A 72,089-nucleotide genomic window follows, 5' to 3' on the forward strand; every position below is an offset into this window, starting at 1 on the left:
TCCATTCTTAATTCATCATCTGTGTGAACAGGCACGTCAAGTAGATTGAGTGAATATTGGCGTCAGCGATTGCAGGACTTCTTTATTATCGTCTGTCCGTGCTCAAAGAAAAGAAAATGTTTAAAATTCCACAGGAGCGATGTTACGCAAGATCTTCAAAGGGTTTAGATTATGATGTTTACTCCTAAGAAACCTTTCGATGTATCCCCATGTAAATGCCATGGCCAGGTGACAATAATCCTTTCAAAAGTTCACAAAAGAATCATTCCTTACAGATAATAGATAGAAATTCGTCGACATGGGCTTGTAGGATCACAGTCTTGTCTATGAATTTAGCAAATCATCTGATCTTTAGTGCTACGTCAGGATTGTAAACCTGCATGATTTATCCGCCTGTTATCCCACCCTTTTGCAATGCGCAATGACTGGAAACCAACGCTTTGCATATACTGCAGTGTCCCAGCACCTGGCGACTTTTATTACCTTTGCCAAAGAGGTAATATTATTAAATTGCCGGAATTTTCTTTGCTTTTTGCTTTCAGTTCCCAGTGATAATCGGAAAGTTATGAATGGAATTTAATGAAATTGTAAGAATAGGTTTGATGTGGTAAACGTAACAGGTGTTTTTATTTATCTTTATTCATTTTATTGATCTATCTATTATTACTATTTTTTTTATTTTTTTTTTTTTGGTGGTGGTGGTGGTGATAGTAATCTGGACCCAGGATTTTCTCTTCTTTAAAGGATGCGTGCATACTGCTTTGACGTTTTAGTGACCCTCTAGCTGCACCCGCAAAGCGCTTCTAGTCGGAAGAATCAAAATTCCCTTGCTAAATGATATGGCATTTAGGGAGGAGTTTTAGGAACTCTCATTGGACGTATGACGTATGAGGGCGCTGTTTGATACATTTCCCCCTCCAACCCTCCCCCCCCCCCCCCCACCAACACACATACACACTATAAAAACATTACAGATGAGTTTACTGAGATCTTGATCTTGAATCACAGGGAGTTAGATAATACTCTCAGTCTTCCTACGAGATGAGAAATTCGATGGTATTGAGGAAAATAAATAGGGATGTGGAGAGACATGCAGTTATAGATTACTGTTTCTTAAAAAGGAATTACAGTCCAGCTATAAGTTAGTCTGATAAGAAAGAGTAACTTAAAGTAAAAGAGTATAACAGTGAAAATTTAAACAAATCCGAAAAAAAAATTTAGGGAAGTTTTTTTAATTTCTGCAGAACAGTTCTCGTACACTTTACATGAATATGCAAATGAGTGAGCTGATGATGTCATCACCTCACCATTTTCCATTGATCGCATCAACAACAAAAAAAAAAACAACCACGAAACTGTGATGTTTCTGTCATTAAAGTGTAAAACATGATGCCACTTTCCTGGTTGAATACCTTCGGAATAATGATCACTTAAGGATTTGAGACTTTCCAAGGCGTAATTGTGTTTGATAGGAAAAAAAAATGATAAACAATGGAAATTTCAAAATTTGATGTACAAACTATATGGCAAGCTGTCAGGGAGTGATATCATCTCTTCACTATTTGCATATTTATGTAGACTATCCGAGAAATGTTTCCTGAAAAATTAGCGAAACTTAAAACTGTCAAACTTTCTTATATTTCATCCGATTTTGAGCAAATTTTCATTGTTGTGGTAAGGAAATTTTACACCTTATTTTCAGGCTAACTTTCAACAGCACTGGAATTCCCCTTTAATGACGGATCAACAAAGACAGGAACGAAATTAGATGTGTTTTTTCCCCCTGTCATCGTTTGTTATCAGTTTGTTGCTTTTCTTTCAACAAGTTAATTGATATTCCAAGAGCTTGTCCAAGAGGTGTTGCTATTACCTCACCATCACAGGGACAGCGGATGTTGAGTGCAACAAGTTTTGTTGTTGTTGTTGTTGTTGTTTTACGCAGCGACCGTGATTAACCAGTGACGTGCCTATAATATCAAACCCACTGCTTACGGATACATAGCAGGTCGTGCCATCGATCAGTCTTGTCAAGATTTACAATATTTCGAGAGCAATGAGTTGAGGCCATTAAAAACATCTAAGCACGAATACGTCATCTTAATTGTGACGTTGGAATGCACATGCACAGCCTTTTTTTTTACTTTTTAAATCAATATTTGCGTTTCGTCGGTGGCCTTACAGTTTTCTCAAACACACACGCACGCATACACACACACACACACACACATGTATTCAACTTGCATACAACTCTCGTTTTTCTCTCTCTTTCAAACACACACATATAAATAAATTGGAGAAGTCACTAAAACAGAAAGGCTTTGCTGTAAACTCTGCATTCCTTTTTATCCTTTTTTTTTCTTCCTTTTGAATTTGAGATGCGTGCAGTGCTCATCTGCGGTAAGTGGTAGTGAAGTAACTGTTTAAATCTTTCCAAATATTGTCAGAGAGTCCTCTAAACTTGCTAGAATGCCAGGGCACACTCATTCCTGTAGAATGGACCAGGCGACCAAGGGGAAGCTGCTTTTTTGTCTTTTGTCAATATTTGAGAGGGGCTTTTTTCGAGCCGGCTGGAATTTATGCCCGTCCATGCCGATTTACTCTTCGCCTGATTGACCCAAAGTCGCGGGGATAGTGCTAACGTTATGCTCCGTGTCAGTCTCCTTGGTGTGAGGTTGAAAACATGAGCATCCGGGGTCTTTTATTGGAGGTGGTTTCGGCTGATAGACTTCATGCTAATGGTAGTGCTTGTCTGTTGAACTTAAAGACCCGGTAGAGTGGGTATAACATACTACGTAATGGGAAAGCTGGCCCACGATTCGGATATATTCGGGAATCCCCGTAATGAAATGTGTACGGCTTTTTTTTTTCGCTGATCTCTATGTCAGCACACACACAGCCGAAGAGTGTCGACTGGAGCCGAACTTTTGTGACCGATAAGCGTACGCTTCGATCATGCACATTTAGCTGACGGGCTATGCTATTCTATAGGTGCCAGGCCTGCGTTAGTAGCGGTTTTCGAATGTACCCCAGTGGGCAGCGAATGCAGATAGCTTCAATCAAGCCCACCTTCTTTCCTCATGTTACGGGGTATTTAAGCCAGTGTGGAGGCCAGGAAAATCCCCTCCCCCTTCCCCCACTTCCCAAGTCCCATATAAGAGGAGAGAGATAGAAAATAAAGGTTAAAGGCACAACACAAACTATAAGATCGTCGTACGTGACAGCCTGCGTGGTCGTTGTGAATGAGCTAACATAATATACAGACAATGTGTGCGAATTGAAAAGTACAATTATACACCTTTCTACTGATTCAGAAACAAAAAACGACTGCTGCATGGATAACTTTTGAAAGTATCATTTTATAGATACTTTTTTCACAATTTAAGCAAAAAGAGTATCAAATCATGAAAAAAAAACCAATGGAATTTCTTTTTCTTTTTCTTTCTCTTTGTTTTCTTCATGACAGGTTTCATTGCGCTGTCTTCTGTCTGTGTTTCATTGTTCTCATCACTTTAATCACTATACATCTGTTTCAATTAATTTCGTATCTTCCCTCAAGTCTAGAAATATTTTCCGATTTTCACTAATGTTATGCTTGTGCACAGAATTTGAAATCACTATCAAAGAATGATGGAAGGGGGAGGAATACATGAATGAATATTATTCTCTCCATAAGCTCTCGTCGTCTTTATCTTTGCAGTGTTTTACAAATGAAACTATTTTTTTGTCGTATTTCGTTGTTGTTCTACAATGCCAGGACACGAATCATAACGCGCTTTTATATACAAAACACCTCAATATGCCATATATAGAATTAATTTCCCATCAGTCATACACTCTCGCGATACTTCACGCGCTATAATATCTCTCTTTTTCGTTCTCCTTTATGCAAAATATGGGAGTTATTTCCATATAGGAGCCCTTGACAGTAAGTATGTACAAGATTAACAAGTGCTCGCTTTATGATGTACCTCATTGCACATTCAAAAACAGGACAAAGGATGGAGGAGGATAAAAAAAGAATGTATAGAAGAAGAGGAGGCCAAAAAGTTAGGCATAAAATACTCTGAAGAATTTTAATTGGCTTATTGGAGAACCTCCTGATGATAATGTCTATAGGGAAGTGAAAACCTTGTACTTTGCCCTAGTTCTTCAAACGTATCTAATAAGCGCTTTCCGAGACTAATGGAATACATAGAATGCGCGAAAAATCGCCTCTGGCGCCAGATGAAATGTCCTTCCTTTTTTTCTTTTTCTTCTTCATATATAACACCATTCTGGTATAATATTAGTAATGATAAAAAGATACAGACACATTTGTGATACCTCATTTGCAACACTTGAACTATTGTGAACATCGAGCAGCCATGCCTTCCTAACTTTACTATTTACTACAGGCCAGGTTCGAACAATTAATGAATACTGTGAATAGAGATATTCCCATTAATCAAACACTCTGAGACGTGACGTGGAAGCGAACGGAAAGAATGTTGTGGAGGGAGTGCCTATAGACTTCGCCCCGGTACCCACAACTTCCCGGAAAATGGCATTCCAAAACTCCGAAGTTAGCACATCATGAGTATGATTCTCGACAAGGAAAGCTGCAGATGACAGGTTCGATTCCCGCAGGTTCCTTTTATTCCGACATGTTTGTTATAAACGTACATCATCACTTAAGATCTTACAAATTTCATTGTACACAGGGCAGACAAATTGTCGAATACTCACACCTCAACCTCTAGCCCCTGCTAAATAATCTCTAGCTTTCGAGGAAAGCATATAGTTGTCAACGTAGTTTGAGAGTGTCGCATACTTTTAACTCCTTTAACATGTTTAATTTACAGCCGTGATATAGCCTAACTTCTGCCGTTTTTTCGCCAAACCCACAGCCAGCAAAGTGCAGGTTTTCTCCTCATTATTATGCACTCAATATAAGGGCAGAATTACACAATACAATAAAAGACGGGGGATATTGCAACGTGTCGTTTGATTTTTCTTTGTCGTTTGACCACTATTTTTTTGTCCCTCATTGGAGAACCACACAGTGTGTTTTGCCAAGTAATGAAGATTAGACACGATCTACTGTCACATGACCAGCCCTGCTGGAAAGGACACACAGTGTCCCACAGTGTGAAAGACAATGTGAAACACAGTGTGACGCATTGTTAACACAGTGTGACGCATTGTGAACACAGTACGAAATCTCTTCACACTGTTAAATTCGAGTGTGAACACATTGTGCAACATCAATTCACAGTGCGAAACAGAACATTATTATCTGAATACCTTGTGAAAAACCACACCAAAGTGCATGTGAGATAATCTTCACACTTGAATTTGAGCATTTTCACATAGTCCATTATGTGAACACAGTGTTAACACCCAACCCTCTCAGGGCATTTATGTTTGTTTCATATAACTAAATGGCTTGTCTTTACTTGTCCTTAAGCATTTTACTATTTTCACTGAGATACATCCATTGCTGACATATCTTCATTATTTGAGCCAAAAAATTGTAGGTATGATGCTTTGAGAAAAAAAAAGCAATACATAATTATCTATGTCATCAGTAAAAATGAATAGATAAAGATAGATAATGATAACATAAATATAAACCAAAGTGTCATGTAATCAATTTCATCATAATAATTGTATGTCTGTGAATGTTAGCAAGGAAATTGACTATATATATATATATATATATATATATATATATATATATATATAACTTTTTTTTTTTTGCTTGAGAGATGTGAAACTGACAAACTATCACTGATTCACTGCATTATTTTACCATAAGACGTTGAAAGATCTGCGAAATACTTTAAATAATGTAGTGATGTGTTAGTCGTCATGTTCTGGCGCAGAGTAGTTTAACGCAAATCGAACGAGTGGGCGAAAAGAAAGCAAATGAGAAGGCAACTTACAGAGGTGCTTGTCTTTCTTTTTTTTTTCTCTGGGCTCCTCGCCCTGACGCCTAATCAAGAGAAACGAGTTTTGAATCTGGCGGGGCAAACAAAGAGTAGACGTAGAGGTAGACGTATTAAACAAGACTACCAATCAGTCTTTACGTCATGAGAACATGGTAAATTAAGGGATCGCCGCTTACTTTGGACCGATAAGTGACGGAATCGTTCCGCCGTCCAGATTTGACTTTTTGGGTCAGATTGCGCACGGCACGCAGATCCGTAGTAACACAGCGATCCGGTCCGCTGCGCACGACACTCCTCTTTTCCTTCACAGGGACGCATAAGGAGAAAATAAAAAGAGCTCGTCTCCTGTTAGGGCTCAGTGTATAACTTAGCGTCGGATCGGATGGACATTATTTGTTGACCAACTAAGGGACAATTTGGGGTTTCACTCGTAACATTTGTGGCTTGGTTTCATCTCGCAGAACACGAAGAAGGCATGTACCAGGAGAATTCATAGCAAGAGCTGCTCGGAAACCTTGATTCAAGCGCCCTGGCTGTAAAGTGGATCGTGTCACCTGCAGATAAATCTCGTCAAGAACTTTTGTACATGTACATAGTAATAGCAGGTGAGCTTTTCTTGCCCCATTATCCCAAGAGTCCCTTCGTTCACTCTCTCCCTCTTTCACTCTATTCTCTCTCCTTTTTTTTCAATTTTCCTACCATGTGTGACTTGATATGGGCACACGGTGGTAGAGTGGTTCATGCTTTGAACTTCCCGACAGGTGTTTCGTAGTTCGCATCCTGTCTGATGCTTTCATTCATGTTTTTTTTTTTAATAGATATTTTACACACACACTCTCCCTTTTCAACCATGACTCTTAAAGTTTGGTACCTAGCAATGCTGGGGTGAGTGTTAGTTTCATAGTCCTTTGGAAGAGCAGTGGCTATAGTGAAAAAAACAATAACAGGAGTTAAAAAAAAACAAGAAAAGACTTCTTGCAACATTTTTGATACTTTGATACTGTGTTTTTCTTGTGTTCAAACCCTCGCAGCAATAGTTTCCTATTGCCTCTGTAGATATCTGTGTGCGTCTGCGGCTCATCACTATGAAATGAGCTTACCACTCTGGCCTATCGTATGTGAAAGGGTTGAGGGTGTAGGAATTGCGATCAGAAAATAGAAGACTTGAAATGCTACCGTCGCATATGACTTTGCCCAGCGTTACTTACTGCAATTCGCCTGATGCACGCGACATTTTGCCGGTCCCTTGAATGCGTTAAAAGCTGATGGTGTCATTTCGTGGTCGATGCACCGTGCATATAGGCATGTTAATTAATTTGCCGCTGGCCAGATTAACGATCGTGGACTAACTAATGCCTTAAATTGTGGTTTGCCCCACAGAAAATATCCAGTACATGGGGAATTCCGACATTAGGAACTGCCCTGGAAAATAAACCCACCACACAACCGAATAGGTAATTAGTTTAGGCTCGGTTCCTAGAACACATGTTCATCATGGAACTAATTAGCAAAACACTTGTTGCTCTACAAAGCAAGGTCAGGTTAGAATTTTAGCCTAGAATCGCAACCAAAAGCGTGTCTAGTACAGTTAATTAAAAACAAAAACAGAAGCATAAAAAGCAAACATACTAACAGATTTATTCTAGAGTTGTGATGGTATAAGTGCGACGCTGAAGTTGTATCACTAATGACATTGTTTTGTTTTCTAAAGCGCTGCACTATTTATAAGCTTACACCATCGTCTTATCATTGGAATCATCATGACCTATCATATGGTATTGTCATTAAACTGTAAGTTGTCACAATCTTTCCTATTTTTAATCTCGAACATTCTGTGATTATGAGGGAATATACGATAAGACTCTGTGGACGAGCACAGTCACAAAAGTACCATCATGATTATTAACTTTTGAAGAATAAAGAAATAAAAGTGATCTGGATATTCGTTCTTCCTTCGGAACCACATCAAGCTTTGGGCATTTTCTTTTTAAATTCCCTTCCCTCCTGACGCGTTCATCCGTGCATACCTGGTAGCTCATTGCCAGAAAGTAGTTTGACCCCGGTCACCGTCTTCCGTCTTAATCACTTCAATTTCCAGTGGCTGTTAGTTGGCAGAATTATAGAGTACATCGCCTTTGGTTTCCCCGAAATCCTATGCCCATAGGCATCCCAAACGAGAAAGAAACAACAAAGTGCATTTGGAAGGAAAAGGTGAAATCAAAGCGAAAAAAAAAATGAAATCATATTCAAAGATTTGTGATATGCAAAAGCTAAATGACATAATAAGTAGGACTAAATACCGACTTGTTGATAAAACCGAGCGTTACATGTGCAGTCATGATTTCTTTAAAAGAAATAAAAGCCTGCAGATTGAAACTGAATGGGTTTTCTCATGAAACAGGCACATTTGCTCTTTACCCATAGAATTGGGGTATTAACATAAGCTCTTACAACTGACATATCTGCTCAACTGTTCGACTTTTATTCATGTCATGAATATTCAGTGGGATGGAGAGAATAAAACTGCCAGTGTTTGAGTCATTTCTGCCTTGTTATTTGTTTCTCCGTATATCCAAACCAATACCTCTGACATCATGGACGCCTTAACACGTTTAAATGGTCACTTTACCCAACGGTACTTTTATTTAATATAATTTTCTTATCTGTTTTTTGTTCTTCTTCTTTTTCTTTACGAGTCGTCGCTTTCAGAAGTCATGGCAGATTTTTACATATCACACAACACTTCCCGGCTTTCACTTTCTTACTTACATCACGTACAAAACCGCCTAGATAAACAATGATGAAGTACTTTCGCGAATACATGCTACAGCACAGGAAACAATGATACATTTGAATCGAGACGATGTTGTCAAAGAAAAACAAAAAACAAGACAAAGCAAAACACAACCAGCCGAATATTCCTGTCATAAGCCTATTTAACACACGAGATGCCTCTCTCTTTAAATGATATTGTGGAGGCCTAGTGGTCGGTGCGCTGTAGGCTTTCCAACCATGAATGATCTGGGTTCGAGGTGTGCCGTAAAGACGTATTTTGGGCATTTTTTTCGCACTGTTCAGTTTCTAACCAATCACTAATTGTAGACTGGTAAAGATCATGGTCATTTAGGAAAGAAGATCTTTTTAAGTGTGTTATTGGAAAAAAAAAGACTGAAGAAAGAAAAGAATAAAGAAAGCTGATGGCGAGGAAAGAAATTTCAAAAACCTCAGAAACTTTCAGTCAAATACCATATAAAGCAGCAAACCGTTAACACAATCTGGCTTGATAGGTCTTTGACTTTTCGTAGAAACTTTTGCCTTTCGATGTCCTTTATTGGACTGTTTCACTTTAAATTTGTCCCAGAAGAGAGGGGGATACATCGACTTTAGAGAAAGTTGACGTACCCTCTTTGTCAGACTTTTGCGAAGTTGCTGACTGAAACATGTCTTTGCACAAATTTTGTTTTGCGGAATTTTTTCCCTGTCTCTTTCTCCTGAAAAAGTCATGTTATTATGTTAACTTTAGATGATAATTTTTTATCAGAAAGACTTTCGTGTGTGTATGTGTGTGTGTGTGTGTCTGTGTGTGTGTCTGTGTGTCTGTGTGTGTTGTGCGTTGAGGTTGTCAATGGGACATTTTTCTACACCATAATGGTAACATGCAACTTCTCCTAACTTTCATCGTAATATGTCCGAAAACATTTAAATTTTCAAACTTTCATTGCGACGTTTTTCCAGTCAGAGTGCATATATACGCTGTGTTAACTTTCACATTTCCTATGTCGCATACACATGAAAGTACTTGATGTTGTGGTACGTTGTTGCCATGTTGGTGCTGTTGTTATTGCTGCAGTTATCAAATTGGTACAACAGATGAACTTTTCTTCTTATGGAAATCGTTGCTGCGGGAACGAAATTGGTGCTTTGTTTCAGTTCGTACTTTCTATTGCGTTACCTCCTTTAGACTGATTAGGCTGACGGGTAAATTTGCTCTGCTCGCTGTTATTCTTCAAATTGCAAATCAACGCGCCGTACCTCATTTCGCTGATACTCTCTTTCCTAGAAGACCGTAACTTTCAACTTGATTTTGTACTTGAGCCAACAACATTCTCAAGTGCTCTGGACATCGAATAACGTAGGTGAGAACGGAGTGGGAAACGTTTTGGATTTCGCGTTGAGCGTACACCGGGTCAGTTCACTTGCCAAGCATTTAGAGGTTTTTGACACCGATATTGTTCATGAGCATACACTGAATGGTTTTACAGCGTAGAACAGAGCATGAAAGTGACAAGATTCTACACATTTCCAAAATCTTAAGAGAAAGTATACTAGGAAAGTCACAAGAAATAAGATGCCTATGTAACAAACATGTATAACAACAGCAACAAAACGCTCTACCCAATACACCGTCCTAACTGGGTGAGGGTCAGGGTAAATGCATTATTAGTGCAACTGAAGACTCTCCGATTCCGTGTGTATACCTATATAGCTTTACAAAGCTAAACTTCTCTTCCCGTTCAGTAGGATGACTCAAAGAAGTGCTGCACTTCACAAACACTCCATATAGGTCTGTTGTTTGCGTTAATTTAGTTGAATGAGTCTGTGTGAGAGAAATGAGATGAAAACATGCTTTTCTAGAGAAATGGGTTTCGCGCGCTTTTGAGAAAAAAAAAACTGATTACCACTTGCTTCACATCTACCTCTGATTACGCCAGACATCATTAGTACACGACCCTCTTTACTGGCACTGTGGATACACCAAGCAAATCAAGTGGCCTCGCAATCGCACGACACTGCGCAAATGTGCATGCATTTCTTTATTATTTTTCTTATGCAGTTCTTGTTTAAGTGAGCGCATCGTGAGTGCTGGCTATGGTATTGTACATTTACGTTTCTCCGCAGCTTCTATTAGTTGCTACAGCTTGTTACGGTTGACAAGATTCGCAGAATTTTCCATTCCCGCTTGGACGCAAGGAACGAAACTACGATCTAGCTATATTAACGACACCACACCACACAAGAACTGAGGCGTTGTTTACAGCCGGTGTATAGGCCTACTTCTGGTAATGTAATTCATTTGTTTTCTTTTCGTTAACTTACTGTAACATGGAACATAAGACTGGTGACACGTTTGCGTGGATCTTTCTCTCTTAGTGACAAATATCATTTTTGAAAATCTATTTTTTTTTTTACTTACGGCTTCTTACCTCCAGTTCCTTTTGAGCTCAGATACTTGTGTTCCCTTGTTTGAGAGTATCAGAGGTCTTTTAAGAGAGTAAAATCTCATTAAAGGGGCATTCCAGACGATTGTCATAATTTCACATCATGCAGTACATAAATCGACAGCTACATGTATAGATTTATGGAATTTATTGTAGTCCTTGAGCAGAGAAACCAATAAATCTTAAACAAATTAAACTGAACAATGTTGATGAAATAGAAACCTCCCATATGTCAGAAATGTAGCAGTGTAATTCCATTACAATACCGCTTGCTTAACAAGTTCACCTGTGTAGAAACTATGCATGACTTCTTCTTTTGTTCTGCTTCCTTGAGCCCCAACTCATGCATTCTTATGGTGAGGCTGCCATGTCATCATCCTTGTTCATTGCAATTTGTTATAAATTTTGAAAACATTATTATTCCTCATCCTTGTCACTATAAATTCTGAAACACTGTACTCTGGATAACAAATTTATAGTTCAAAATAATCGTAAAAGTCTGAAAATCATCTGGATGTCTTCTTTAAAGGATTTATTGTCAGAACATCTAAGGGTTTGAGACAGTCATTCTCATCTCCCCACATCTACTCTCTCTCTCTCCCTCCCTCCTTCTCTATCTCTCTCTCTCTCTTTCATCTTCTCTTTTTTTTTTGTCTCTGTCTTTCTCTTTCTTTCTCTCTCTCTCTCTCTCTTTATTTGCATTGTCAAGAAGTTAGTCTGCGTTGAAAGATTAGTGAAAGTTTGTACATTCTTTTTGAAACAAATAATCAACTCTTTGATGAGAGCGTTTTCATTGTATAACGATAAGAGGAGGGAGAAAAATATATCACAGCAGGTCTAGTTGCAGGCAATAGTGTGCTGTACGCCTAATAGGACAGGCAGAATCACAGGCAGAATCACACTAAATTAAGATTAACGTGATAACAGCAATAAACCTCCCACTACTGTGCTACGGAAATGTCCCTCCCCGAACCCAAATATTCCGAATCACGATAAAATCACATGTAACCGTGAAGTCTGATTCCACATTGACCTCCCTCAGTGCAGCGATAAAAAAGGTTTCGGTGTGTGATAGTTTTTAAGTCTATTATCATAATGTCTAAAAAGAGTCTGTGTATACAAAATCATGTATATATATAAATAAATAAATATATATATATATATATATATATATATATATATATATATATATATAATATACAGTATCTACAAGCCCCTGCTTAAAGGTGTTTAAGATATTGTATACACATGTATATGCGTGTGTGTGTGTGTGCTTGTGTGTGTGTGTTTGTGTGTTAGTTTAAAAAGTACACAGATGCATCGGAATTAAAACATGAAGCAATATTTACGAAGTCAGGTACTCTCCGCGTAATAACCAGTTCAAGTGTATCCACTTCCTTAGACTTCTAAATGTCAGCCAACTCTTTGTCATATCATAATATGTCTCTGTCCATCTGTCCCTTCAGTATTAGATGCGGGGTCTCCGATGGATTATTACTCGGTCTTGCATTCACCAACTGGACTTTATTGACAATCTTAAGCAGAGAAAAATAATTCAAGTACCTGCCTGGCTCTTGATGCTACAACATTAAATATTTGATTTGGATCTGACATTATTGACAGTGCGATTATATTCCATTTCCATTGGCAATATGAATTCACTCAGCTAAAGAAAGAGAGAAAAAAAGGAGTCATCCTCTAGGCTACTTGTATTCCTCGTTTCATTTGATAAGTGTGTGTGTGTGTGTGTGTGTGTGTGTGTGTGTGTGTGTGTGTGTTTGTGTGCGAGTGAGTGTGCATGTGTGTCTTTAGTGGGTCGTACTTCAGTTCTTGAGTACCTGATGTCCCTTTATTCCCATTATTTTTTTGGGGGTGGAAGGGGTAACTCAAACGCTCGAACGGACTGTCGAAGGACTGATTACAGTAATATGTGACGGTCCTTCTACAGTTCCCCTTAAACTTGGTAAAATGTTATGATCAAAGTATGGCAGCGGCAATTGTATCAAAGTTTTTCATGTTTCACCAATAGGCATGTGCCATCTTTACTCGACATAATCAATCCTTTCGCTTTTTTTCTTTGCGTGTGTGTGTTGTAATATCACCGTGTTCTGAGACGAATTAAAATATTTCGAGTCCCCCCCCCCCCCCCCCCTATTTTTCCCCTCCGCCAACTCACCCGTGAGTGGTTGCAAGTTTCGTACTGCCAAATGCGGGCTATATAGATTTCATTGTGCATGATCTCTGTATCAAAGCAGGGAGGTGGAATTTCACCTCCCTGAACAAAGCAAGCACTCTCGCACTTCACCAGGCCACCTTCACTCTGCACAATGCGATAATGATCCTTGCAACTTTTAACAGGAATTAAGAGAAAATGGGACTGAGGGCCAGTTTTAGAGGGCAAACTGTTGTGCCATTTCTTGGAAGCAAGGTCTTATTTTCTCATTCCGCTAGATGAGTCAGATATGGTTAAAAAAGGAGAACGATAACAGCTCTTATTGCTTCAGAGGTAAGACAAAGTAAATAAAAAACTCCTTTTAAAACACCCAGTATCCTGATTTCATGGATTTTGCCATAGTAGATGGAAGTTTCATTCCCTCCTCTAAACGTACGATGTGGTGAACATCGCAGCAAATTACTTGCCCCGAGACCAATTGTAACGCAGGACACTGTACACGCTGCCCTCTACTACCTCCAGAGATGAAGCAAAATGAAGAGAAAAAAAGAGAGGAAAGTTAATCAAATCCTGGTTTATTCCTCAACTGATGCGCCCTGGGCGGTCTATTTTGATTTCCCCCATCCCCCGTGGGGACCCTGTCCAAGCATGACAAAAAGCTGCCGTGTACGACGTAAGACGCACTGCGTCTCTTCGTTGCGGTCCGACGCACCAGGTCGTGACGACCATCGTGTTGAGATGTCACGCCACGTGAGCTCCGTCCGAGTCTTGCCGACTCACTTCCCCCGTGATTGTCATCAGTGCGGTCCATACCACACTCCCCCCCCCCACATGCCCCTCTCCCCTGACCCCATCCTCACCATCACCCTCCGTCCGCCCCCCCCCCCCCTCCTTCCCTCACCTAATACACGACTTATTTCAACCTCGTCAGGCAGGGGAGTGAGAAAGCTCTCCCACCTCCCTGCTCTAAGCACTGCCTTATTAGCAGTTCCTTCTCCGCTTGACACCCCCACTAAAAGCCTTAGGGAAATATTTGATTTCGTAGCATTCTAATTTCCATTTTGAAATTCTCTCTCATACGTTTAATCTCTCATCTCTTTGTCTTTCCATAAGTATTTATTACTCTCTTGTGTATTACTTACTCGTGTATTTTAGATATCCCTTGGTAAACTTCTCCGATAATGTCTTCTTGTCTTTCCATTTATATATGCATCCGTCGATTTCAAGGTTTACCTGAGATTGAAATTCTGTCTCAGTTACATAGGGTTTATTCCTTCTGTTACAATAGGTTTTCTGTCATCATGATTTCTTAAATGTACTTATTTTGTCTGCCTCTTGAGAACCTTCAGTGTAGTTATGGAGATTTAAAGCTAGGAAATGCGTTCCTGTCTTCCTGATGAGGCGTTTGCACTCATACGTCCTTTATAGCAAAATGTCAATTCGATGAGTATATATATATATATATATATATATATATATATATATATATATACATACGTACATATATACATAATGTACGTACATACGCATTATACATACATATACATATGCACTGAAAAAAGATACCTTAAGATTACAGCGAATCTAGCGGCAGTAGAGTCGCCAAAACAAATGTAAAAATACAAGCTGTATATAATTGTAGCGTACATTTCAGAACTGAGATTCAGATTACAGGTCGCTATCCTGGTATCCTGAACTAGCAGAAATATACTTTACAACGTTTAACATATCATATCTGTAGATAGACATATTTATGTTATCTCTCTCTCTCTCTCTCTCTCTCTATATATATATATATATATATATATATATACACACGTTGTATATCTATATATATATGTATATATATATATATATATATACATATATATATATACATATATATATATATATATAATGTATATACTATACATATATGATATACATTATATATTTGTCAAGTTAATAAAGGAAAATAAATATATGACAAAGCAGTTTTTTGGAGAAAATTCATGGCATTCATGTCTCTAATGGAGCATCATTCAAGCAAATCTCTTCGTTCTCACTTACAATAAATTGCAGGGACGAAAACCACCATTATAACTGAATTTTGTTTAAGAGAATCAACATTCAAAAGACTTGAAAGAAAAAACAACACAGCAAGGCTGCGAGAGACAGAGACAGAAAGATAGAAACTGGGCAATTAAAGGTAGAAGTTAGCATGAGAAAAATTAAGGCCCATACTTTTTTCAGTCGTTTACTTGAAAATGACGTGATGTGGAAGTTTCCAAAAAAGTATGGAAATTGCCAGCAACACGTATGGTCCTTACGTATAAAGTGCTACAGCTCCGGCAATGTGTTGAAACTTTCCCCTCCACCAATCAATACGCACACACACAGCAACACACATACGTACATTCACACACACAAACATACACACAAACACACACACACACACAAACACACACACACGTACACTTCCTATTTCACATCTTTACAACTTACCAATCAGCCGACCCCGTCCGAGAAGACCGCCGAGAACCAATTAGGTCGTGGAAGTGATAATGAAATCTTGTCACGGGGTGTCGGATCCGCCAATCGTGCGAACGATTAACCACAAGAAGCTGCTCAAAGTCTTCCAAGAGTTTCTGACGTAATGACCACGAAATGATGAGGATTTGAGATATATGCTTCAATTGTGCGCATGAATATCATCTTCACGCCCTCCCTCTTTTCTCGCAAATTGCAGAGTGTCCGCCAGATAACAGCGCATTGAGATGAGAATAAGAAGGAAGAACGCTACAGGTGGAATAGTGGTACACATCACTGTTACTCTGATTTGCTTCTTTCTTATACAGTATTTCCGATTTCACGGGTGAAAGGCGTAATTCATAAATTGGTTTATCATACTTTGTCACTGTTTGTACTAGGGTCGGAAATTCTCAAAATCAATACAAAATATGATTTCAAGATACACAATAGAAAATACACAGATAAAGTGATGTGCTTTTTTTTAACACACCGTCAGTGTTTTACTTTTACACTCGTGCTATATAATAGATACTAGGATACGTCTTTTACGCATAAGTGAAAAATAGATGCATATCATTTATTAGTGATCATTTTACTTCCGCGTACACTACATTTTCACCGATTGTTGCGTGTTTTTTCTCTACAGATGTAAATCTTAAGAAATGCCCAATATTTCGATGCTAAATTTCTCCACAATTAAAAATGAAAAGATGGGTATCTACCTGTAATACAAAATTGACGACATTCAATATTGCCTGTCACAAATGCAAAGAAACAGCAAACTAAAACTTACAGCAGTCACCAACTTTTGGAGGCCTGTATACAATGGTATAGGTCTCTTGTCATGTGTTGTTTGTTTGTTTGTTTGTTTGTTTCTTGTTTTGTTTTTGTGTAAAAATTGCTAGTCATGTAAATGCGCGACAAGCCTGAGGGATAATTTGTACACCATGATTTGCATTCAAGGGATAAACATCCGTTCATGACGTACATTTTCAAAATTGTTACGTGAGATGCTAGCTTATAAAGAGATCTATCTTGTCATCAAATAGTATGAAGATAATGTTTGTGTGTATTAACTAAAATACATGATAACATTCAATATCCTTCGTTCCCAGACAAAACAAGTAATTTCTGGGTCGTGTAATATATAATGTTTTTTTTTCTATAAGAAAACGACTATCGGGATGTATATCGTAACAATGCAGGTGGAGAATAGAGAAAGATGTGGTAGGGAACGATATTTCAATGGGAAGAACGACATACGATAGATTATCAGGCGAACCCATTATGCCAGAACCCAGAAGATACCTGTACAAGTACCTTTTTTTTTCTTCAATAATGTTGTTTTCAAGTAACGTACACGAGCGCTGTATCATCAGAATTGTTTTTGTTTTTCCCCTCCTTGAGCCACCACTTGGAGTAACATCTCATACCAACTTTCCGTTTGAGATATAGAACTAAGAGCTATTGATGCCCGGAGGGAGGATTCCATCCTTGGGATTGACAGATAATGAGATCTGGTGTCACCTGAGAAACTCGCTAAGGATATTCATTCCATATTCCTACTCGGAACTCTTGCTATCAAACCCTTATGCGGCTGGGCCATTCGAGAAGCATGCCAAGGATTATGACTACTAACTTCATGAAGCAAAATGAGGAAACTCATTACACCTACGCCCTTAAGAATCTTGATTCTTTTTTATTTTCATCAAAAACTTAAAGACATCATATTAAGCGCAGAGAATATTTAATACCCACTTAGACAAACATGTCAAATTGAAAAAAAAAACCAAACAAACAAACGCATATTTGAGAACGAACGTGCCTATGATTGTGAATAATCATTATAATATTCCGTGTCACCAAAAGAAAAAAACAACGTTTTTTGATAGTGTGAAGTGAGTGAGATGCAGCCTTCGATTCCTCTCATATTGATTGCACATGTGATTGTTAAAAAGGAGCACTTTCGTAATACGTACGTAATCATTGCCTCTAACAGCAATAATGTTATGGAAAGAATGGAATGAGCATGGGTGTTTGTTATTTCGCTTGTTTGTTTGTTTGATTTATTGTATTTCTTTTTTGCTTGTCTTTCCAATACACGCAGTCTCTCTAGATCAACTCAAATTTATACTGAATATACAGTGTTTCACGTCAGCTTCACAAACCTCTGACCCAGAACAATAAATTGTAATGTTTTCTGGAACTTCTTATGTTTTTCTAGAGGGAGCAAAAGAAAAAAAAACTCTTTCTCATCCGTTCATAGTGACACAAATTATGTGCACGTATAAGAGAACGTGTAAGAAACAATTCTTTGATGTATTGAGACCGTGAGTTTTTTTTTTCGACCATTCGATTAAACTCTATGACATCAATTCGCGGTTTGTTGCATGCATCCTAAAAGTGTGTTTGCCATACTTTCACTTCAAACAAGATTCACTGAACTATGTATCAGTGAACTCAGGGGTGAGCAGAAAAGAAATACCAAGCCATGTTTTGAAGGAGGAGGGGGTAAAAAGGGCAGGTTGCCCCTCGTTCGGGACCCGAGAGACGATGAAGTCAAGTAAGAATCCGCTTTCAGATCCGACAATTTCGGAAATGCCCAGGGGAATCATTTGGCAAATTGAAGCGGGCGGTCACGAGGGTTTGTACATCACTTAGCTCCTCCTGAAACCTAAGCCATGAGGTTTTTACCCATAGATCGCTGTCGTACAAACTCGACGTCATAATCATAATTATAGGCCTGCGTGTTGTATGAGAACTGTTACCAAGAGTAACCGCGTCGCTGACCGCCCAAAGCCGCATGTGCGAGTCGCTGGTCGTAAACAAATATGAATACTCAACACGATGCAGACAAATTTAGCAAACGATTTCCCTCTCCAGACCCCCCCCCCCCCCCCCGCATGCACCACCCCTCCCCTAGAAAATAAAAAAGGTCAGAAAAAAGTGTGAGAGTTCAAAGTAACGACGCAACATCACAACGAACAGAAAGGATTACAAGAAGAGAGAAAAACTAATGTCTGAAACCATCGCGTTTCCATGGAAACGAATTGCGAAAATGTGCCATTGCCTACATGGTCATACGTAACTCACTAAGGTAAAAGTAGCTAAACTGTTATAATTTTCTCGATCTATATCATTCTTTTTGCGTAGCCTGTAGGCCTACCTATATTAGGTCAGTGGAGACTGCTTCTTAAAGCCAGGGTACAGACAGAAGTCGTCATGTAGTCGCACTTGCTGTTTGTCCGTGCTAAATCGATGTAAGCGTGAGGTTCTAGTGATGTATACAAAGAGATGAGATAGAAATAGAGAATGAAAAAGGGGGAAGGAGAGTTAGCATAATGAGGAAAGAAAGAAACCTCATGGTCATTGCATATAATTCAAGCTCTCACGCGATCACCATGGATTCTTGTAGTTGCGTTCCAAACAAGAGCACGCTCTCGCCACTTTGATCATAATCCTTGTCACTGTCCCACTAATAGCCAGTTACTGTTGGCTTGCCAGCTGTGTATGGTTCCATAACAAAGCCGACTTGGGAAGCTGTAGGTACACCTTTAGATGATAGTCGGCCGTTAAGGGTTCGTACACGAGATCAAAATACATCAGGAATACAAAAGATAAATAGCGATATGCCACCGTTAAAGCCATAATTTACCAGTTGCAGATGAAACAAAAACCCAACATTAGTGCTTCAAAATAATTCTAAAATGTGAGTTAGGGATAGAAACAATCGCTGTAAAAAATTGAAACAGTGAAATCAATGCTAAATATTGTTAAATATATATATATATATATATATATATATATATATATATATATATATATATATATATATTGTCTCGTGCTCTTACGGGGTTCGAACCCGCACGTGTGCAACCTCACGTCTCTGAGACGTCGCATTTAACCTCTCGGCCATACGGTGCAGTATAGATATAGATATATATAATATACATCTGTAATATTAGCAAATGGATTATATCTTGATTTCCTTACAGAACGATTGCCAAGAACAGCACCGATGTATTGTTCGCATTGTAATACATATGATTCACTCAAGCCGAAGAACAGTTCGTACGATAGAAACAAATGGGAGGAATGAATAAATGCAGTTAATTTCTTAGTCATTAGTGAATGTATTTATTCATTTCCTACTGATACGTTTTTGAAAGACAGAGCAAACCAGTCATTAATCCAAATCATGATTCTAGTTTCACCAGACATTCTGGATTCTGGGGTTGTCTTTCTTCGCGGCATAGAGTAATAAATATGTATTTTCGATTGAAGTGCATGACAATCTGAGATTATTTTCTTTGACCTATATTTTCGTTGAATAGAGTAAAACAGCAGAATGTGTGTTTGCCGTTTGTCCCTCTGTAACGCGCAGATTAAACTCCAAAAGGATTCCCCGCCCAACTGTGGGTGTCTGAAACCCCAACGCAAAGAATAATCTATAAAGCAGATGTAACGACAATTTGAAGATTTGAAATTTATACAAATCCTCAAAAAGTGAATGGAATAAACAGTCTTCATGACTCTGATACCAAAGCAACTCCACTACGTACAAGTATATCACGTATCTATGAAGTTGAAAAGAAAATATTTGGCATGATGAATAACACATTTTATGAGGTTTTCACTATTTGCTCCTAATCATGGTGGGTTTTTTAATCGATGAAAGGCCAATTTTGATAAACGGGACATTATTTCATAATGTAATGATAAAATTGTCATACTTTTTTTATTGTCAAAGCTTCCTCAGTCCACTGCGTATTTCGTGCATTCTCTGATACCTCTGCTAAACTCCCAAATATATTTATGTATGTGTCTTTTTTACTTTCTGTCGTTTTTATACATCATTCTTATTTCTTCCCATTTGGATTTCAAAAACAGGCAATCTAGTCTTCAGTTCAGTCTTTAGATCACTGGAAAATGAAATTCTTAAAGGGATCGTACAGTTTTGGTTGAGGCATAATTTCAGGTTTCTAACATTTCTTGATGAGATAATGAGAAACCTCTTATGAAATATGAAAGAGCATGTAATTCTATGAGGAATTCAACGTTTATTTGGTGAAAATTGGTTTTGAAATGGCTGAGATATCCAAAAAAGAGCTATTCTAATAAAGTGTGGGACCCACACTTTATTACGATCGCTTTGTTTTACTTTGTTTTTGGATGTTTCATTCATTCCAAACCCGATTTTCATCAAATAAACTTTGAATTCCTCTTAAAATGGTATGCTCCATATATTATAAGTGTTTTCTTGGCATCTCGCAAAAATTTAAAAGCCCAATTCTCATCTCCACTAATACTGTACTATCCCTTGAAGTACTTGTCTTTCAGCACCTTTCATTGAACACGTCTTCTACATTGTCTGTCTCTTCAACTCATTGTTACCAGAAAATGCAATTCTATGGTATCCCCTGCTATATCTGTTTATCACAATTCTTCCATTTCTTTCTCATCATTTTGTATGGGAAAAAAGGCAAAAATCATCCTTTCAACAAGTTCTTTGTGGTTCATGTTGTGATTGTTTGTGTTAGCTTCAGGATTCGAAAAGCCTCTTAATACCCCATTCATCAATCAATAACAACATAGGTCACAATATTGGTGTTCTTTTTCTCTCACAAATTTTACCTTCTGACTATGTTCAGATTTACTTAGCTGAACCATGTAATTCCGTCTTATTTTTTCCAAGGTAGAATACTCGGTAAAATTCTGAGTTTTCCAATGAGATAATGGTAAGATGATTATTTGAGCAGCAAATTCCCCCAGCTGTGCTTAAAGGGATAGTACAGTATTGGTGGAGATGAAAATTGGGCTTTTCAATTTTTGCAAGATACCAAGAAAACACTTATGATATAGTACAGAGCATACCATTTTAAGAGGAATTCAAAGTTTATTTGATGAAAATCGGGTTTGGAATGACTGAAACATCCAAAAACAAAGTAAAACAAAGCGATCGCAATAAAGTGTGGGTCCCACACTTAATTAGAATTACTCTTTTTTAGATATCTCAGCCATTTCAAAACCAATTTCCATCAAATAAATGTTGAATCCTTCATAGAATTACATGCTCTTTCATAATTCATAAGAGGTTTCTCATTATCTCACCAAAAAAATGTTAGAAACCTGAAATTAGGTCTCAACCAAAACTATACGATCCCTTTAAGGTTACCTATCGGACGTTGGTCAGTGGTAGTTGAGAAATTTCAGGATGAACACAATAAATGATTTCTCTATTGGCCAATGCATTAAATTTCCCACGCTTATATTCTTCCATGAGCAAATGCTGTATTATTGGGATGGGGGAAGGGGTCTGAAAAGAAAAAAACAACAACAACGTGGAACAAAGGAGAGACGAAGGAGCTGCAGTTGCGTGAACGAAATTGTATCTCATGATAATCACAACTGCGCCGTATATTCCGAGACCTTCAGAATTTTTGTCGGATGGGTCGTATTATTGCGACGTGGGAGTTGGCTTGGCTGGACTTCTAGCTGGCCGACTGAAATGACTTACCTGTTCATTGTAATCTTTTTCACGAACCCCAAGATGCACTTTGAGAGCGAGAAACACTCGCTATGTCTGCTATCATTTCCTCGTTTTGCCACATTATTTATGGACGTCCATGGACGTCCATAACAAAAGAGAGAGAAAAAAACAGAACAGCTTTATAAAAGTGTATTATTGTTTATACTGCAGTCTGGGAGGGGCTGGCCATATTACATCTATTCATATATTTTAATAGCGTATACTGTGATTGACTTCATGACATTTTCCTATCGCGAGTTTTTGTAGGGAAATCAACTGATCAGAGCATTTACTCCACCCAGACACGGAATTATTACAAATAAAGGAACTTTAAAATGTTAATCGTGGCCCTGATAAAACGCATCCTTATGTCTATTTTTACCCGAATTTAAATGATTAAGGACGACCTGTTAAACATCTCTACATTATCAGGATAAAGTTGCAGATCGTAAGAGGAGATGATGCCAGGAATAAATGCGAATTCATAGTTCTTCACAGGTAAACTCTTTGTATACTCAGTTACACATCCCGTCCAAATTCTAAGGTCTTGAATAATGTGAAAGAGTTCATGTGCATAAAATATATTCTACTTGCACTCTTTCAACGTCTTTTGAAGTTAGATTGAGGTATAGAAAGATCACAAATATTATAATGCTATGATTGAAAGTTGATATTGACACATGGACACTTCGAGATTGTAATTACGTTATAAAGAAAAAAAGTAACACATCGACACACCCCGAAAACTGACGATGAAAACTGGATGCAAAGACTGCCTGTACAGTCTTAGCCAATGAAAATTTGCCACGCAAGATGTCGCCACTTCCTCCCCTCCCCCCTCCCCCCCCAGCGAAACGGGTTTCTTACCCCGTCAACTTCTCGTTGAAATTTCTTCAATTAATAGTAAATGTCATACGCAAATCCTTTCGAGAAGGTGAGGTAAGCACAGGATACTTCTCATCTAATTCTAATCTTCTTCATTCGACATTGATATCGTAATCCGCCATGCCTTCGACATTGGGTGGATGTATCAATGATTGTGATGAACGAAAGGAATTGGCGTTCATTGCCTGTTTATACTACCGCGTGCGTTTCACTTCCGTCGCAATGAGTTCCGTTTACCTTCCAATTTGTCGATGGTTGTTAGTTTGATAGAGTAGTGATACTGCGCCCATTCTGCTCGCCATGATGTATTTGCAATTTAAGCCGAAATGTGAGTAAATAAATTCATTCCAAACGTCACGTCTTCTATCGCTGGCATTTTGACGGCCACACGTTTTTCCTCGCAACACGTATACACCTTTGTAGTTCACTGGCAGATGACTCCCAGCTACAAAAAAAAAGAAAAAGAAAGAATGGCCGCGTTTAATGGAAGCGAGCGTAAGAAACGCATTATCTGAAGTGTCGACAAGACAATAATTGGGTTTCTTTCCATATAGGGCTTCATTTTATTTCGATGACGGAGGTGATTGAGTTTGCGTTCGTTTCTCCTCTCTGATACTCCTTGTTTAACTCCAGGCTCGGGATTGTCGTTGTGTGCTTCAATGCATATATATTAACTATCAAACTCAAAAATCTGAGAGTATAATGGATGCATCAAAACAGCTTGTATTAATCATATTCTGGAAGTGCTAGAAATATTCCGCTTTTCTCCAACGACGAATTTTCAAATATATATTTTCCTATCGACCATCTGTCTTGTGTATAGGGCCCAAGGAGTTTTAAACGTTAATCATTTACACTTCTTCTAGGCGTGCAATTTACACTAGCGGCATTGACGTTCAGAAAGATGTGGCTGGAATGAGCCGCATCAATGTAAATTTTACACCACCTGTAATATCATTATAACTCCGTAAGTATACTTTCTTCTAAGATGCACTGAGGATTTGCTGATTAGGATTAGGCAGCAGGTATTATTTCTTAACTATTAGGAATGCATGCACAATATCGATAACTTTTGAAAATTGCAAATTGAGCCCCATTTTGCCTCCTGCCCCATTTTCTAGAAGCCTTGGGAAGAGGGGGATTATTAAAGTCTCGCGGTATTAGAGCGGAGACGACGACCAGTTGCTACGATCAGATAATCATCTCGGCACTTGAAATAGGAAGAAAAGGTAAAATCATACGGACGTGTATACATGTCTGTAGTGATAAGAACACACGGACATCTTTCCCTCAGCCAGAGAAGAAGATAAACGTCCCCGACCACTTCAAAAATCTGATAGTGAGATTTATAGTACTAGTAGTCACTCTGGTATAGTTGTGAGATTTTATGATGCACATTACTCGCCGCGCACACACTCATACCGACACAAGCACATTTAATGCATGATATGCATATTTGTTATATTATATATCATATCATACTATATCTTATTTGCATACCAAATCATATTCTGACTCTTCTCAACCACCTGGGTCAATTTTCCAGTCGGAGATTCAATGCTAGTAACGTCACACACTATCTCTATTCCCCTACTCCCACTTACTCCCCTAATTTACAGCATTCCAGTCGTTTTAACCATGTATCCGTGATATTACATCTCTCTTTCTCTGTCTATGTGTCCGTCCATCTCTCTATCTCAGATACGCGCATCCAGTCAAGATGATGAAAGAATTAACAGTGATGGCGATTGTTTTCCTGTCTCTATCAAGCGCATTGGCCTCTCCCCTCCTAGATACACAGGTGAGTGTCATCCAGGTATCCATGATGGAGGTGGGTCTGCTCTCCATCTCACATTATTACTATTTAAAGGGATCGTATAGTTTTGGTTGAGACTTAACTGCGGATTTTTATCATTTTTATCAATTTTTGGTGAGATGGTGAGAAACATGTTATGAAATATTAAAGAGCATTTAATTTCAAGAGGGATTCAATGTTTATTTGGTGAAAATTGGTTTTGAAATGGCCTAGATATCTAAAACACAGCGATCCTAATAAAGCGTGGGACCCGCCTTTTATTACGATCGTTTTATTTTACCTCGTTTTTGGATGTTTCAGCTATATTCCAAACGCGATTTTTATCAAATAAACTTTGAATTCCATTTAAAATGGTATGCTCTGTACTATTTCATACGTGTTTTCTTGGTATCTCGCAAAAAAAAAAAGAGTTAAAGCCCAATTTTCATCTCCACCAATACTGTACCATCCCTTCAACGTAGTTTATGCGTAACTGATCAAACTCTCCCAAGCTCCACCCCTCCTCCTCACAGCCCATCCTCAAAATATGTGTTGCGTGATTGAAAGATCTGAAAGGCGCAGTGTATCACAGCTCAGGTACTGCATCATTCTCACCTCCCTTCATGGTCATTGCGATTAAGAGAAGGTGTGCATTATGCACATGGAAGTATATTATCTGAGATGTCAAGAAGACCGTTATTCTAAGGACTAAAGAGGTATGGGATGCATGATTGTTCAACACCTTCATCATTATCACTGTCATCATCATCATCATCATCAACGCCACTAGCGCCGATAGCATCCTCAATACAATCTCTAAACAAGAATCTCACGTTTTCCTAACATTTTTGACATTTTAGAACAAGAGTAAAATTGCTGGGGGGAAATCCGTTTTCCCATCATCTCCCTCACACTCTTCTTGAATTTGACGCTCCATTCACGATGGCAACTGATGAGATCGTTTGATGCGATGACTTTACGAGGGCAGGAGGAGGATGATATTTTTGAGGGGCCTCCAATGACAGACATCTGGACTTGGGCCGAGATCATTACTCCAGCTGAGCTGTAGTCAGGCAAAAAACGTACTCACCTCACGAGTAACGCTACCAATTTACTCCTTGTAACTCTCTGACTAAAGCAGCAAAATGCCAGACAAATGGGCGCTTTATAAAAAAAAAAAGGAGCGAAGAAGGAAAGGTAAATTGAACACACATTTTCAAAGACATCTACGTGAAATTGCAATTAGCAATGCACTCACTACTACTTCACTCCCTGTCATCGTTTCTACGAAGGATCTCAACTTGAACACGTTGAACTGAAGATTAACAATATTTCTTTGTCACCTGCTTGCTCGTTCAAAACTTTTCCACATTTACATTTCACCGAAAGAGAACGGAAATATATATATATCAAGCCATCCGAATCTGCTTAAAACAAGGCAGGAGAAATAAATGATCGCTTTATAGAAGAGCCAGATTGAATTTGCGGTGAATACGACTCATCCTCGGTAATCAAATAAAAAACTGGCCTTACTTCATATTGGATTAAGATATCTGAACAAATCATATTAGCTTGGTAGACGCTCGTGTAGATGTATCTTACACCCATCTAGCATTTGATTTTTTTTTTAATCATCACATTATATATTGCTACTATGTTCACCATTTTGTAAATTTGTTTTTTGTATCTGATAAAGTTTTTTTTTCTTCTTTTCTTTTTATTTTTTTTAGGGGGTTATTGTATATTTTCATCAGTTTTTATCAGTGCACGGACATGTTGAGAAACGGGCTTTGGCTAGATCTTGTTACCGTGCTTAAATAAATGAAATGTATGAATGAATGAATGAATGAATGAATGAATGAATGAATGAATGAATAAATAAATAAATAAATAAATAAATAAATAAATAAATAAATAAATAAATAAATAAATAAATAAATAAATCCTTACCAGAGCTCTGCCACAAGTCTCACTGAGCCCTTGTCAATCTCGTCCTACCGTGTCTGGCATCAAAACAATTGGTTTAAAAGAAGCCAAAGACTATACGCGTCACATAGACATCACACAGTTATAGGCATCATTAGATACAGAGGAACCCTGCCCTACACCTTTTTACTTGTGTACATTGAAATGTAAAAACCTTAAAACTCACATTTTACCACTTAAATCCACACACAATAAATCCACTCCACCCCCCCCCCCCCGCCACACACACACACACCATAACTACGGGGTCGGAGGGACCGCATGCGTGTTTCGTAAATCACCGGCCCGAGGGGGTTTATTTGACTTTTCAAAAGGTTAATATCAGGAAGAAAAAAAGGTGTGTTCAAGTAAAGCTTCGGGGTGTTAAGAAAAGACATCTGTGTGCGTGTTTGTGTTAACTTTCGGATTAATGAATCTTCTTGATAAGGAAGTTTATTTTCTAACGAACCTTCGGAATAACGAACTTTTTTTATTTTCGGATCGACGAACCTTAGGAAAAAGACATTGTAACCGAATTAATGAACTAGTGATATCATTATGTCATTGTTATTAAGTTTCTGCTGACAAAATCATAAGATTAAACACACACACACACACACACAAAGCACTGTTTTATATTGTCCGCAGTAGAGCACATGATTAGACCCTTTCTGAAATATAACAAACAATAAATTAAAGAAAGAAATAATTATAAAGGAGACCAACAAATGGATAAAGTATACATTATACACCGAATTCACGTATTTATCAGTAAACTTAAAATCTATCAGGCGCGATTGAAAGATCTTAAGTAATACCTAGTACATGACATGATTTTTCAATTCTTTCCTTTTTCTTTACTATATTGAATCATGTAGTTTTATCTTCATAATTAAGTGCTGAATTTTATAAGACTTTTTGGGATTATATTAAAGATTTATTGTTAGACAGTCTGAATAAAGGGTATAGAAATGGTACATTATCTGATAGCCAAAGACATTCTACACTAACACTGCTGTTTAAGAAGGATGATAAACGAAAACTTGATAATTGACGCCCAATATCTTTATTAAATATTGATTATAAAATAGCTACAAGGGCATTGGCAAAACGTTTACAAAACGTAATTCCAAAATTAATTTCTTTTGATCAAATGGGTTTTATAAAGAAGAGATCAGCAGTAGAAAATATAAGACTTGTACAGGATTTATTAGAATTTTGTTCACAGACAAACTTACCGAGTATTTTGATATTTCTTGATTTTAAGAAAGCTTTTGATAATGTCGATCATGATTTTCTGTTTGAAGTTTTGAAACGGTATAATTTCGGAAAATCGTTTATTCATTGGATCAGAACTATTGACATAAATGCAGATTGTAAGGTTTTGAACAATGGTTGGTTGTCCAGAACGTTTCCAATTACTAAAGGAGTTCGCCAGGGCTGTCCCCTTCTGCATTGCTGTTCCTTTTAGTTGTTGAAGTATTTGCAATGAAGGTACGAAATAATGATAACATCAAAGGTATATGTATTCCTCAATGTGAGCAGTCAAATTTAAAAGAAATCAAAATATCTCAATTGGCGGACGATACAACGCTTTTTGTTGATTCTATCCAATCGGGAAATGAAGCGATGAAAGAAATTGAAGCTTTTGGTGCATATGCTGGTCCAAAATTGAATTTTATAGAAACACAGGTTTTATGTTTAAATGGAAACTGTGATGAGTGTATTGATGGTTTACAATGGTCTGAGGAACCGGTCAAGTATCTTGGAGTGTTTTTGAACATCTATGGTGAAAATTTTGAATATTTGAATTGGTCCAGGAAGATTGAAAAAATGAAACACATAATCAATATGGAAAATGAGAAATTCAACATATTATGGTAAGATAACAATCATTAAGCCATTGTTAATTTTGTACATAATTTATGTAGCAACAGTTTTTACGATTCCTCCAAGCTGTATAATTGATATTAATAAGATTTTGTTCGCATTCCTTTGGAATTCCAAAAGAGAGAAAGTGAAGAGAAATGTAATAACTAATACTCCAAAAGCTGGGGGTCTCGGTATGGTAGACATTGAGTTAAAAATAAATGGACAGCCATTTGTCATGGCTGTCCAAACTTGTTGATAATCCCCCTCGCCCCTGGAAAAACATTGCTAGCTTCTGGCTTCAAAAAGTTGTAACACCTCCCACATGTTTTGTAATAAATTGTTCCACAAAAGATATGTTTTGTTTATGTAAGAAATATAAAATCCCATCATTTTATAGAGATCTATTGATCTATTGGGCAGAAATACGATATGTGGATCCGTTGCGAGTTAGAAATATTGGCGAGGAATGTTCATGGTTTAACAGTAATATCAAATATGGAAAAGAAATATTATTTTCAAAATTGGAGTAATAATGGTATACATGTAGTGTCCGATGTAATAGTAAATGGATCTTGGGTTGATCAAACCCAAGTTAATAATAGTTTGCAGACTGATAATTTGCTTGTTTCTTTTCAGTATCAAAAATTGAAACACGTCTTCCCTCATTTTTGGTTGCATAGATTACGTAATCAAAAAATTGAAAATGAAATGAATAGTCAACAGATGTTTGAAGTGTCAAGAAGTAATGTTTTTGATATCCTCGGCAAAAAAGCCAAAATGTATTATACCTTTTTAAAAGAAAAGAAGGTTTCAGAACCAAATATGATCATCATTTGGCAAGTAAACTCGACCTACCTTATACATTTGATTGGGAGTCAGTATTTGCTTTTAAACTGTTGAAATTGAAACTCAGCAAGATAAAACAGTTTAATTTTAAAGTGATAAACAATATTGTACCTTTTAAGGATAATCTGTTGAAATGGAAAATAACCACAAATGCACAGTGCAAATTCTGTAATGAAAATGAATCGTTAATGCATAATTTGTTATACTGTCCGAGAATAAGAAACATCTGGCCAAGGATCAGTGACCTTATTTTGAATGTTCAAGAAAAAAATATCATCATAGATGAGAAAATCATAGTAATCGAGTATGAAATTTGTGAGGATTATTTCTTTATCAGCGCAATAATTAATTTCATGGAATATGCAATTTATAAGGTATATCTCATGGAAGAATACAGAAACCAGCGATTTACTGCATCATTTATTGTAAAAGACTTCAAATATGAGTTTCTGTTATAGTGTAATGACATCTCCAAAAAAGAAGTATTCGAGCAATCGTGATAAAATCCGTTACATACAGAATTTTCATTTGATGCAAATTGAACTATGACTTCATTTGTTTTATGTTTGTATTGACGTATGCATGATTCTGAATAATTGATTTAAATAAAGTCCGTCAAATTGAGGACAAAAAAAAAAATCTTCATCATTTTTCTTTTTGAAACAATTTCGATAGTACGTACAGTCAAGACACACTTAGAAGACATTTTGTATATTACACTTTCATTTTGTATGCATCATAAACACGCAACAAGTAGAATAAAGAAATGGCATACCCATTTCGGAGGCCTTCCGAAACCGTGTTACCACAAATTCACGATACTAATGGCGAAAGTGCACTTGTCCCCCTAGCACAGATTTGACGCCCACTGCCGATTAAAGGTGCACAAACTGTAGGAAATTCACGTCATTTTCAATTTATGCTTAAACGTCAAATGATTTCGCGTTATCTATTGATGTCGACCGTCATTAAAATCATCGCGTGGGTAATTTCTGAGTTTGTGTATGGCTGTGAATGTGTGTATGTTTGTTGGGGGCGGGGTAGAAGGCAGAAATAGAGAAAAATGTTATAATTAACCTGATTGACGAAAATTTCTCTATTGCGTCGTGCCACGAAGAAGAATGAGAACATTATAAATAGGCATTACACTTCTTAAAAGACTTATTTCAATTTTCATAATACACCTTCCTTTGAGATTGGTTGATGATATTAAACTGATACAGGTTTAAGGTCTAGGCTTATCTATTAGAACGAAACAAAATGAGACATGAAAGACCCGTCAGCGCGTTATTCTAATGTCGTTGAAATTAGTGTTTGGAAAATGTTGATTTTTTTTTCAGAAAATGTTAATTCTTGCTGAAAAATGTTGTTTTTTTTTTGCTGAAAATATAGGAATGTAGCTGAGTCATCAAATATCAAATAGTGTGATGTTTCCTTTTCAAATTCCAACGTATATATATATATATATATATATATATATACGTATATATGAAAGTCTAAAATCCAACGTTGTTATCATTGGTTTGAGTGAACTGCGTTACCATGGTATGTTGATGACTCTTTGTGTTAGGATAGATTGGCTTATCTACAGCACGCTTGACAAGATCTGCTTGACTCTTTGAAACTCCAAACCCATTTTCAGAGCAAAATTGTGTTTATGTAATATCGTCTGTTGTTCCTTTCCAATGGTATAAGTTTCAGAGGTGAACCGAACAAATCATTTCTCAATGAAAAGTTCGTGGTCTGGAGAATCGGAAAAATACCCAAATCAAAGGATCGATGGAATGTGACTCCGTTATACAATAGAAAATAACGATTAACATTTCTTTCTTTATATTTTTTTCTTATTTTTTTCTTCTTTAGAATTGACCTGTGTTCAAATCACTTTCCAATCACTCTCCCCTCAGTAATTAAGGTTGATTGATATTGTGTGTGGGTTTTTTTTTTTTCAGCATTTAAAATGAATGAACGATTTGACGCTTTGTAAACGATTGAGAACTTCAAGATTCTAATCGTTCTCTTTTGTTATGACTTATTCAGGAAATCGACACATTTTTTTGAGACGAAGACTGATTTTTCATTTATCGTGTAAGAACTAACCTAAAAACATTCGAAATATCTCTGATACGTTTGAATAATAACGATGGGTTGTGTTACAAACATAAGACCATAAATGTTTCCATGTTTATCAGGAATTCATTAATTCTCAAACAGTTGAGCATTTCTAATCTTTCACAAATGCGTTTTGTCCGTACTATATGCTATTGTTTTTGCATTGTTTAATTTAGATTTTCAAAATGTTTAGAATCACAAAAAACAATTATTTCATTATTTGTGCCTCTGCATCACAGAATCCACAAAAAGCCCCGTACAGATTCCTTCTTCTTTGTTTTTCTTTAGTTAAGATCCAAATCATCACAAAGAAGATGATCAGCTTAATAACAAAAAAACTAATGTTTTGATAATCAAACTTAGCTGTTCTTAACACAGGGCGGTGAGTTGGCTCTGTCGGTAGTGCGTCTGCCTCACAATCCTAAGGACCCGGGTTCGAACCCGAGTCTGGACTGAGCAATGTTGTATGTAATCATACCGTCCCCTCTAGCTAGAGGCAAAACACTCTGTCCCTTGGATAGGACATATAATGGAGGTCCCGTATATGAGAGAGTTACAACTCATGCACGTAAAAGATCCCGTTTCATTCATTCATCGCAAAGAGCAGGGTGTTTAACCCGGTGAAGTGGTCCCACCTCACATCCAACTGGACCCCATGGAAGACCAGCTTAACGTAGCTGAATATGGGCTATCCAGCCATCTTCTCAGATGGAAATGAACAAACAAACAAACAAACAAACAGACAGACACACTTAGATAAATAGCAGAAAAAATATACATGTAAGAAAGTTACTTGACAAAAGAAGGCTTTGAAGTTAAAGGAATCTATGCAAGTACAAATTCGACCTTTGCTTGGTGAGGAGCAACAAGTGCATGTTAAAGTTCATGACTACCTCTCTATTTTATTCTACTCATGTTAAACTTTCAAAGCTAATATTAAGTACTTTAATATTCCTGGAAGGTGTTTTTTTTTTTCAATCATATTTTTCATTACATCATAGTGGCAAAAAAGACTTGAGACAGCAAAACAGATCTACAAAAAATTACATCGCACATTCAACTGTAATGGACCTAAATTGCATATTTTCCAACATTTAATGCTACTTTTTAAGTTTTGTAATGTGCTGTCACACTTATGTGTCACCCTGGGGATTGCTGCAATTCTTCATATTGATCATTACCTGGGCATCCAGCCGTCTGGATATAAGTGGCCCAAGCATCGTATCTTCTTAGATAACGATCTTTTATTGTTTGGCGGAAAAAATCCTATGTCATCATAATGTTACATACTTTACAAGTTGATGTTATGTCTACATTACTACGCCTCTCTTGTGGATGTATACATGATATAAATAAAGAAGTATATATATATATATATATATATATATATATATATATATATATAGTATGAATACAATATATAAATACATATATATATATATATATATATATATATTACATATATATATATAATGTGTGAGAGAGAGAAAGAGAGATAGTTTGTGTGTGCGTATCTAAGAAGTCGTCCCAATTGCTTTTAAAGCTTGTCAGTTTTAATTCCGGTGGTTTGGGTGTTGTTATCGCACTTTCACGCTTTAACGTGTGGAACAATTTCAATGCACTTTGCGTCCCATCTTTGAATGTACGAGCATATAAATATGTATATTTAGCCTACATAGCATCCTAATCGACACACTTAACCTACATCTTCGGCATCTAGAAGTCTAGGGAATTAAGAATGGATTAATGTATCAAAAAAGACAGATTAGTATTGTATGATTGATCTCATTTTTATGATCTCATGTATTCTCACTCTCTTTTTTCGCTCTTTTATGTCGCAGCTACGTTTCCAATCAGGTATTGCAGAACTAGTTGCAGATCTTTTTAAAAATGGTAAGTACATTTCTTTTGTCTTAAAGCTGTTCGAATGGAAATACGGGACTTAAAAACGGTGAGGTTTTTTAGACCGACAATGGGATCGGTGACGTATAGATTGAGCAAACTGAGCCATAAGCTTAACTTTCAACACGGTTACATTGCTGAATGACAGCTGTTGTCAAAAATAGAATAGATAAGTGATTAAAACAAAGACATAATCTGATCAGGAAGTGCCAAATTCATAACCACATCTGAGGTTTCCTTTCCCGTTGTATTTTTCATACACGACTTTGTCTCATCAAGCGCACTCTAAACAAAAGTCATATCATTCTGGTGATTACCATCACGAAATTATCAAAAATTCAAAAATTACTCTTGTGAGCTTGATGATTATTTTTGTAACACTCAAAGAGGAAATCCAATCCAAATATAAGTTAGTCTGATAAAAAAGAGCAAAATTCAGTTCAATGGTTCAACGGTAAAAATTTGACTGAAATCGGATGAAAAAGAATGAAGTTATGAAATTGTGAAGTTTTGATAATTTCTCCAAAACAGTTCTTGTACGTTGGGTATGAATATGCAAATGAGAGAGCTAACCATGTCATACCCTCACAATTTTGCATTGATCGTGTACAAAAAAAGACGAAAATTCAATGTTTCTGTCATCGAAGTCTGAAACATGACGTTATTCCTGGTTGAATAACTTTAGAAAAATGATTAGTTAGATATGAGGTTTTGAGCCTCGGGCATTATTGCGTTTGAATGAAAAACAGAAGATTTCAAAATTTTATGTACAAACTATATGGTAAATTGTGAGGGAATAACATGCTCACTTAGCCATTTGCATATTCATATTGACTGTTCCAGAACTGTTTCCGCCCCAAAAAGCAAAACTTCAAAATGTCATGACTTCCTTATTTTTCATCCGATTTGATCAATTTATAACAATGAACTCGTAATATTTGACTCTTTCTTATCAGACTAACTTATATTTGGTCTGGATTTCCCCTTTAAATATTCCAAAGGTTCGTTGCTCCGAAAATGAAATAGTATTCGTTTTTCCATAGGTTCGTTAATTATTCGAAAATGAAAAAAAAAAAAGGTTTTCTTATTCTCAAGATTCATTAAAAAGCACTTTTTTCTCTTTTTTGAATTGACAAATATTGTGATTAATTTTTGGAGAATCGAACCTTCGGAATAACGAACCTTGTATCATTTTTCAAATCGACATACCTTCGGAATAACGAACATCATCCGTTATTTCTCGCTGTTTTCTATTTTCTCATATGCACTCCGTCTAAAGTAAAGTTACAGCTTTGCATGCATTGCTATGATTCAACACAAAGTCTCTACAGCTCTTTAATTTGACTTGTATATGAATCCGGGTATTCCATTCCGTTCTGCTATCAAAACTTTTCTCACGAAGACAGAGTATTGTGATTGAGAGGCACATACACACAAAACAACATATTGCAAGTTAAGTGTCTACGCATACGTGTGTTTGTAATATACACAACATAGGCCCTACATCTAAATAAACAAATTAATTAATTGATTAATTAATTAACAAATATACATAATACATTATACTCATATGATGTAACGTTAATATTCATTTAAGGGGTAATTTCTCTGTACTATGTATATAGATATATAGATATGTATGTATATATATATATGTACATGTATATATATATATATATATATATGTATATATATATATATATATAATTTTCATACAAAAATTGATTTTTTTTTGACGTGAAAAATGAATGAGGATATGATTTTGACGCGGAAATGAGATGGTGTATTTGATATATTAGATGTAGGAAATTTTCCATTCCGTCACGTTTTTCTTGATTAGCAGGTTTTCCTGACGCTCCTGCATGCCAATACGAGAATTGTGTTTTTAGTGGCATGCAAACAAAATTCAGTTTTCCTCCAACATGCAGCTGTCTATATTCTCAGACTAATTTCAATTACCTTATTTGATATTTTATTAAAAATTCTGGTAAAATGTGAAGTCATATCTATTTAAGCTGCAGAATTATGCAAGCATTTTAGACATGCTTGCTTCAACAGAAAACGCTGATTCTCTTTTGTTTGGTTTTGTTTTCACTCTTTGCAATCTTATCATTAAATTGCATAAGAGCGCCTTTTCCTTTGCAGCTGCGAAGGTGCGCATGCATTTAATGTTATATTAACATTATGCATGGTTATGAAATCAGGTCAAACTCACCTCCTTACCAGAAACTACAATTTACAAGTTTTGAAAAAACAAACAAACAAGCAAACAAACAAACAAACAAGCATACATACATACATACATACATACAAACATAAACATTCTCTTTCTGGCATTGTTCACAAGGCTTTCAAAGATATTGATAAAAAGCTACGATACTGCTGATCATGAGAAAGCCATTAAGTCGTGTCGATACACTTCCGACGCACACACACACACTCACACACTCACCCTCGCGCGCTCGCACACACACACACACACACACACACACACACACACACACTTACAAAATGCACGCACAAAAGTGCAAGTTAATGAAAAGGGATCTTGGCATCGACGCGCAGTGGTCAGCTGTGCACTTTTCGGCTTCAGCAAACCCATCCACCATATTCTATATTTCTCCAAAGCGCCACACTCATTAGTCAGTTGCGCTACGTTATTTAGTGGCGCGCGAGACGTGAATTTTCGGTCAGATAGTTGCATACAAATAGGAAAAGGGTTTGCAGCTAGACATCTGGAGGAAATCAATCATTTTGTTGGTCGAGTTTTCACAAACAGGGCCCCGTTTTATCAAAAGATAAAATCGATTTTAGATTTCCTTACCACACAGGCTGCCACAGACTTACATTTGAAATCAACTATATAATCAATTTTAACTCTTCATAAAACAGGGCTCTGTCACGACTTTAGATAACACTGGGCAACAATTTTTAACTTTTTGAATGTTGTCTTGATTTCTACAACTGATTCAGGGTATTTTTGTAGTGCTGAATCAGGAAATGGCATCCGTTTCTCTCCATCAGGTCAAGTTTTTGTGTTAACCCTTTGAATACTCAATTCTGTAATTCCCATAGACTTTGTACAGGGACCACTCGGTTCAAGTGCATGGCCAACAGGTTAAATTGATTTGAAAAAAAAAATAGATCTTGTGACAAAATCGATTACATTTTTGTGGTATTATCAGCTGATTTTTGTCACATATCACCCTAAATATATTTTTAAGAGAAAAAAAAATGTTTTTCCAACAACATATATTGATTACCTGATCTTAGAAACATCAAATACTGTAAACTGAATGGTAGGCATTGATAAAGGTAAGTATACGCGTAAATTGCATGTTGCTTCACCATTGTTCAAACTTCAGGGCTTGAACTTCCGTTTCTTCGAACTCCTGGAATGCTCAGCATCAGGGAGGTCTCTCTTCAGAGTCTAACATTAGTCAGCCATCATGACTGCGTCCCAGCGACCCTGATACCTGGTCTCCATCTCTTACATGTCCTGATGGAATCTCTCTCCCTGCTCGTTACTCATTGAACCCAGGTTCTCAGGAAACCGGTCCATATGTGAAAGTAGGTAGTGCATCTTGATGCTCATGTTGCAACCAAGGTTTCTGAAAGCAGTCAGCATGCTGTTGACAAGTTCTGCATAGTTTCTGGCTTTAATGTTGCCAAGAAAGTTCTTCACTACCAGAACAAATGCTTTCCAAGGTTCCAGTTCCACTTCATTCATTGAGTTTTCGAACTCTGGATCTCTGATGAGCTGACGGATCTGAGGACCATCAAAGATGCCAGCTTTATTTTTCTCCATGGACAATCCTGGAAAAGCCTGGCACAAGTAAGTGAAGCAGTTACCATTCTTGTTCAGAGCCTTGGTGAACTGCTTGATTAAGCCGAGCTTGATGTGCAGCGGTGGGAAGAGTATTCTGTCTCGGTCCACCAGAGGGTTGTTGATGACATTCCTTTCTTTGCAAGGCACCAATTCCTCTCGCACAGGCCAGTCCTTCTTCGTGTAATGCTGAGCACGGTCCCTACTATCCCACATGCACAGAAAACATGGGTACTTGGTGAAGCCACTCTGTTGTCCCAACAAAAAGTTCACCATCTTCAGGTCAACACAAATGAACCACTTATGCTGATCATAACCAATTTTCTCCAGCACATACTTCACCGCTTCATACTTCTCCTTCAGTGTAGTTGAGTGAGCGATGGAAGATTTCAAGGTTTTTATGACACTACAAACTGATCACTTTTCGACATAATCACCCAGAACTATCGGACCCGAATACTTTTTATCATTAGAATAAACAGTTCCAGTCAAAACAACTAATCAAAATGGCATTTTACCCCCACCGACTTCTTCTAAAATGCTCCACACATGCGTTAATGTGAACAAAAACGTAAAAAAGGACATGTGGCCGTAGCTCAAAAACTTGACCTGATTGAGCAAAACCAATGTGATTTTTGGATTCAGCGCATCAGGTTTACCCTAAATCAGCTGAAAAATCGCAGACAACAAATTTGTTGTTGACCAGTGTAATCAGCAATGATTGCTTTCTTGTCGAATCGTATATCCAGCCGCGGTTGTATGTGTGTGTGTGTGTGTGTGTGTGTGCGCGCGTGTATGTCTGTTCTTGTTACACATATGACGTGATAATTTGCATATGCCACAAAGTTATTTATGCAGTAAAATGTAGTGACACCTTGGCTTCCGATTCTTGGGGGGCTCATTCCATCTCATTACTGGACCTGTTATTTTCATTCTAACATGAAGACCTGCCTAGAAAAAAAAAAACAAAAACAAAAACACGAAAATATCTCGAGCTACGTAGGGACCGAATTTAGACGTGGCATTACAGGCAAACGAGTAAACACATACTTACCTATAGTGGATGCATGGTCGCAGCACTCTACACAATACCCATATCCATTTATGAAGTTACTGCATCACGCCTAAACCTAAAGTGGCCTGATTTTCTTGACCAGCCAAAAAAGCGAAACAGCGGCTCTGTTGACACCCTACGTCAGATTATATATACCACCTTCCTGATTGTACTTTATGAAATGACAATTTGGGCGGTGTCAGTGCTAATGCAACTCTCGATTAAGTATTTACTCTCTAAAAATGAAGATGACTTATTTCTGCACGCAATGAAAATTTGGCGACAATGTGTAGAAAGCTTCGCAGCTTTGCTTGGTTTCTGAGTTTATATAAGAATCAGCTTCCCGCGAATCACTGAAACACACGATAAAAATTTGGTCACGAAACAGGGTCACTCATTTCTTGATACATTATAGACAGATGTGTGTGTGTGTGTGTGTGTGTGTGTGTGTGCTTGTGTTTTTATGTATATGACCTGTTGTCGAAATTATGATGTCACGTCTTTTTTCTTTTCTATGCTTTACTGATCAACACATTAAGGGTTTAAATCCGAAGTTGAAACGTGCATATATTGGATTAAAATGTGTCATATCGTCCTCTTTATTTCATTTGGTAGAGAATAAAAGGAAACCGTGCGTACACGATCATTACCGCAGCATGAAAGTAAATTTTTCGATTGGGTTATGTGCCTGTTGTTGCTGTTAATGGTGTTGTTTTTTGTTGTTGTTGTTGCTGCTGCTGCTACTATTGTTGTTGTTGTATCTGATAGGTTTCTCGCTTCAAACTTGTATATCTACAAAATGTAGGAAATCAAAGCCAGTAATTAAGGCAGCAAAAACATCACATTAAGCCAGAGAACAGAATTCTCAGAAAACAAAAACCTGAAATGTAAATTCTGCGTGATATCTGTAGACATAATTATTCTTTGATGTAACGAGCCAGATTTTCGCAGAGCCGGTCCAAAAATGTATACAGAGCGTCTTGGTTTTTCCTTTGGTCACCAAATACACCTGTCATGCCAATAAGCGCCATGTCTTCAAAAAGCATCAACTTTGCTTCATCGTTCTTTGACTGCATGAAACCTTTTTTGTCAAACAAACAATGACGGTTGCCATTTCTAAACATGAAACGCATATTGTACAGTTTGAATATTTCGTGTTAAATGACGTACTAAGTAACGGACTCACCGAACCGTCACTTCAGACAACTCAAACCATAATGAGATAGGTAAGGATGCAAAACAAAACAAGCAAACATTTTTTGCCACGTTGCCATGTTCATGCCACACACCCGTTAAAGCGTAGCAACCGTGACTGATTTGCGGGCTGGTTATTTCCAAAGGAAGTGGGGTCGGCGGAGCTTAACAGTTGTCACATTGTTCGGGTTTTCTACAGGCATTTCCTGCGGGATGAAAATTGGGGGAAATTTCGGGAACAAGGCTTTTCGCCTTTAAGAGGATGCTGCACGGTGGCATATGAGCTGCAGTGGGACGGGAAGAAACGAACCCCGAGTAAATTCAATCAAAATGCAAATCAGCGGCGTGTTTTACGTAATTGTTTTGCTTATTTTGGCGAGTGCAATCGATCGATGTTTCCTCTGCCCATTTGTGTCACTTGGATTGCTACAGTTTAGTGACGGTGCTTTAAAACGTCACATTGGCCCTACGTCAAAATTTGTATCCACTCTACATCCTGTTTAAGATGTTCCTTTTTCTCGTACCTCTGGAAAAAAAACCGCTTTGAAAGTGAGATTTAACTTTTCACTTTTCACTCTTCAGCGCGATAATATATATATATATATATATATATATATATATATATATATATATATATGTGTGTGTGTGTGTGTGTGTGTGTGTGCGTGTATCTGCATTAAATCTATGGATGAAGTGTCATTTTTGTAAATCAGAGCTTGGCCCATTCTTTAACCTTCAAACGACCTCTTGTAGAATATTTCTTTTTCCTCTCTGTACTGCTTCCATGCAGGACTGTTTAGAGTAGAAGATAGTTGCAGGCAACTCTAGCAAAGGTGTTTCCATGTCTTGGGACCTTATAGATGCATGCCAATACTTAAAAGATGATTGTGTGCGTGTAGGACTGTAGACAGAGCGTATTTATATGAGTAACTCACCCCCACCCCCATGATCAATTGATTAATTAGACTAGCTGTCCGTCTATATGGCAGCACTTGATGTCCTTGGGGTGGATAGACCGGGCCTCAGATATCCTTAAAGTGGTGCATTTCCATTTGTTTGTATATATATCCTTGTCTCTTGTCTGTTGTTGTTGTCGTCGTCGTTGTTAGTGTTGTTTTCCCAGTGAGCGTTTCGTTGTTGGTAGGGAATGAATATGTCGCGACATTTATCCCTCTCATCCGGTCCAATCTCGATGACCGTTTCTTGGTGGCCACTTTGCCACATGCACGGCGGCAATTAACGTTGTTCCATTAAGAGCATTCCAGACCTCGATAAAGCACAGAAGAAATTAAGAAATTATATTGTCATAAAGGTAGATCGCAGCTGTGAGTCATATAACGGGTCTCATGACCTACCGGTGCATATCCGCAGCAGTCAACTACCATACCAAAGGAGGAATGCCCCCCTTCCATGAAAAAAAAAAAAAAAAAAACACACACACACACACACCAAAAGTATGAAAACACATAAACACAATTCAAAATATATAATAAATATGATAATGATGATAATGCTAATGCATTAGAATGAATAAATCACTTAGCTACCACATTGAATACATTAGCATTCTCTTCCTTTCATCATAAATTGACAATCTTATATTTGTGTTATGTCATTATATTATACTTTGTTGTGATTATCAAGAGATACTATAGTACTTTATCTTTCCATTTTAATTTTGATTTCAGGTCATCTATCCACCATTGATTTTTAGATTACTCTATATAAACGAAAGTACAACATGAATTACACCGGAATTTTTTATGCACATATGCTTTCTAATGCTTTTTACAAACATTGAATAAATTTATGAGAAATTTATACGAATTGTCACCCTCTGTTGCGTCTGTAAGACTGTTTTATTGTAAGATCATATCTGCTGATAAACATTTTGCCAAACACGTCGTTAAAAAAAGAACCACTAGGATTCGAACCTGTAATCTACTGCTTTCCAAGCAGTGATATTAACCCCAGGCTACCCCTGGTTGCCGGCATTGCCACGACGAATTTTCAATAGATATCCCGGGTACGAAGTGTGTTGTTTGTTTGTTTGTTTGTTTGTTTTTCCCCGACATGACGTTTTGCTAAAATGTAGATCAGCAGTTGCAATCTGAAAGATACATTTGGGTGACAATGTTGAAACAAATCTGTCATACCACATCTTCACCCCAGCTGCATTAATAAGCTCTTACCTTCATTTACTGAATCATTTAGATACAAAATACAAGAGATTATTGCGATTTTTCTTTCCGTCTTTTAACAGCCTCGCACCTCCTCCGAGGCCAAAAAACATATTAAAGATTTACATGTCCCTGCTGGTGCACGATAATCTGAGATTGGATTTTTTGTTGCGATAATCTCTGTGGTCGTTGCAAAATGTTGAGACCTCGCCTCTCAGCCTGTAGGCTAACAAATATCATCTTGGGAAGATTTTGGAGGATTTTCATTGACGTGCAAAATTCAGTAATGCCAAATCAGAAGAGCACTGGCGCGCTATGTATCGTATGCATGCATTGCTTTTTGTTCGAGGGAAACAAAGTAATGGGGTTGAAATGGAAAGTGAATTTATGTCTTTCAGACGACAAAAAGCTACTGCAGGTACTCTCTTCTTGACGACGGTGTTGAATGGTATTTGTTTGTCATCAATAATGTCGGTCATTGCAAGCCTGTCCACAGACGAACATAAATGTTAATCCTTCAAAACATGTTAAAGAGAAATGAAACGTAAAACGTTTCTTTTGTGTGTGTGCGTGTGTGTGTGTGTGTGTGTGTGTGTCATCTCTTCCTTGAAATGATATTGGATGTTTGTCGTGGGTTTTTCCAACTTTGCTGTGGATATTAATATTTTCTTCAAAACAGGGCGTAAAGAAACGAGCCTTTTTCTTTTTGAACTATATTAGATCAAAAGGAAGATGGAAAATAAATAGATTCAAGAAGAGTAAACCTGGAAAAGAAAACAATTCTTGATTAAATCGTTAACCAATCACATACTCCTACTTTGTCAGTATAATATCGAACGGTCTCCTTAATCATGTTAATATTGTACGTGTAGTTGTGTTAGAAATCCAAAGACACTACAGTAGTGTGAACTCTTCACTGATTTACACTTTTTCCATTTGATTTAAATTTGGACTCAATCAAAGAACAAAGGAAGTGTTATTTCATAGTCTGGCATCAACATTCAAACTAAATCTATAGGATACAAGTATTAGTAGGAATTTCATTTCCTTGATTTGTAAGATATTTTCTTTAATGCGTTCAACTTCTATCACGAACAACTGATATCACTCCCAAAAAAAAACGAGAGTCAATCATGAAAGGATAATCTTTTTGCATCCGTCCATTATGGAGAACGTTAGTTTTTCTGCTTAAGAAGGCTCAAAAAGATTCCCTCAACCTCAAACATTTCAATTACACACAGTTCTTCTATATATTTCTTTCAATTAGTATGTTCTGAAATCAAGCTCTTTCCAATTACTCACCAGTTGAATAAAATGAAATAGAAATAAAATGAAATAAAATAAGATAAAATAAAATAAGTAAGTAAACCAGGAAAGAAACTTTTTCGAAAGAAAATGAATCAATCCAGTGCAATCTCTCTCTCTTTCTTTTTGTAAATGCTTAATTTTCTGATTCTCCTCATTTCAATTTCGATTTCAATTCATTTTCATATTTCTCACATACAGCACTATAAGGTATATAAATATGAAAAATCATACAAAACACAACTTAGATGAAACTTCACTGGAATGTACAAAAGTTTGTCTTGGTATTAACACAAGGTCTGTATACATGAGAGTTGAGCTATGGTCATAATGCGAGAAATATGATGGGGCCTGCGTAAAAGCAAGCGTGTACAGCCGCAGGTCCTATGATGAATCAGATTAGGTTCTGATCAGATCTGATTCTCCTCATACTTAAAGGAATGGTATAGTTTTGGTTGGGATTAGGTTTCAGATTTTTTGGGGGGGGGTAAGATAATGAGAAACTATTTATGAAATATGAAGCAGTATACAATTCTAAAAAGAAACGAAAGTTTATTTGATTATAAAAGGTGCGACCCACCTTTCATTAGGACCTCTCTCTCTTTTATTTTATTTATTTTTTTTTTTGGGGGGGGGGGGTTATCTCAGGCATTTCAAAACTTCAACTGTTTCATATTTGAAAAGTGGCTTCTAATTATCTTACCAAAACGAAAAGTTAAAAACCTTACGCCCCATCTGAACCAGAACTATACCATCCCTTTAAATCATATATCAATTTGCAGATGTCCATTTAATAAACACAATAGTAATTGATTAAGTTAATCGGTTCGATGACAATCACCTCATCAATATTTCTTATTGTGTAATTGTGACCAATGGAAAAAAAAAGAGAAAATCTAACTATAAGGGAGAAAATAAATCAAAACATTTGGAGAGACAGAACATCGATGCACTTGTCACCGCACACTCTTTCGAAATTTGTTAAACAAGATGACCGTGGCGATTGTGATAAACATCTTCTTCAAATATGCATTCTGTTTCGTTTCGTAGTGCTTTGTGCTGTTAAATTCAGTAGGTTTTTTAGACACACCAGAATGTGCTTTACATGATGAACAATATCAGAATTTTGTTTGAGAAAAAGAAAGTCCAACAGCTTTGAAATAACGTTTTAATACAGACACTCACACACACACACACACACACCGAAAACTACCATTTTAACAATGTTTAAAGAATGAAACCCGTTGTATCTTGTCTATATAGTAAAAAAAGAAGACATCCCCTCTCGCTGTAAGGCCTAAGCTTATACCTGTTTTGTGGCTCTGATTCAGTGTACGTTTTACGTTGTTTGACAACACACACAATCCCTCGCATGCACAGTCAGACATTAATGCATTCACACACACACTCACGCACATACAAAAAACAAAACAAAAAAAACTCTTGATTTTATGGAGGCTGATGATCTTTAACAGCGTGATGCTGCTTTATTTGAGGTTTAATTCAGCGCTCTTGTCAACGTGCAGCGATGGACTTTGCAATTCGACAAATATGTTGATCTTTAGGGAGGTTGAATCGGCCACGTGTGTACGTAGGAACACACCCTGGGCTATTGTCCTACCGTCAAACGGTGACTGTGTCGAAGATTTTCCAGGGGCGATGTACATCGTACGCTTCCCTGGCAAAAAGGAAAGAAAGATTCATTTGTTTGTTGATTTTCCGGCGGCTTTGTCCTTTATAGCTCGGACAGTGCCGTTTGCATTCATGCTCGAACGCACGGATGATTAGAAACTTTTTTTAAATCTTTGTAAATCTGGGTGGAATTGGGGAGGGGGTGAAATAAGAGAAGCGAAAACATCACAATTTCAATAAGATCCCTTCAAATTTGATATTTTCACCAGGACATAAACCCATGACAGCCATGTTTTCATGCGATCTCAAGATTCATGAGATTATTCGACAATGAACAGGTTACTTGACTTGCTTGCTTCGTCAGGTAAACCACGGCAGAGACAAACATAAGGAGCCTCACTTATTGTGGTATTAGACTAAGAAATAAATGGGTCTTATTAGCATTAATGATATACTGGAATTCCCATATATTTTATCATTATCATTAGTTTTTAGATTATTGTCATCATTATCACTGTAACTATATCATTGTTAAATCATTATCATTATCGTCATCTGCTGCACTCAATATAAAATGTTTCACATATCGCATAGTTCATGAAAGAAAAAAAAATGTGAAGAGGGTGCGTACAAACAAAACTTTGGAATTTCGTTTTCGGATTAATGGAATTTCTGGTTAACGAACCCTTGTTTTTTATTATTTTGTATTAGCGAATCTTCGAAATAACGGCCTTTATTTTCATTTTGCGAGTAAGAAGCATTCGGAATAATGAAGCTTCGGATTAAGTAACCTTCGGAATAATGAACCTTATTTCATTTTCGGATAAGTGTATCTTCGGAATAACGAACCTTCAGAATAATGAAATGTATATCCGTAAAATCCATGTGCTGTGAACAAGTGACATTCTTATACTAGACGAGGATCGAGTTTCAATCACAAAGGGATAATAATAATGATAATAATTCACAACCATTTTACTTTGATTGGTTTAGATAAACTTTAAATTAACTTGCTCTTGACAACGCGTCAATAAGTCGCAATAGTTACTTACAATAATTTCTGAGATATTACCGAAAAGAACTTTTGATTAATGTATAAAATCATGTTGAAGAAAATAAATGAAACACACAAACAATTGAGACTGTTTCATTTCATTCGATAAACGATTTGCTCCTCTACGTACTGTAACAAAAATATCGTCTCTCCCTCCCTCGCTCTCTCTTTCTCTCTCCATCTGTGTCTATATTATATCCAATAGACTATCTATCTATCTATCAATCTATCTATCTATCTATCAATCTATCTATCTATCTATCTATCTATCCATCTATCTATCTATCTATCTATCTACCTATCTATCTATCTATCTATCTATCTACCTATCTATCTATCTATCTATCTATCTATCTATCTATCTATCAATCTATCTATCTATCTATCTATCTACTTGTATGTATCTATCTACATATCTTTGTACCTATCTATCTATCTTTTGTTCACACTGTCTCTCATTCATTCTTCTGTCCTTCCGTTCTTTCTTTCTCACATGAAAGATCAAATAAACTGGTACTCGTCAAAAATTGTTTCGTCTTTGGTATAAACACTATTGCTGAGACGAATAAAGAAGTGTTTGCCATATCTCTTAACAGATGAAGGAAGGGGGACGGGGCGAGAGGAGATGAGAAAAAATGCTGAACCCTAAACTGGGAGCAAGGAGGGTGGAAAAGAGCACATAAACATCATTCCAAAATTATCGATCAAAAAATATGATCCTTTGCCTTGAAGGGCTATGGCAGCTAAAGCTATAGCTACGTGGGATATCACGCTTGCCCCGTTCGCCGCCGGTTCGCTGACATTTGGATCTTCGTCTCGTCCGGCTGGGCATTATTAGATTCAATCAAAGGATTATTCGGTGGCGAACTGGGGCTCGGCAGTCAGCGTTCTGCCCGCACCCGGGAGGCGCCATTGACATGCATCGCGGGGACGGAACATCTGAAAGTTCTTGAATGAACGCAAGGGGGTCATGCTCACGTAAAGGCAGATTACATCAAATTTATTGTGTTATTGTGCGTGTGTGTGTGTGTATGTGTGCGTGTGTGTGTGTGTGTGTGTGTGTGCGTGTGTGTGTGTGTATGTGCGCACGTTTACATAATTATTATTTCCCCCGAGGGTGACTGTTTGCATGTGTGTCCTTTGTGTTTGGTGGACATAATCTATATCCCATTCCCGGAGAATCAAGTAGAAATTCCCGAAGGAAAGTTTCCCGGAAGCAAAATGACGATTTTTCGTTGATCAAACAATCAATCACTTTGTGACTCACATCGTCAGACGCCAGGGGGTTTTGGAAGACTGTTAAACACATGCCACGAGATTGTGAGAAGGTGCGTGTGGATGTGTGTGTGTGTGTGTGTGTGTGTGTGTGTGTGTGTGTGTGTGTGTGTGTGTGTGTGTGTGTGTGTGTGCTCGTGTGTGCGCTCGTGTGTGCGCGCAAGCAGCGTCTATAACTCGATGTCTCTATAAACTATTTGATACAATTAGTCGATTTATGAAACAGGTTTGATCTTGGCAGTAGTTATACTGCATTTTGAAGTTCACATTGGATATAGTATCTGTAGGTTTTGATTTGCTTTCTGCAAGTCAAAACCTACAAACACTATGTGCAATGTGAACTCTAAAATCCTCCATGTGTGACCTGAACAAAACCTCATTATGGATAAGATCTTCGTAACGCTCACACACACGTACACACGCACACACAAAAAAACCCTCTGTAAGTTAAAAAAAAAAAATCCCCATGCTACTGTTAATGGACAAGTCCCCCTTCATATACATATGAATTGAGTGAATGCAGCAATATTAGTAGAACACATCAGTGAAAGTTTGGGGAAAATCTGACAATCCGTTGGTTCAAAAGTTATGAATTTTTAAAGTATCTGCGCAGTCACTTCTGGATAAGAAGACTATTACAGTGTTTGATGTCACATTCGCAGAACGTTATAAGGAAAGTATAAAGAGAATTTCACAAAATTTTATTTTTTTAAACAAGTGCACATTTCCTCGACTTGTCACTGACGTATGTTAAGGGTAATGTTACTCCCCCTGCCTTCTGAAAGAGGCAAGTCAAGTGTTCTTTTATCATGGGAGAAAAGTGAAAATATATGGATTTTTCCTTATATTTTCTTTATATCGTTGTACACATGTGACACCACAAGCTGTAGTAGTCTTCTCACCCAGCAGTGAATGAGTAGAAACTTATAAAATTCATAACTTTTGAACGGATTGTCCGATTTTCCTCAAACTCTCACTAATGTGTTCTGCCAACATTGCTGATTTCACTCAATCCACATGTCTATGAAGGTGGACTCGTCCTTTAAGCTTGATTTCCAAGTCTTGTGTGTTGGGCAACCGAATGTGAATAAGACATAACTAAAGTAATGAGGGTAACTCCCCAAAAAGAGAGTGAAAGGCAACAGACAATTCAAAAAACAGACGACTTTACAATAGAAATAAGCAAAATTCTATGTCATCAGTTTATTACATGCATATTACTGAAGCTTGAAAACAAAACAAAAAAAGAGTTGATTTAACTTTTAAAAAAAGTTAGGCGCGCTTTCTTTTCTCAAACTATGAATTACACAAAAGCAAACGGGAAGTTTCCACTTTCTTTGAGCCCTTTCAAGGCCTGTCCCGGAAGCAAAATTAATGTGCACGACGTACGTAGCAACAACACAGCTAATGTATGTTAAAGTCGATATGGCAAAAAATAAAAAATGAAATAAACAAAGAGAACTGCTGAAAAGTAAGCAGCAACTAATCAATGACTGGCCGAATATTGTCAGAATGACGCATACATCTAAACATTAAGTTTCTTATATAAAGAATGTTATGATAATGATGACGTCAGCGTTGTAAATTTTCTCGTCAATAAAACCTCCGTCCCGAATATAGATCGATTAAGGCAAAGAAGTGCATTATCATGAGCTTTCGCTCTATCTCTCTCTTTCTCTCTCCTTTATATATCATCTGTATATCCATTTAACAACCTAACAAGCTATTATCGATTTATTGATCTGTATTTCTATTTCCTTGTTTTGTTTGTTTGTTTTTAAAGTGAAGATTTACCTTATATTCACGAATGTAATGCAGGATGCCTGGACAATACCAAACTGTACAAGAAAAGCAAGATTTTTCTCCCCCAATAAAAGCTATATGTCGAGATAACGAGGCTTTTCGTGTTTGCCGTTAGCAAACGTCATTGTATGGAATCCATTCTGTGTGCATTTACAGTCATGTGTAGATTCAGATCGGGTTCCTTTAATCGTCATTTTCTCGTACTTTCCCTGACTATAGAAAGATCATGGTAAAAAGCTCTCAAATTTCTTGTTTGTTTGTTTGTTTGTTTTTGATAGGTGTGTGTGTTCGTGTCTATGCCGATTGGTGTATTGGGTTTTGACTGTGTGTATACCAAGATGTCTGTCAGTCTATCTGTCTGTTAAAGACCTACATCACCCAGGGGACCCTTGTGTCTGATTCCAACAAGTGTTCATTGACGATCACAAGTTTGTTCACGTTCATCGGTCGAGTAGTCCCAAGGCCCCGCTTTCCTTTGATTGAACGGCTCGATTTTTCGATCGTGCTTCATTAAGTACCAGCGATAAACCCCTGTAGACACACTTTAACCCCCTTTGCATTCCCGTCTCCACAAAGATTGTGTCGTGTGTTTGTTTTTTCTTGTTGCATGTCTTCTCTAAATAATTCAGGAGAGATTCTGTACCCGTTTACCAGTGTCCTTGATCGTGAAAAGCCCGATTCTCGTCAAGTTTTGTGTAATCACTACGAATGCGCAGTTGTGGTGGTGCTATACCTATTAGTAATATAAAACTTTGAAGGGGAAAAAGTTCATTGACTCCGTGACGGCAAAGAGTGCAGCTTAAAGGTGCCGATGAGTATACTATATTGCATAAGGATATCAAATAAACTGGGTAAAACAAAGCCTGTAGTACGAAAAATTATACAACATTACACAATCGATATAAACGCATTAGGTTCAGCAATAAAATGAACGCGAATACTTCTTGAGGTCGATGATTTTCGACGATTAAAACGTGCATTAAACTGCCGCCATGTAAAGTTTTCAATTTTGGAGAACATATCTTGAAACACGGTAAACAACAAAGCTCCCATAAAAAAAAAAACCGCACACACACAAGAAAATGAATTAACAAACCGGTTGGAAATGACAATAGACGGAATGCAATTACGGGATGGATTCGACTTCTTTTCCATAAACTGCTGTAGACAAATTAAGCCGTGTTTGTTCTCCAGTATTCGCGAGCGCAGGAAACCCAAGTAAGAGCCGCCCGGGCGAATGAGGCAAATGAAACGCAATAGTCCGTTGAGGGATAAGATCTGAAAACCAATTGACTCAATAATTGAGCTGCGGGTTGTTGTATTTTTTTTCTTTCTTTCCTTTTCTCTTCCTCTACCTCTCTGTGCCTTTCATTTATTTTTTTATTGCGAGAACATCAATGCTATGTCATATAATCGAACAGCAATTAACGGCGACTTTGAAGTGAACACCATAAAGTATTCTAACGGTGAAGGAACTCTATTTATCGACTGTTGCTACCTAGCTACGACGGACAATGAGAACATCAAAATGCAGAACAAAAGTTTCTTCTCAATTCGAAAGGATGACAGGAAGATGAAACTGTTTCTCTGAAACACTTCACGTGATTGCGACTTCCTGTTTATAACTGATGCGGAAGAGGAGCGAGCCAGAGAGACTTCTTGCATTTGTTTCTTGCCCGTTTAGGTTTTTGCCTTTTGAAAAGATTGGGTACATGTCGCTTGACATCTCTTATTACTCTTACGAGCGCACATGTAGATCTTCAGTCGGTAGACATTATCATGACTGCCTTTCTTACCCTCTTCTTCATTACTCTTTCTTCCACCACTCTTTTGTTTGTGATGGGGTGTAGAATATCTCACCAAAGCATTCTTCACAGAATGAAACGTATCATCGAGTATCTGACACAACAAAATGAGTGAGCAGGTGGGCACAATTGGTAATTACCTATTTGCCAGAGGTGTGCGCAGATATAATTGGTGATCGACTGTTAGTTTGTTTTTGTCAATCATTATTCACAGAACTGTAACTCTTACTATCCAGAATGTTTCGACTTATTCTGCTTTCTCTTTCCAGCGGCGCTGAAGCGAAACAAGGGGAACAACGATTGGACGCAGATTCATGCTCTCGGCGGCATGGGAAAGCGTTCGGCGGCAAAAGAAGGTAAGCAGTGCTGCAGACGATAAAGGCAAGATACAGAATAGATGCCGCACTACTCCGTGATGGGTCAAATTAATAGCAACTGCTTTTATTCCCGCGTTTACATTACACGTGACATAATTTGTCTTGTTTCCAATTCGATGAATACAGTGAAATGGGACATCCCTGTTTCCAGTTAACGAGCATAATTTCAATACTTGGAGTGAACGTACGGTGACGAAGTTCATGTTTTAACACTGCTAGACTCTCATTTTTTTTTAAGTACGAAGGAAAGAGAATGGCCCTATGCACCTACATATTCCCCAGTGATAAAGATTATGTTTGTTTGTTTTTTTAACCACTCAAACAATACAGTTTAAGTAATGGTGATGGCTAATTGATTACATTATGATATATTCCACCCCCATATGGTTCAAACATAATTTTATCTCTACCAATGGCACAGATTTCAGAGATGTGGAGTAATACCTACGTATGCCCTCCCACCTACACACAGTTACGGATATATTTCTTCAAACATGGGCGCACGCCAGTGGCTTTTGAGGAAAAGAAATTGAATTACTCCGGGAGATCAGTAACTCGACTGTTTATATCATCTAATGTTATTATTTCGTCCTACATATGCAACTGCATAATTAAAGGTTCCAGCCTTATTATCTGTAATATACGCGATGTCTGTATACCTTTAAGAGACGTCTTATAGACAAAATTCACAATATTTAGGTCTGTACACCGACTCTCAGATTAATAGCGTGTATACGATTCATGTATAAATCGGTTGATAGTGCCAGAGGCTGAACCTTGTTTTGCTTTCTCTCCATTTTTGCAATTTTTTTAGTCCTATTTGTTGTTACTGTTATTTTTTCATGGTTATAACTCTATTTCGGCGGTGCTAAATCCGAATCTGGGTGATGGGCCTCTTGTTTCCTCGAGGGTTTTGAGATATTCAAGATGACCGCCAAAATGGCCGCCAAAAACGGACATTCTAGATATTTCCTACTAAATTGTGACAATTCGAAAACAATCGATGGTTTTACCCTATTTCGAGGGTGCTGATTTGAATCTGGATGACAAAACTATTGCATCCTTGAGGGTTTCGAAATATTCGCGGTGGCCGCCAAAATGGCCGCCCAAAAATGGAAATTCCTGTATATTTCATTCTAAATAGTGAAAAATTGAAAACAATTGATGGTTTCACCCTATTTCGAGGGTTCTAAATCCGAATCTGTAAGATTCAATTGTTGCATCCTTGAGGGTTTTGAGTTATTTAAGATGGCCGCCAAAAATGGAAATCCCATGTAATTCCGTCTAATCAAAATGGTGAAAATTTGAAAACAAGTAAGTAGGTAAGTAACCACATCTTTAGAGCTATATTGGTGGCCATTTTTTTACAAGCCATCTTATATCTTTTTAGCATATTAAAAACATTAGTCATTATATCTCTGCGTTTGTAAGTGTGAGACTTTCATTTCTTCTGGAGAGGGTGCTAATACCAACATCTTCTGTACCCGCGAAAGCATCCTTTAAGGCACACATTATTGGGGTATTTTAGTGTATAGTTACATGATGGTGGCCATTTTGGATACCATTTTGTCTGATTTGACAAATTCACTCAACTAGCCCTAACCTAAGCCCTCAAGGATGCAAGAGCTGCATTAACCACGTTCGGAATCCCCCTCGGATTCACTCTCGAAATAGGGTAAGACCATTAAAACTCGTTTATTATTAATTATTAATTTTTCACCATTGAGAAAGGAATTTCTCTTTCAGTGGCCATTTTGGCTGTTATCTTGCATATTTCAAAAACTCTCAAAGATGCAAGAGTTGCATCATCCAGATTCGGATTCAGCTACCACTAAACAGGGTAAACTCATTAAAAAAAAGCATTGGGAGAACGGTAAAACAAGATTGAACCCAAAATCTGACTTTAGCACCCAGGTTAGAAGCAGTGGGTTTTGTTCTTCTTCGTCTTTTCCTTTAAATTTTACAATTTTTCTTTCGGAATAAAGGCTGCTTTTCTCAAACTTGGCAACCTGATAATAATAAAACCACATGCCTTTTCAAGGGCTCCCTGACAGGTGTTGTTTTAGTGGGTTTTTTTTCCAACAAAATTTGTATTCATTTCAATTGGAATAGTCCTTACGAGACAGAAAGATTTAGCACTTTTCTGATGGTCACCCAAGCATAGCGTGGATGTACACCACACTGCATGTATATAGAAAGTTATCATTCCATCATTCTATTTTCATAACCATTCCAATGCAACATCTTTCTTCTCCTAAATTTAATAGATGCATTATGCCTTGGCGCTATTCGCTGTGTCCGCCTACCGACAGAATTACCCCAATCCGTCGAAAGTCACGTGACATGGATTTTGTTTTCTGGGTCGTAAACTAGATCATAGTTGTCCTTTGCCCTTTCATGCGCGGCACCAGTTAAAAGAAGAGGAAAAATGAATGTGTTCAACGACATATGAAGACTGATAGACGTTGAATGATTGCGGCTAACTGGATGATTTTTTTTTTCAATCTGCTTTGTTTTGGGATGTGTTTACCGGTTGATGTACACTTGAAATCCGGACAGCCACAGTCGTATTATATGATGACATGATAACTGATATTGATTATGTTTCGGCTCAGCACTAAGAGGTTGGATACAATTTTGTGTTAAAAGGGTAACAAGTTTTAGAGGAAGGATGTATAGTCACGTTCTGTCCTTTACAATTCTTATCCCCATCATCTTACTTTAGTGTGTATACGTACTTGTCTCTTTGAGTCTCCTTCTCATCAATCAATCTTTCCTTGTCTGTATGAACCTCTCCACTATCCCATCCTACCATGGGGGATCTCAGTAGCTGATATAAGATTAAAAACGAAATAAGAACAAAGATCTATCTATCTACGAAAGACATGAGCCTTTCGAAATGAATCCTCAATGCTTATCTATCTATAAGTTGTTAAGCTGTAAGTTAACAAAATTTTTTAATGCACCTGAATATAATAAATCTTGTTAAGATTTGCAGATCTGAACAAAGATATGGCGTGTGTCTGTGTGTGTTAATGATGATGATGATGATGATGATGATGATGATTATAGGAAGGCTTCGCGCGGAAATTTGTCGAAAGTGAAACACCAACAGGTGATATTTGTTGAAACTGCATCAACAAAAGTGTATTTACTGCAAAAACTACCAATCATTTTTAAAAGAGAATAATAACAACCAAAATATCCACTAAGAATCTAGAAACGATATGATCTTTGGTCTTGTTGTTGTTGTTGTTGATTTTTGATGCAGGTATAGGCAAAAGCTATAGATTGTTACACGCCTTACGTGATGAGTTTGATGTGAGGAGCACACAGACGAGACAACAAGAGTGGAGGCCGGACGCAGGGCGCCCGCTAGGGGAGAGGTACGACGAAAACGTCAATCCATTCCAAGACAGTGAGTAACCACGCCCTCTTTGGTTGTATCTCCTGTAGACATAAATAAAGAAGTTATTTAAGGTATCGTTTACCGTTGGGAGCAGTGATTTGAAAAAAATGGTCGAGTCATCACATTTGATGCTTATGTGTAGGTCAGCTGGATCACAAAACATCCTACCATATAGGAATTTCGCAATACAACCTATAATATGAGGAGATATCATTAATTTTCTCAATAAACCGTAACTGTAGACGGTTTGTTCTAGAAACTTTTCTAGAAATTTTAGCATAACTACTGTTCACATTTTGCATATTTAACAATACTTAACATTGATTATACTGATTAACTTTTTTACATCGGTTGTTTCTACCCCAACTCACAATTTAGAACTATCTTTAAGCGTAAAGCTGGGTTTTTGCTTCATCTGCTATTTTTTAAACAATGCCTTTTAAGTTTGAAGACAGAGAATATCCCACCGCCCCCTACAAAAACAACAACAACAAATCCGTGAAATTGGAACTTAATGCATCTAACAGAAATACTTTCCCGTTCACCTATAAAAACAAAAGACTCCTTTTAGGGGGATGGGAGAAATCGTTATTTTCGATGCTGGTTAGATTCTTAGTTGGAAAGCTTTAATATACCGTGGCACTGAACTGTAGTACTCTTCAAGCAGTCAGTGTACATACTAATCTTGTACCCGCTTTGACAGTGAAGTGAGATGCGAGGTGTGCAAATATCATCCAAGCCCTGTAGGGATAACTCGCCTTGCTGTGTACAGACCAGAAAACTTACAAGCGGACGCCCATTTGTTTCTTTAAACTTTTTTTTTCCTATTTTGCGTTGTGTGTGTTTTGTTTTGTTTTTCGACCAACAGGTTTGATCAAATCCGATCAAATCCGACAAACCTGTCGCTTCTTTGGTTTAAAACCAACGAAAACAACAACAACAACGAAAAGCAGTTTAAAATTTTATTTTTCTTGAATGGATAAATCTATGCTTCGAAATTATTTTCCACTCCTCATATTACCCCAAATGGGGATATGATAACCTTAAATTTATGTCATCCGTTATTCCATTTACTGGCAGAATAAAAAAAAGGGGGTCGTTGTGTCCAATTCTCATTGTAACCACGGCCACTCGTTGTCACGATCCTAATTGTTTTCAGGCAGGTCTAATTTTGCTGCATTTAATCAGATCTTGTTTTCAGGTCATTCCACGCTGCTGCTCATTAACGTTGCTTTGTTCAGTTTACGGTGAAGACATTATATAGGCGGTCTTTCGTGTCACGTCAAAGACTATCGATTTTCATCTGATCTTACAGGAAGGTTTTACTTCAATAGTACACAATTTTAGTCCAACTTAAGCAACCTTGTACTCTTTGATACTCCTACTTCAAGGCTCTGATATCCCGCGCGCCATTCTCCGTGCATTCGATAAGGGGGGGGGGGGGGAGGAGTTGACTAGTTGTGCGAACATCACCACAGGGTTTTTTTTTTTTTTTACAACTTACTCCTCTTTCTCTCTCTCCCTCTCTCTCTCTCTCTCTCTCTTTCTCTATCTCTGACACACAAGCACAAAATTATACAAACATACGTACACAAACCAATACTACACACAATAACAACAACAGTGAGAGGCTTTCGAGCAGACGTATAGTGAGAAATTCTATACTGAAGCAAAAATAGTGACAACTATATTACATTTATTTGTATATATATATATAGAGAGAGATATATATATACATATATATATACATATATATATATATATATTATATAATAATTATATACCTTATTGGATGAATCCTCAATTCTGATTGTTTGCGATTGGGGGCATAATTCAAACGGCAGCTGCCTTCAGCCCCATTGTACAAAAAAAAAACACAATTGCACTAAACCTCCTTTTTTGCTTTGTTTTATTTGTTGTTGTTGTTTTGGGGTGGGGCTTCGTTGTGCGGTACGAATGTACGTGTACTGTACACGCTGCCTTGGTGTCCATAGGTGACACTTGTCCGCAGTATTGATGCAAACGACAACTCTATGTCAGCCCAGATTTAGCTAGCGCAATCGCCCGGAAGAATTTCATTTAATTTCTTTTTTATACCAAAAACATGTATGAGTTGTCTTTTTTTATCTAATTCTATTCAATCTAGTTCAATCATAGCTCATGTCCACATACACACATACATACACACAAATCCTACCTCACCAACATGATCTTCCGGAACATAACGATCAAAGGCAGATTTAACTCATATACATTTTCAGTCATATTGTTATTGTTTACATGAGACAAATCTTCATTGCGATACCTATGTTTTGCCTTTTTGAAGATAATACTTCCCTATCAAAGCGGGTCAGGAAAGTGCAGCGCCACAGATGATTTGTCTCGCGTTTGTCGCATGTGACTGAGAGTACAGTGTTGTGAGAAATTCAAGGTTTTCAGGTTTTTATATAGGCACAGTTGATTGCAGTTTATTTGCTTTTCGTAGTCATACTTTAAAGGACGGGGGGGGGACAACATATACAGATGAGTTCCATTGTGATGTTTACAGTCCCTTCTGAACTGTATCAAAAAGGACAATATATAGACTGAATAAAGTTACTGCACGGAACATGCTAAATGAATATCAAGTCTTTCGTGATTGAAACTGACATAAAACTACCCCAAAATCGACAGAAACGTGACTGAAATGCTTACGTCATGTTACAGTGAGTAACTTTAGTGCTGCATTTTGTGAGTGATAGCAATCCAAACATTAAAATTTGCATCACATTAAACTTCTAAAGTGCAATGGTCTCTGGTAAAATCAGATTAATGTTGTGAAAATCATTGTTCACAATACCGTTCAAAATATCTGTTGACAAATTCAGCCTCGTTGTTGCTGCGAATTCGAGATTTCTTCTGAAATGACGTAACATGTTCTTACTCACATGCCGTTTGTGGATAGCGTCCATTTCGTGGGGCAAAGTCACGTGTTCACCATCTAAAGGTCAGCGTTGATGTCGAGAAATCAGAAAAGATCATCAGCGTGTAGCCATCACGATATTACCACTTGTTTGGACTCATCCTCCTCGATTTTCATGACTCTCTGTCTCGCTAATTGAAGGATTGTTTCAACCATGGCTACAAACACAACATAATTTTGCCGAAGGATGGCATTTTGACTCCTGAATTTCGTGTGTGTTTGTGTGTGCGTGTTGTGTATGTGTGTGGTGTGGTGTGTATGTGTGTGTGTGTGTTTGCCATCGTTTCCGGTCGATAGTTAGTAAATCAAGAGAATTGCTTAAGGTATAGGCATACTCAGAATTTTCGTAGTTGAGACTGAACGAATGACGAGTAGCAAGACAGTCAAATTCATTTCTTTTTCTCTTTATCTCTCGAGGCAAAAGTGCAAGTTGCATCGAGGCCGCTTGACTCACAAATTAGTGAACATACGTACATGTTTACTAATGTATATATATATATATATATGTGTGTGTATGATAAATGTATATAATGTATATATATATACATATATGTATATAACAAATATGCGTATATGTGTGTGTCTGAATGTAGGCATATGTATGAATACAGGTAGATGTTCGCAGAAAGAGAAAGATTACATGATAAATCTTTAAATTTCACTTCAATTTGCGGCAGTTCGTTACTATCTCGAGTAGATGTGAACTTATCCGTTTCCCATCTGCCGACGAAAAGAAACACTCTCCAACTTGGTACATGCAGGATATTACAGCATGCAGTTACGTTTGGTGTCAATTATAGTCAAGCGCTGCTCTCTGCATGAGTGGGACAGACTTCAATTAATCACGATGAAGGAAAAGATAGCATTGCCATATCTCTTTATGTCCGTATATGGTCTTTACGTTTAAATACGTTGCCATCCCTTTTCCCGTGTTAATGCAAGTTCTAAAGCGATTAGCGCGCTAAGGTTTATGACCCAAAGTTATTAAATTGTAATTATTTTAGTCTGTGCATTGATACAAGAGAAAATTAACTTCTCTACAAAGTCTTGTCATGCCGCTGAAACCACCTCATCGCTAATGAATTATTTGCATTGACCGATGGGAGGGGGGGGGGGGGGAGAAAGGGATAGGGTCTGAATTGGTTTATTGACAAATATATATTGTCACACGAATAGCAAAGCCTTATGGTATCTAGCGGATGTAACCTCAGGTATATGCCAGACTCTATAGGGTTACTCCTTTTCTTCCATCCAAGGACAAGCAAATTTGTTTGCTAGTACGTGTTTGTTTATTTGTATGTTTATTTGTTGTTGGTTTGTTTTTGGAAGTATGTACTATAAAGGAAGAGCAGCCCACGCCAAGGCGTGGGTGTCGCGCGTGCGCAGGCGCACTTGCTGTGGAACCGGAACTTGCTGTGGAACCGGAAACATGCACACACACACACACACACACACACTCCTGGTCAAGAGCATCAATAATCCAAATACCAAAGAACAAAGCACTTAAAAACCTCACTGAATTCCTCAACTTTCATACAATTTCGTCCGGAGATGCCTATTGGGGAAAATACAATAGGGGAAAATCCGACAGACCTCTACCAACTTAAACAAATTAAAAAACACACACGCACACACCAACAACAAAAAATTATGAAAATGATAATAATTACCAAAACTTTTCGCGACTCCTGCAAAACCTATTTAGCCACATAGAATCCTGGCAATATTCCCCTTTATTTTGAAAACAACAACAATAACAGCAACAACAACAACAACAACATCAAAATCAGGAACCAAAGTTGAATAGATCATGTGACAGTAGAACGTACAACATTACTGAATGTAGTTTTTTAGTCAAGAAATAGTGCAACCATGATTTTCAACATATTTTCAAGCTATTTCGTATGCCATTGCTGCCTCTTTTCTTTTTTTCAAAGTACAATAACCAGCATGATTCAAGTTGTCAATAATGCAAGCAGCTCTCTCTTTCTTATTTCATGAGTTCGTCATGATGCCAAATAAACATGAAGCACAGAGTCATTAACAGTGCGGAAAGCAAAGCAAAAGAAAACACAAGAGAAATATTGGCGTCATAGTAACCGTTGATTTTGAGGCTAATTGAGATAGGGCAAAGTGATGTGTAAACCTGTGTTGTATAATCAATCTAATAAATCTTCAATCAAGCTTAAGTAGTGAGTAATTTGATATTCGCAGAAATCCACCGCTACAGACACTTCGTAGAAGAAACAAACAAATAACGTTTATGGACCTAATAAGAACGTAGAAGTCTATTAGCTCTCAGTATCAAAATATCTTGCGTGCATAACTGCCATCAACAGATATAATGTTGTTAGATATAACGTTCCCGACGTAATTATTATACCAATATTTTCATCTGCACAACTCGATGGAACATTATGACTATTTCAGTAGAAGGGGAGAGTTAAACGTACTTTGGTTTGCATAGGAGGAATCCGTTACACTCCCTATACAGGCAATGAATAGGACAAATCCTCAAGACGCGTACATCGCTTGTTCACAAGAGACTGTGTTGGGACAGACAGACAAAAATAACAACAGGAAAAGCACAGGGGAGAAAACAAGAGAGAAAAACACAAACAAACAAAGCACATCGAATGCGGGCAAGGCAAGTGATCGATGATAATATTTGTTCTTGCTCTATCCTGTCCACCCTGCTAATCGTCATCTTAAAATGCGCAGCGCTGTCCCCGCCGGTGGTATTTCGTTCAAAATTGCCGCAAACTTCTGGCTGTCGCTTCCAATTTGGCGGGCGCTCCGGTACGCTCTTGGCACGTACTCAAGTGCACCGTTCAGTGTTGTTCATTACAATGGCCGCGGAAAGACATTTTGTGTGTTGTGTGTGCATGTGTGTGTGTGTCTGTCTGTGTGTGTGTGATTGACTCTCTTTTTTTTCTAATTCTATGAAATCACCGCCCCTTCTCCCACCCCCACAACCCGCTTGACTTGTCACGATAATGAATAGAGTATTCTGTATGGTATAAACGATTGATAATCTGTGCATGTATATTAAAGCTCATCTGTGCATGGACGTGGTACACGATTTGAACAAAAGTCTTCTCTCATCTGTCACTTTGTTGTCTATCTGTCTGTCTGTCTGTCTCTTCCTTCCTAGATTTCTCCCAATTTCCATGCAAAGTAGGAGATTTTCCGTTTCTCTCTCTCGTTAACGTTTGACCTTTTCTTATACGCTTTTGTATGTTTATCACTGACTGTTACCTACTTTGTGCCTTCACTGGTAATGTCTTGTCTTACAAAGTGTCATTTTCCCTCTGTTTGTCTAAGCGGCCATTTTCTCTTCGATATAACTCTTTTAATAACACTAAACAGCACCTATTGTTCTCTCTGTCTCTCCCTCTATATCTATCTCTCTATCTTTCTATCTATCTATATCTATCTATCTATATAGTCTATCTATTTATCTATTCTTTCCATCTATCTCTCATTTCTTTCTCTCTCTCTATTTATCTATCCCTATTTTTATTATTTCTCTAAAATTGGATTGAATTGGTATTGCTTACGGTTTTCTTTCTCTTCATTTCTTTCCTTTCTCAACTTTCACTGTTTACTCGTTTCTTTAGTTTTTTTCTCCCGTGGTGAGAGCTTCCCATGCACCCACTTATATCTTTTCTTTCTCTCGCGTCATATCTGATCTGCGGCCACCGCAGTGGCTTTGTGTGTGGCATGACCGCCTCCACCAACGACACGGCCATGGAAATTAGTAGATCCAGGCTGGGTCACTCCGATTTTTATCGTATCATTTCGTCAACATATTATGAAGGTTAGGTGTTACCCTACACGTCAAAGGCGAGAAAACTACACAGGGTATAGAGCAATGATTCCGTTAACAAAATGGGGTTTTACAAACATCATCCTTCTCCCATATGCATCAGAAGAGATAGGAGGTGGGGAACGGAGGGTGAAAATATAGAATAATGACGTCATCAGGAATTCCTCTGCGTGATGTTATTGCGTCATGAGTCATCCAAACACAATTTATTCGAGCGCTTACAGAGGGCGTTCTTTGTCATTTTGAATGTTGGGTTTGTTGCTAAGACATGTAAGATGAGCGCCTTCCAGAAAAGCCCTAACAAAATTCCCTCCCAACCTCTCCGCATCCCAAAAAGCTCAAGATTGTCGAAATACGACATTTTATCATTGCCATGGCATCCCCATATGCGACCGTAACGGCAAGATAACTGCGTAGGAAGTACTTTTGTGATTAACATTCGAATTTTTGCCGGTCATTATGCCTCTCTAACTCTTTGGAGGTTACCGGGTAGTTAGTCTCAATAACGGTTTAAAGCTAAATCATATAAGTGCAGGTCATTAACATTAATCTTCCACCATTTTGAATTTGCTTGCTACATATCGGAAAGATCCATCAAGGAACTTCTCTGGCTGGCGCGATTAGCCAGGATATCGAGGTGTTTTGTAGTTTTTTTTGTTTTTTTTTTTGGTAAAAGACTGTGAAATGATAGAACTCGGTATACCGATTTTATTCTTGAAGCGCCCTCTCGCGTTTAGTGTTTGGGTGTGTATAGAAAGAGGTTATGAGAACGTGATGATCGAATCTTGTCCTAGCAGTATAGTACAATGTTGACATTGAATCGCACTCAGAACAAACTACATGCAATTTACTCTCGCGAGCAATGGATACCGCTATAGTCCGGTATATTGTAATCGATGTTATTGAATGTAGCCATTCCATTTTTTAATATCCGTGTTCAGATAGAATACATAGAGTCTGCAGGAAAAATACATAATCCTTTACGGCACGAAGAAACTAGAGATTGCCCATGAAGCCGTATTTGCAAAATACGACTGTTCTTACACACGGTCCCACATTTACAATACACGATAACACATTTTATACTCAAAACATGAAAAATAAAATACTCAGTGAAAACATTTACCGTTACACTGAGAAAGTCAACAATAATCAGAGACAACTAAAGAAAAGAGGAGTAAGGAAAAGAAAAGAAGAGGATATAAAACATAAATAGAAGCATGACCAAACAAACAAACAATAAAAGACGGATGCTACGTTTGGTTCGTCATTGTTTATATTTTTTTTTACTACAATACTCTGTCTAGATAAAAAGATAATAGCGTTTGAAAAGATCTTGAAATTGGTGCATTACAATTCTTATCGGGTAATAATTGGTTTTAACGTTGATATTCCCCTTTAAAAAGTCCTTTTGCAATTATTAGAATTTGACAAAGGTAGATTTAGATTCCGATTCGAACGGAGTAGATAATTCACAATTCTTCTACGAATATCATCAGACATATCATAATTTGGGAAAAATTACGCAATATCTTTTAGATCATTATACTCATATGTTTTTATAGCAGCATTCAAGAACCTTTTCGGTTAATATTTTACATTTTCGTCATTACCCAACGATAATCGTGTTACCATGGTGTTCTTTCATACATCTCGTATACATGTATGAGTGTAGAGATTAGAGCAAAAATCGAAAGTTCTGCAAGCACGAAAACTATGTTTGGGCTTTAAAGCTGACCACTAGCTGGCTCTCTCCCTCTCTCTCTCTCTCTCTCTCTCTCTCTGTTCGGTTTGTATGACGTATATTTGTCATTTCATTCCGTTTTTTTCATGTTGTCGTTGTGTTTCTCCTTCTGTACTGAAACATGGTGTTAAAAAGAGAGCTTGATCTTAAACTATTGCAATTGGGTTTTTTTAAATAATCGTTCCGCAATAGTAAAGAAGGGTCACTCTGGGTTCGTAGATAAGTGCAACTCGTTAGTACTGGTGCGAATAGTCAATTTTCTTATCTATTATCTGGTCAATCATTGTCACGTCAGACATTCATTGAATTGAGACTAATAGTGAGACTATACTATACGCTAGACTCAGTCATCCAAGTGCACAATGTACACTGCAAAAAAAAAAAAAAATCGGGTGTTTAATATGAAACACCGAGCTGGTGTTATATTTCCGGTGCTCATTTGTGGTGTTGAATTAATACCTCCGGGTGTCACTTCAAAATATAGAACAATTTTTTAGATAGGCAATCAGTTATTGGTTTTCTTGTTGATTTTGAACTTCAACAAGACGAACAAGAACTTTGCAACAAAGTATTTGATATTTGAAAAAAAAAGTTGTAAACACATTTACACCACAGACACTGGGCTAGTGTAGTATCTCTGGCATTAACACCAGCAATATCAAATCAACACGATGTAGTGTCATCGTCAGTGTGATAGTGTCAGTGTCAAAATATCACGTAATTGGAAATACTTTTGTAAAATGAACAATTTCAGCTTTTGAGCTGTATGTTCTTGTTTTTCCTTGTGAATAAACCTATTTTGAATTGAATTGAATTAATTTGAATTAAATGGAATTGAATTGAATTGAATTGAATTAAACTGAATTGAATTGAATTAATTTGAAATGAATTGAATTGAATCGCCATCTACAGTGTCAAATTAACACCACGAAGTGCCAGGTGAACACTTTTCAACACCATCAAAGCATATTTTGTACACCTGTCGGTGTGGTCTACCTCTATTGACACTTGATCGGTGTAGATCTAACACCCATGGTGTTAAATCTATCACCGCTCTTTTTGCTGTGTATACGTATAGGTAGGATATCCCGGCAAGGTATTCATGGTATTGTTACGCAATCTTCGATACGGACTGGTACAATATCGTGTCACTTGAACAAAGCAGACTAGACGAATAAAGCAGTCTCCCCTTGTGTCCCAGGCGACCAGGTGACAACTAACTCGATATTTTGTCAAATCTGGAGAGTAAATGAGGTTGGCTGTTCAATTACGTTTTCCACTTCATATAACAATATTTGAAATAGATTGTAATACACATAGCCAGGTAAAAAAAAACCCACTCAAATATTTAAAAAAAAAGAAGAAAAAATTGCGTCTTTCAACCTCTTCAGTGATATGATAGGTACCTTTAGGTTTAAAGTGATAATAGAACACTGATAGAACACTGACAGAGAGAAATACGGGACAATGACATAATATGTCCTCTCTTTTGAAGAGTCGTAGGAAACTTTCATTTCAATACCACTTCACTGCGTCTGCAATTGACGTTATTGCCATCTTTTAGATGATTTGGGTCATGCGTCTTTTTCAAACTATTTCGCAAATGCCCATCGGCCTTCGTCAAGTCGAAATCCTGTTAAGACATGGAATAGCTCAATCACGCTTTGCTCATACATATCTTATATAACATGATTTTCAACAGAATAATCTTTATGATGAAAGTGCAGTGGCCTTAAATGGTTCTGTAACAAGCAGATCATATCGAAACAGAATTAAGAATATCTAAATCTCAACAAGATCTTGTTATCAAACTCGCTATCATTATTTCCAACTTGCAAATGAATTAAACAAAAGATAAACATGACCACAATGCCATCCGAGAAATGCTATTTCTTGGGAATGTGGATATACATTGCGACTGGTTTTGAGAAGACAATTGAAGAGTTTTCATAATGTTTCAAATATATTTGCAATAGAATCATGATCATCTACTCAGTATCCTACACCTTGTATAGATAGAGATCTTGAAGTGTGAGCGCGGTAAGGTTATGTTTTTCCACTAAAGAACTTAATCTTTTATTGTTTATTTGTTTTTGAGCTGAGGACTTTTTTTTTCTTTTTTCTTTTTTGCTTGTTAGCTCATGAAACCCGGAAGTGGGCCCCCACACTTTTGAAAACGCTCCGCCGGCCCTGCGTTGTAGATTCGCCTCAAAGCCTTTGGAATTCGTCGACCCCTCATATTAATTTACAAAGACCCGGTACCCGGTAGCGTCCGGAGACTGTGTTGGCCCGCGATAGAATCGATCTTCATCCGGTGCTGCCCAGCACGACCGGGGTACCTCCGAAAACCGCGTGTACGCTGCGTATGTAAAGCTTTACTTAATTCGTCACGGTACTCCCGAATGTAGCCGTATTGTGCCAACCTCCGCAATACACAGCCTCCCCAAGTTGCCGACTTTTTTAGGGAGATTTTCAAAAGTGATTCTCTTTTGTCCCTTTTCACTGTCCATTACATCAAAGAACCTTGGACAATCCTGGTTTTCTTTTTCCTTTCTAACAGGGGAGTGGTGAGAACGGAGCCTCATCCAGCACTTTCGTATCGCCCAAACAGAGCTACACCAGCCGTCATCAATCGTCCAACAGAGCCGGAGATTTTAACGTGACCCAACGTGACCTCTTCCACATCCGTCTTGCCCCGCCCACAGCAGCTCGTCTGACCAATCACCATGTCCGTTTCGATGTTTCCATGGATGCGAACTGATGCTGCGCCTTGCCCTTTAGAATAAGACAAATCGAAACGACATATTTCTGTTATTGTTCTTTTTGTTATTATTATTGCTGCCTCGAGTTTTTTTTTTCTCTCTCTCTCAAGTTTCTGTAGCATTTTGGATTAAGTAAGAGTAACTCAATAATTAATCAATCCTCAAGTATTAAAGCATAACATAATCTAATCAAGGAAAACTGTATTTTTAAAAGACCGCAATGTGACTTGTAAAAGAAACACATGCATAACTACATGTATATGACTTTGTCGCCAGTTAAGCGTATATCAATATTAACCATTACATTGCTCTTGATCTCACGGGCCGAAACTTTACGCTTAGAGTTGTAATTTTTCATTATGTCTACTTCACTCGAGTGTGTGCAATTAATCTCATAGTTGTTGTTGTTGTTGTTGTTGGTTTTTTTTTTTTTATTTGTTTTGGTGTTTTAAGACAGACATTAGGGCAATGACCGGAGCGCATTACACCATGTAGGGAAAAAGTAGAAACTTTTTATTTATTCATTTTTTCCATTTTTTTTAGAAAGCAACTTACCCTTGCTGCTTCTAGGTCCTTGATCGTCTTTGAAATTTTGGGTGCGCAAAGGGCGAGGTTTTAGATATGGCCGATGATCCTACGGATATGGCCTTTGTTGTTTTCGGGGAAAAACCAGAGATGCAACGGGGCACATTACACCCCCTAGCAACCAGACTATGTTTGTGTGTTTAAGTCTTCTAATTTGTCGTTCACGTTCCCCTTTATTTGTGCAACAAAATTCGGTTGGTAAATGATCTACCACTACGGCTGGGTTACGCTCACGTATCGCTACCAGTAACTTATGAGATATCTTCAAATTATGTCTTCTTTCTCTTTAGAGAGAAAATTGTTCCATATTTGCTAAATATTTGTTTAAACGATGTGCGTAATCATATACTTAGTATGCCACACTGCGTATGTGTGCGAGATGCTCATAGGTGATGTAATGTTGATGATGTAAACTTCAGTTTTCTAAAGCCAAGTGGCTTATACTCTTATTTCTCTGGTGGAAGTGAAATATTCCGTAAGAGCCTAGCAAAATGTTTTCCTAATACGGCAGATCCCGACAAGGAAGGAGTACTACCATTCTTTCCTTTTTCAATGTAGCTATAAATTCAATATTTTCAAATTTATATACTGCGGAAATTGATGAATTCCTAAAAATTGCACCATGTAAATCAGCTAAAACTGTGTGAAAGCACGAGATTGTAATGGACCTCATATTTTTTTCTTTCCTTTTCTTACAGGTGATATTGCTAACTCCAGTGCTAGGAATAAGAGTGTAAATTCCTTATCAGACTTACAAATGTAGAATCTGAAGACTATGGATGAACTTTCTAACCTGTCTCATATTGATTGTCTGGTAGTTCTTTTCAACTTACCTCTTTCCATCTACTTTTTTCTTTCTTTCTTGAGTTCATTCCATCTTTCTTTCACTCCCATATACACGTAGGCCAACTCACACATACTCAAGATACTTTTCCTACTGAACGAAGAAAGCAGGTTTTATTAAAATGTTGATTCCATGACATTTGCTCCTGCGACAATTGCTCTCGCTAAGCCAAACACAAGTTCTACCCACAAACATAACCCTAACCCTAATCCTTATCCTCACATCAAACTAAACCTAAAACCCTAACACAACCCTAACCATAACCCTAAGTCTTTGAAGAAAATAAGACCGGAGCAATTGTCGCACGAGTAAATGTGTCGTGTCAAAACGTTAAAGAAGCATACAAGAAAACGACTCATAACAATAAGAGCTAGAGAGCTGATGGTTATGCAGTTACTTCTTGGATGGACCTGTTATTAGCCTGTTTACCAGGGCGCATCCAAAAAAAAAAACAGGACAAAAGAAAGTCAGACAAATAATATCAGATGTCATTTCTGATTTACCAAACACGTATAAATTAATATTGGATTGTGATTGCGTCAGACGCATGAAAAAAAAAGTAGAAGAGTATACCATTGACGGGAGGGGGTGGTATAGAGAAAATCTTAGAGGAATTGATGATGACAGAAAATGAGGGTGTGTGTACTGTGGGTAATGCACATTAATACCCATCCAACTATTAGGGCCTCGTTAAATGTTTTGTATTTACCAGTAAACTTTGTTGCTCTTTGTCATGTCTTGTGCAATTCCCATTAATTTGGTGTACGAATGTAATTCGGTTACTAATATGTTACACACACATTTACAAAGCAATTAAGATCTTCCCCTACGCACCGTAAAGCGATTCATAAAATTGATAAAAATTGAAAATATCTGTATGAATCATAAATCAAATCATAAGTGATAATCGAAAACATAAATCAAATTATAAGTGATAATTGAAATCATAAATAATAATTGAAAGAAAATAACAGTAATAGTAATAAAGATAATCATAATCATCATGATTAAGATAATGACAACAACAACACGATACTTCCACTACTACGAATGATAATACTGAGAATGATAGTGGTTTTATGATAATGATAATAATGAAAGAAACGACTACACATGCTAAAAGGCACAATATTTATGACTATGCTTGAAATAACAGCTGCAGTAACGATCATACAACCTTTCTAATTGTTTTATTGACATGAGGAGTAATGTAATTAAACAAATTCTAATGGAACTTGTGATTGCTACGTGTTGGAACTAAAAATCCTGATAATTTCTTATACAGTACTCTGATACCGGCAGAGTTTTCAATTCATATCTGATAGCGGTTAGTATTTTTCGATCCTATCGTCCTGTTGACTTACAGTCATGGTATAAGATAACCTGTTCTAAATTGTCTGTAGGCACCATCCATAATGTTTTTTGTAGGCCCTACGGTGGGAAGTCACTTCTCAGTAAACCACCTTGCTCAAACATCATCCAACAGAAAACTATCACATTTTCTGAGGGCAATAGAATGTAGGAAGCTTTATATTTAACATATTTTCAATATTGCAGATTGTATGACATGACAGAAAGAGGAAATGAATCCACGTGTCTTTGATCTCCATTCAGATCTGATGTGGAGATCTAATCCTTTACATGGCAATCTGTGGAACATAGCGATTTGAGGTAAACTCACTGTAACAAAAAAAAAATAATATCAATTCCTATTTACGTTAGGAGTATCCAAATTTCAAAAGTGTGTTTGACCTTTGTAAAGGACTTACCATAGGAAAGATCACGGGTAGTTTCCTGCAATCAATCTGCGAGGCAAACAGGACTTTGCAGTAGAATAAAGACGACTTTTGACTCGGCGATTGTTGTTGTCATGTCTGTACCATTTCGATCTTTGTTGTTGCTGTTGTTTTAAAGAAAGATCTTTGTCATTCTCTTTTTTTTTTCTATGGAAGATATCACGAGCAACCTTGTACATTCAATACTTTTAGAAGTAACAACGAGCATGATTGATTACTAATTTGTTGGATAAGTGTGATGTCCCTAAATGCCGAGATGATAAATCAACGTATGATGCAGAAAATTATTACACGTATAGATTACGAAACAATTATAAGTTCCCACTGTGTGATAGACATCGATGTGCCATTATCGTCCCTTCAGAGAAACACCAACACGTATTACATAAAAAATACAAATACAAAATCAAACACACACACACACACACACACACACACACACATACACACACGCACGCACATAATCATATTATACACAAACACGCACACTCATTTACACCAGAAAGAACGGGCAACTTCGGCATTATCTTAACGCAGACTAAGTAAACATCATGGAGCTACAACACACCCACAGGTTGCACGAGTGCGTGTACACTTGGTATATAGGCATGTGCATAGACAATTGTTGCAAACACCAAGCATGCACATACACCAAAAGAACACAACACCACAGTGCCAAACCCTCAGCGCCCTGGTCAAACCCGATATGTTGTCCAAAAACATAAATAAAACAAAAACAAAAAACGGTGATGTAAATGTGCTGTTGATGACTGTCAACATGTAGAATAAACAAAACACTTTGAGAAAAAGAACAAAATAAAGTTTACAAGAGAGATCTTTTCATTTGTAGAAAATTATTTTCGTTCGGCTTGTGGTATTGGAAGTTGTGTCTCGCAGTCTCGGGGAATGTGGTTACAGACATTGATTGGTGAGTTGCATGTGATTGCTTTTGTAAGTTATGGCATGTTATGGGGCGTATGCTGAAAGTTTGAGAGGACAAAGTCTTGGGTTAGTTTCTAGAAACTCACGAAATCTTGGGTAGTACTTCGATACTTCCTTTTCATATCTAGTTTCGTTTTAGTTTCTAGCAACTGATTCCGGAATGACGATTGTGTATGTTGTCGTTATTGGAATGACGATTGTGTATGTTGTCGTTCTTGATATGATGATGGTGATGGTGGTGATGATGATGATGATGATGATGATGATTTCATTTTCCATCTGAGAAGATGGATAGATAGCCCATATTCAGCTGCACTAATTAGTCTTCCATGGAGTCCAGGTGGATGTGAGGCAGGACCACCCTGCTCTTTGCGATGAATGAATGAAGCAGCATCTTCTCTATACGTGAATGAGTTAGATGACTCTCTCACACATGGGGCTTCCATTTTATGTCCCATCCGAGGGACAGAGTGTTTTTGCCTCTTACTAGAGGGGATGGTATGATTACACACAAGATTACCCAGTTAAACTCGGGATTCGAACCTGAGTCCTTTGGATCTTGAAGCATCGCGCTATACCAACTGAGCCAAATCGCCGCCCTTGGTGAGAGCGCTGATGATATTGATGCTGCTTCTGCTGCTGATAATGGCGGTGATGTTGATGATATTGATTTTATTTCATTTTTAACTTTTTCGTGTACTGTTAATATAAGTATGATGCGTGAGTCATTGCAGATATGCGGTGAGTGTAGGTCTTGTAAAGTTTGAATAAGGCTTTTAACGTGAAGCAAGCGAGAAATACGTCCGTGTTTGTGTGGGGATACATAGGGTAATTGGTTAACTTAAGAATTTAGGACTACCTTTAATTGTTGCTAATTACATCAACTGCATACAGATGAATTAAGCAAGCTGTGTGAAAAGACTAGTTAAAAAAACCACTCTTCTTAAACGCCACGTCGCTTATCAATTTCAAAATGTAAACGTTGGATGAATTTTTCGATAAGGTTGAGCATCAGATAATTCTGCGAGCATCGTGCAGCTGGGACAATATTGGTCAAAACTGAGCGCTAGGTGGCAGCAGACCATAGAGTCCTCGCAGTTTAACCGTGGGGGGCCTTCACATGAGCAGGGCTTGGACAACACTGTCTAAGTAGGTATTAAGATAGCGAACGTTGAATTCTTATATAATAGGTGGCCGTGCATGAAAATGAATCACGTGCAATAAACATAACAAGCGTTTTGGCCAATGTTGTCAGTTCCATACTTCCATTTTACACATGGTAAAAACCACTGCAGCGCATATCTAAATTACCACCAGCTAAAAACAATGTTGATAAGAGAAATACTTTCGCTATCTGTGAGGACCTAACGGGGAGATATCCGTTATTCCTAAGGTCCGTTATTCCAAAACGTATAAATTCCCTATACCCTATTATATATGTTCGTTGATCCCAGAATGAAATAGGGTTCATTATTCAGAAGGTTCGTTATTCCGAAAATGAAATACGAACCTCTATTCCCAACGTTCGTTAATCAGGAAGGTTCGTTTTTTCCACAGGTTCTTCAATCCGAAAATGAAATAAAGATTGTTTTCTCGATGGATGGTTAATCCGAAACTGGAAAGAAGGTGCGTACAAACCTCATGTTGCTTTTGGATTAACGAATCTTCGGAATAACGAACTGTAACCGGGACTACATTTTTTTTTTTTATTAGAAAAAAAAAAGAAGACGCGATATGGAAAATAAAAGAAAAAGATATCGAGTGGCCATCTCCGAGAATGATGTGGAGGGGAGACGATTGCCAACACACGTTACAGCACACATACACACACACACACACACACACACACACACACACACACACACACTAACCAAAGGTAAACCTGAGTTTCGTAGAAATGTAAGGAATTTCTTTCAGATTAGCAAAAAGCCTCGCAGCCGATCTAGTTTATATCTCACAGAATGGAGGAAAT

This window comes from Diadema antillarum, unplaced genomic scaffold (genome assembly GCF_040938485.1).
Source record: "Diadema antillarum isolate AM-2024a unplaced genomic scaffold, OU_Dant_1.0 seq00000205_RagTag, whole genome shotgun sequence".
Lineage (NCBI taxonomy): Eukaryota > Metazoa > Echinodermata > Echinoidea > Diadematoida > Diadematidae > Diadema > Diadema antillarum.